Consider the following 72,089-nt stretch of genomic DNA (forward strand, 5'->3'; position numbering starts at 1 on the left):
AGAGTGCTTGTTTACTTGTCTATCAGTCAACCAGGAGTGTGGGAGTTTTTTTACCTACTCCATATTCGTCAACATTAACTGCCGGTGTAATTTAGTAGATTGGAACGGTAATGGCTATAGTGGGAAGCGTTACAGAAATATGTTGCCTGTTATGATGTGATTTAAATTAGGTTAAGGCGGCTTTTGACTCCCATGAACTGATACCAAAATAGTTAGTTTTCCTCTGACGGTAAACTTCTCTCATCCCCAATGTTTACTCCAACCTTGCCGCCTTGCTTTTGAATTCAAGGCAAGATATACTGAGTTGATATACCCGAGTTGAAATGGTAAATAATATTTTCGCTCATGGCCAAAGGATTATTGTTTTTAGTTATTAAAGTTAGCTAAAAAAAGATGAATAGCAAGTACACAGAACACACTGGACCCCCTTCAAAAAGCAAGAAACATAAAGTCTGTATTGCTTGCATGTGTTCACACACAACATTATCTCTTTGCTAATGCAAAGACGCAGCTTGTCAAAGTTATTCTCGAAGTCGGCATAGCAACTTTATGACAACAAAATAATTTATTTAATTTGCTCCTTATATTCCTGGATGTTGTTTGAAGGTTGTGGCACTGCAATATATTTGTCCTGTAATAATATGTATAACGCATGCATAGCACAAAGGAAATGTCAATAATTATAATGAAATCCCCCCAAGAGGTTATCGTGAACATTAATAATGGCTATGGCGTTCCCTTGGGGGTGCTGTATCGTGTGATGTTTGACAGACTCGACACGATGTGAAAAATGAACACATTTTGTAATTTCACACTGTTATTTTAAAGTCACAGTGACATTGGTCTGTGTAACGTTTCTCACATTCAAATAAACGTGGGAACATGTTTTTCCCATCGTACAAATAGTTAATATATTCTGTATATATAATATGTAACTAATATTGATACTATTATTGAGTCATTTAGCAGACGTGACTTTCATTGAATTGGGATACACATCATTAAGGAGCAGGTAGAGGGCATCTAGCTCAAGGGAGGCTTTATCAAACCAGGAGCCATTTTGGCATTAGCAAAAGATGGGCCACTTCCCTAAATGGTCTAAAAGTGTTGCAGATTTAGATTAGAAACGACCAAACATTGCTGCATAACGGCTTTAAAAGGTCTGATTTAATCTGCCTCTAGGAATTGAAAACACACACACACAAAAAAAAAAGTTATCGCAGCTGTCTTCTGCAGCAGCAGTCCGCAAACACACAAACACACACACACACACACACACACACACACACACACACACACACACAAACAGTTTGTTCTCACGGAGGAGAAAGTGGCTCAGAGTGCATCCCACTCAAGCTGCTGTCCAGCAGATTGAGAAACAAATCCGAAGAAAGTAGCGTCCCACAGCAGTGACTCAAACGCTCTGTGTGTGGTAGACTTCTCCTGCACTGCCCAGACCATCTTTGCAGTCGAGGTCTGAGGAGAAGAAAGAAGACAAGAACAGAAAGAGAAACAGAATCGGGGAGAGGGGGGGGGGGGGGGCGGGGTAGGGAAACGCTGTCGTCAGCACTAAAGAAAAGGGGCCCCACTCTGGAGCCCAGGTGAGCTGGGTGGAGGGAGGAAGGGGAGAGGAACATGGGGGGGGGGGGGGGGGTGGGGGAGGCGAGGGGAGGAGACACGGAGGGGAAGAGATAGCGGTGGGAAGCATTAATGAATGGCTATTGGAGACTCTGGGCGTTGTGTGCAGCGCGTTGTGATGCGTACTAGCGCGTGATTAATGGCTACCAGGCCACTGTAATAGGTACCACAGGGACCAGAGGACGCCTGGACTCCTTTTTATAGCGCCGTGCCAACAGAAGAAGGGCAGAAGAAGAAATGGAAAAAAAAAACACCAAGTCCCCATTACAGTGCTTTTGTAAAAAAAAAAGAAAAAAAAAGGGTCAAAATATGAAATATGAAACAAAAAAGAGGAAAAAACAGTCGCAACGTAGACGATGGTTATATTATATACAGCGTCTTCCTCCCAGAAATGTCTTTCCACAGCAGAAGTGTTATTTTTTGCAGATCAACTGAAAAATTAATCTCACCTTTTTTTTTTCCTCTCTCCTCCCCTCCCGTTGCTCGGCACCTTGCAGACACTAAAACTGTGGACAGATGTGCTAGTCAGCTTAATACCGTCGGGGAGGCTGTGGGGAGAATAAACTCTGGTAGATTTAATGAAGTTACACAAGCTCATAAAGTTAATAAATGTAACAACACAGAGTAGTGTCAATTCATTGTTTGGCCGCACTGATGTGGAGAGAGAAATACCAGTGACATGATGTGAATCACCGTGAAATGCAAGGTGGTGGTTTCAGCAGGGGGTGGGGGGATGGTGGATGGGGGGTGGGTCTTTACCAGGATATAACCTACAGTTCCTCAGATGTAAGGCTTGTTCAGAACATTGGCAGCTTGGATGAGGGGTGTTCACTGTGTGTGTGTGTGTGTGTGTGTGTGTGTGTGTGTGTGTGTGTGCGCGCGCGTGCGAGCGTGTGTGTGTGTGTGTGTGTGTACACGTTAGGGTCCTGCATATCAGTTAACCCTTCACTGGTCTGATCAGCAGTCTTTGTTATTTTGAGTCTTTTGAACAAGAAGCGCTGAAAACCAACACTTGTGTATGACCACAACACATGCAGTGGCAAATCAATTATTTACATCTCTTTTGTTCCAAACACCCTTCCACAGATTCGGGAGCAGAGTGCATATCAGATTCCCCATTACAATGCATTTGACTTTAAAACAACTTTGACACTGTGTGTGCGTATGCATGCATGCATGCACGTGTGTGTGTGTGTGTGTGTGAGTGTGTGTGTGTCCGTGTGTGTGTGTGTGTGTGTGTGTGTGTGTGCGGGAGTGTGAGTGTATGTGTGAGGTTTCTGTTTCTACAGAGTTCTACACAGAGCCTAAAGTGTAACATTATATCTTGAGTGGTTCTTGGCACGTAATTAATCAAGGCATCTTCTCGACTCTCGAATGCTTGCATAATTCCATGATTTCCGTATCATCGAGTTTTGTGTGCCAAAAAGTCTCACACAAAATAAAATGAAAGCTATGGATACGTTCGACCAAATAACCAAAATAAATAGCGACGGAGGCATTTTATGACAGGCCGCCAACACCAAGGCAACGGGGAACATACGGGGACACAACCATTAGTCAGTGGTCATTCACAGGGTCGGCGATTGCCTTTATTAGATCGAGGCCCCCCCCCTTTCAGCTGGCTGACCCCGGTTCAAGCACCCTCTCTGATTTAATGGCGTTGTGAAAAAGCGATTTGTGTGGCGGTGATTAGAAGCACTTGTGGCGGCCCTCGTCGTGTTATTATCAGTAGGACAGAGGCGGCAGAGGTGAGCCGGGTGCTCCGTCATAATATCACTTGTTAATAATGCACTTAGCGGCGCTCGCCTCCTCCACTCAGCTCAGACCCCCGGCCGCCTCGCTGCATCGTATTGATATGCGGCCCCGCCTCGAGGCCGACGCGCCGCACATGCTGAGCGACAACTGCCCTGCAACAACCCTGTGTGGCCTTCACCACCCGAGCGGGCCGGTGTGATGCTGAAGAGATGGGGAGGCAGCTGTGTGTGTGTGGGGGCTTTTGTGTGTGTGTGTGTGTGTGTGTTTGGTGGGATGGGTGTGTGTGTGTGTGTCTGTGTGTGTGTGTGTGTGTGTGTTTGGTGGGGTGTGTGTGTGTGTGTGTGTTTGTGTGTTTGTGTCTTTGTGTTTGTGTTCTGTGGGGTCTGTGTGTGTGTGTGTGTGTTTGTGTTCAGTGGTGTCTGTGTGTGTGTGCCTGCGTGCGTGCGTGCGTGTGTGTGTGTGCGTGTGTGTGCTTGAGAGTGCATGTGTTTGTGTGTGTGCATTTGTGTGTGTTTGTGTTCTGTGGGGTCTGTGTGTGCGTGTGTGTGTGTGTGTGTGTGTGTGTGTGTGTGTGTGGAGTGAAGCAGAGCCGGTCAGCATACCTTTCCCTCCTCCCTCACCCATAACCTACGGACCAGAGCCTCAACAGTACATCCACACTGAAACTGCTCCTGCATTCTAAATAACATCAGTAACGGCCTTTGAGGTCAGAGTGCATCGTATTCGCGGACATCTAATGGCGTACTTTCACTATTTCCTCTGTTTATACTACTATGTTGTTCTCACCGCCACAATACTAACGTAATCACACACAGAGAGGCCCAGCAAGACACATCTTTCGGAAAACTCTGGAACAAGGCAGAAACCGGCCTTTTGTTAGCGCACCGCAGCATCAGTTGGGTTTGTTCATTTTCCTTCTCCACTGAGGGGGGCTTTTCCCAACCGCCGCCCCAGAGAAGATGCGCCTCTCAGATATAACGAAGACGGTCGATCGCGAATCCCCTTTTGCTCAAAGTTAATAGTAAAAAAAGGCAGCTCCCTTTGGGAGCTATCGCTAAGCCCCGCACAATGGCGGGCAAGGGAGCGAAAATAAACGAACCCCAGACCCCTGAAGAGACTGGGTCTGGGTCTAGTCTGCTGAGACGCCCCTGGATCTCGGTCTAAATTAGTTTCGGCACGGCCGTACCTGCCCCCACCGGATTGGCTCTAGTGTGGAGTCTATCTGTCTGGGAATCGTAATCTCGGAGAGGGAACTTTTATTTTGAAGCTGCTCGAGTGTGACCAATCAGTGCTTGGGGAATGTCCCTCCGCTGTAGAAGCGAGAGAGCTACTATTCCCTGAGAAGCCGACCCGCAGTGATCGGTAAGAGGGGGAAAAAAAAAGAATACATTGAAAAGAGCAAACACAAAGCCAACACACAGGACTCGTAGATAAGGCTTCTTTCTACAATACGAGCGTATAATCGTCGGATCACACTGATGTGCTTCTTCTTCAAAGCACAGAATAACTGTGGCCCTACTGGCATCCCTGGTGTTGGCTACTGTTGAGCCACCTGGCTTCCCAGCAAAGCCCTTCCTGTTTCCTGCTCATAGCTCTGTCCTATCACCACTAGCTAGAGCTCCCCTCCCTCTGTATCCTTGTGTCTTTTCCGGCCTATGGATGACTTGAAGGCCACTGAGGGTAAATGGTTCAACTTGAAGGCCACTGAGGGTAAATGGTTCACTGAGGTTAAATGGATACTTGGATGCCTGTGTTACTCGTTCCTGCTGTGGGGGTTCCCTTTGCACACACACACACACACACACACACACACACACACACACACACACACACACACACACACACACACACACACACACACACACACACACACACACACACGATCGGATGGATTCGACCGGGATTTTCGTTGCCGTTGCGATGGGTTTCCTCTATCAGCGAATTATACAATATAAACAAATGATATAAAACAAAACCCCAGCCTCTTTCATTTTAAAATAGTATGTCAATATTTTGAATGAATAGGCCCACGTTTTTGTTATATATGTAAAATGTTCCTATATATAGCCTATTATTATAGCTTACATACTAATATTTTAAAACATGGGAATGCAAAATTCATCCTGGGATATTTAACTGTTCCAAGTCTACACAAGTCACCTCCGATGCATTGGTGGAACGGCCAGTTTAAGAACGCATCGAGAACACTTCAGGGTTTTACGACTGTATTTGACTTGATGTGTACATCAGGCTACGACTGATGACGTTTCACGAGAACGCAAGTACACAAGTACAGACAAGAACGCGAATTGAGAAACGGCTTAGGAGTCCTGTTATCGTGGTTTTATTTCTAAGTTTGGTCTTTCATAGTTGAGGAGATCCACTGAATCCTGCTGCCCATTGTGTGGTTGATGCAGTGTCTCTCCCACTTATGCTTTGATTGTCCGATCTCCCGACTTCAGTTTGGTATGTTAGGTAAAATAAGGGTTGTTGTTAAATAAACCATGTTTTCAACCCCTATTTTAATAAGTTGCGGCCTTACGAGCGAGCCTTCATCGGGGCCATAACACCCTGTATGTTCACTAATCACTGGCATCTGATTGCAGGCCATTGATCTTCAGTGCAGTTTGATGCTTTTTTCGGATTCATCTTATCTCAGTAATTAATACAGAACACGGACTGCTTGCGGTGTTGACTCTTTGCCCTAATTTTGAACTTTTTTTAACTCTTTGGCTGTGATTTTAAATGTGTCTACCCAGCATCTTGTATTGCGCTGTGCACTGCCCTAGAAAGAGGGCTGTCTCCTCTCTCTTCTGTCTCAAAGGCTTATGGTGCGTTCCAGGCAACCCGTAACCTGTGTTTTCACAACCTTCAACCCGTGAAAGTTCCCTGGAATGACAGTCAAACATACGGGCTAAAAACTTTTTAGCATGTAAGTTACAAGCTGTAAATGGAAGTACATCGATCTGGTAGAAGGTTGTGAAAACACGGGTTACGGGTTGCCTGGAACGCACCATTATCCTCTTACAAACCGGCTCTTTTCCATGCCCTTTTCCAGGGTTTAGCAGTGGTGGATCTTGTTCAATATGGGCCAATGAATCCCTATGTGTTTGTAATTGTGACAAAGGACTCCGCAAATGACTTGACCTTACCTCTAAAGCGTCACATCTGTTGTCTTTTCCACCTCGTAACATCAGTGTGTCTGCTTTGTAAAAATCCAAAATTGTCTTTCTTTTACGACATGTCTTCACACAGGTGGGAGATTCAATCAGCCAGGGGGATTAAAAGACCATTTATATTATCTAAACGAGGTCTCTGATCGTAAACAGTCGGCGACATAAAACCAAAAAATCGCCAAAAATCCCTCGACTTGGTCAAGCGACAAATCACAAAATGAAAGCCTCTCCTGTGTGTTTCATCTCTCGCCCGGCCTTCTGCCTGACACCCTCCACCTCTCCCACACCGCCTGGTGAATCCCAAAGCAGCCCTAAAGGGTCCTAAGGCTCCCAGTCCCCTGGCACGCACACCTCTCTCTCTCTCTCTCTCTCTCTCTCTCTCTCTCTCTCTCTCTCTCTCTCTCTCTCTCTCTCTCTCTCTCTCTCTCTCTCTCTCTCTCTCTCTCTCTCTCTCTCTCTCTCTCTCTCTCTCTCTGCGCGAGGGCCATCCCTCACCGGTCCTAAGGTTCCTGTCAATGGGGGGGGGGGGGGGGGGGGGGGGGTTGTTAATGATCGACATGACAACAGGAACGGAACTGTATGCGGCCCTCCCGGTATTGTGGGATGGCCCCGTGGGACTAGGGGGGGAGAGGAGGGGTATGTGGCGGATAGGAGGGGGGGGGGGGATACAAACCAACGCTGTCAATACATCACGGCATGCACAGGGCCGGGCCCCTGGCAGACGAACCAGAGCGGCCGCATCAGCACCCTGTTGGTGTCCGCCCCGCCGGTCACGGGTAGATCAGCAATCTGTACCCCACCTACCCCCACCCCCACCCGTCACCTCCTCCTCCTCCTCCTCCACCCATAGCCTCCACCCATCACCACATCCTCTTCACCAAAGCTCCAAACCCCACCCATCACGCTCCTCCTCACCACCCCCACCCTCAACCCATCACCTCCTCCCTCTCATCACCATCACCCCTACCCATCACCTCCTCCTCCTCCTCCTCACCAACACCACCCCCACCTATCAGCTTATCCTCCTCACCAAAGCTCTCAACCCCACCCATCACCTCCTCCTCCTTCTCCTCCTCCCCACCTCCTCATCACCACCCCCACCCATCACTACCTCCTCCTCCCCACCACCCATCACCTCCTCTTTCCCTCACCACCATCCCCACCCATCACTACCTCCTCCTCCTCCTCACCACCCATCACCTCCTCTTTCCCTCACCACTACCCCCACCCATCACTACCTCCTCCTCCTCCTCCTCCTCACCACCCATCACTTCCTCTTTCCCTCACCACCACCCCCACCCATCACTACCTCCTCCTCCTCCTCCTCACCGCCCATTACCTCCTCTTCCCCTCACCACCACCCCCACCCATCACCTCCTCCTCCTCACCACCCACACCCATCACCTCTTCCTCGCCACCACCTATCACCTCCACCACCCTTGACGGAGCCTGAATCAGTTTGGACGAGACAGGGCGGGACGGATAGTCAGCGGCGCCTGCGGTGGAATGGTAACGAGAGGAAATCGATGGGAGGAGGGCGAGCCATCAGCATGGAGGAAGGGCGCCGGCCGCGCAGAGAGCCATCTCTGTGGTTCTGTGGTGGGGGTTTTTTCTTTGAGAAAGTGCTTTATTTAGTTTTTCTTTCATCCGTTTCTATGTTTTGTTTTTAATAAATCATGCCGCCACATTCGGGTAAACGGATATCAGCGGACACCTACACACAAGAACACACGCATGCACGCACACACACACTCACACACACACACACACACACACACACAGCAGTCTTTTTTTTCCATTTTCATGGTACAAGGCTCCAAAGAGACCTTGCCAAGATCTTTGCGTACTTGACGATATGCACCTTATCTCTCTCTCTCGCGCTCTCTCTCGCTCTCTCTCTCTCTCATGTTCCCACACCTTCTCAGGGAACGCTCAGAGAGCTATACCCCATGGCAGAGCAGCTGCAGCACACCAGTGGCAGCTGTAAGATAATTACCGATTTATTTTTTAATGCTGCTCTACTGTTAATGTTTCCTAAGATAACGTACAGGTTTATTTATTTCTAAAGGTCGGTTTTATTTTATTTATTGTAATTGTTATGTTGTTTACCTGCCCTGGGACTTTCCATTTAATATATATGTATATGTAGATCTATTAAATATTCATATTAATATTATATTTGCATTTCTTTATACTTTGCATTGAAGTGTGAATTAAAATGTGGATTGATTTGTACTGTCTCTGCCAAATAAATCTTTAATACAATTAATAACAAAATAAATTAAAGTATATAAAAAATAAATAATAATAAATAAATCTGTTGGAATGGACAGAAACCCCACAGACCCAGATGACGCCATTTTGTTTCCCCCCGCTGGACGTGAACCTTAGCTCAGCGCTACCTGTGAAGAAACACACCAAGGAGACCTATTAATACGGACAGGGAGGGCCCATTAGCAGGGCTGCGCATAACTGGTACGCAAGTACGCATGCGCGCCCATAATCAGCGATGCGTAACATCACTTGTGCCACTACAGCGCTTTTGCGTAACTCACCGTCAGGTCATCAAAACAAAACTACACGTGTATCTTGTACTACTTCTGCGTTTCGCCACCTGCAAAAAAAAAGGCAAACGGAGCCGGAGCGCTGTGTGCGCTGTGCACCGCACGCACACTGGAGAACTGCGCAAAATCAGCTGATCGCAACGTCCGTTACTGTGAAACATTCTGTCGCTCCGTGGCAGTGACGGACTGGACCCCCCCGCCCAGCCCCCCTGTGCACCCCTGCGCACCCCTGCCCATTAGACATGTGTGTGTATTACATAGAGAGGGAGAGTATCTGTATCGGTGATGCATGTTACTGAGACATACTGTTGGTACATATGTTTATGTGTATGTGTGTATTACAGAGCGAGAGATGTGTGTGCGCGTGCGTGCGTGTGCATGCGTATGTGTTATTTTCAGCAACGTCCGAGGTGTGTTATGATTTGCCATTGACCTATATTTTTATGCTCCTCAGCTAAGCAGTGTGGTAATAGCGGTGGCCACTGCATGAATTATGTAGCATTATATGAACCACGGTTAAATGTTCATTACAGTCTTACAGACTGCAATGTAGTCGCAGCGCTGCTTATTTCAAAAGAGTCAGCTGTTGGGAAAACAGGCGATTATTCACAGCCGACACGTATTCACACAACACATCCATGCACTGAAATAGAGTAAATAAAAAAGCAAAAGGCTAATTCCTGTGTCGAATTGGTATTCACTAACACACTCGCTCGTCGCTTTGTTCCTAACCCTTCAGTCTTTAGTCTGCCCTCCGCTCGGAATAATAAATGCATAACTAAACGAATGGAGTGCGATGCAGACATGGCGAGGACAAGGCCAGGAAACACACACACGCACGCACACACGCACTCACATGCGCACACAGACACGCACACACACACTCATGCACACACACACACACTATATCTGGCTGGTGGAATCTCTCCATGACCAGGAGCACTTAGTTTGCCATTGAGCCAATGAGCGCGTGATCTTATCAAACAGACCGTAATAACGTTACGATGGCAAGTGTCTGAATTTTAATATCCCAGGACGCGTTAAATAGATTTGTTGCCAGCACGGCCTGTCTTGCCGCGTTGTCAAACACAAAAACACATCCCGACGATCCACCCCAGCTCCCTGGCACGCACACACACACGCACACACTAACCTCCCTCTCAGCTACACACCTACAAACACGGACATCTACACGTGAACACAATCTCTCTCTCTCTCTCTCTCTCTCTCTCTCTCTCTCTCTCTCTCTCTCTCTCACACACACACAAGCAGCCTGTGACACATCGATGTGATGTGAACAGTTGCGGTTGCATAACATTTACACGTATTCGAGGGAGGAGGGGAATGCGACGACGCCGGGCGCCTGCCGTCACTCATGTTCACAGCAGGGGGGGAACGTTTTCTGGCAGCTAAAAATAATAAAAATAAAGACGGCAGAAGCGACAGGAAAGTTTGTGTCCTACCGGTCCCAAGTAGCACTCAACCCCAATCGTGGGAAATAGGTGACAGAAGTTTGTCGTTTTTTCTTCTCCTTTTTTCGTTCTCTTCTGCGCGACCTGTTTCTATGAAAACAAGAAGTGCTAACTGGGGGCTTGGGTTCCCTCTGCAGGCCAGCGCGCCGACAGGGGATACAGCCAGGGAGCCTTGCCTCACCTCCCCTGTGACACGGAGATGACAGTGTCAATCAGGATGTGTGAGTGTGTGTGTGTGTGTGTGTGTGTGTGTGAAAGAGAGAGAGTGTGTGTGTGTGTGTGTGTGTGTGTGTGTGTGTGTGTGTGTGTGTGTGTGTGTGTGTGTGTGTGTGTGTGTGAGCATGATTGAGTGTTTGTGTTTGTGTGTGTGCCAGGCTGAGTAGGTGTGTGAGTGTGTGTGTAGTAGTGTATGTACGCTGTGTGTGTGTGTGTTTTTATTTTTTATTTTATTTTATGTATGTATCGTTATTTATATATATTTAAATATTGAATATTTCATAAACTAAGGAGGAGAATATCCTATGACATCTTGATTTGTCAGCTAATCCAGCTTCCACAAACCTCTTAACGAGGCAAACGCTGTTGGTACAATTAACGATTATGACTTTACGCCTGATTATAAAATAATGATGAGGGCCCTAATCTGAGCTGAGATTAGAGATTAGGCCCTCGGCAGATCTCTTAATAATGCATGCAGATCTCCTTCCATTGTTTCCCCAATCAGATCGGACAGATTTTTCCAACATCTCGGAGGGATTCTTGACACTGCGGATCATCGCGGCGTCTCAACACATTCTACACAACATAAGCGTTTTCCTCTTTCTTTCATTCTTTCTTTCTAATGGGTGGGAGAGGTGGGGGAGGTTGGGTAGGTTGGGATGCTGTTCATCTTTGTCTCCTCGGCGTGCAAATAAACCAATTAGCCAAGCAGAGATAATGCTTTTGTTATTGATCTTCTTCATGTTTATGCAAATTTTAGGTTGCCCATGTGATGGAATTAATTGCTCAGCTTTACGGTGCTGGAGGGTGCAACCCTTCCACTGTGGTTTGTGTGTCAGTATGGATGGTGTGGGGGGGGGGGGTGGATTTCATTTCATGGACTTAATGCTGTTAAAGGTGGATTCTCCGGTTAGCAGAGTTTGCGGACAAGAAGAGGCAAACTTTTTCTCTCTTTTTAATTTTTTTTCCGAAGGCAGAACTAAAGTCGCCGGATTCATTTTTCATCATTCATTGAACCCCGCAGTTGTTTTCGCGTGTACAGAAAGTGGGATGCATTATTCAATAATGAAGCGGCTAAATATAAACAGATTAAATTTTGAATGTTTGTCAGCAGTGCGCTCTGAGGGAATTGTCAGTGTAACCCAGTTTTCTCTCTCCCATCGCAATGATTGCATCTCATTACACAATAGACGGAGAATGGAATGGGTCTTAAACCGTAGAGTCAATCATCCCCATTTAGTGGGATTACCGTTTTAACATGATTGCTGATCACCAAACGTGTCTTTTGTCACACAATTCTCGGGATTAAAGTGTCACTTAAAATCAGCGAACGCACCAGTCAAAACAACAACAACAACACAAGAGCTTTATCTTAATCAAGCATCTTAAATGTTAAACACTACTAAAATTATACCATAAATTGTTGCTATAGTTATCGCACAGCTTTACTATAGCTGCAAATAAGGTGTGCTATGAGTTGTTTTCAGTATACTGTACGCTAAAAAAACATTGTTTTCCCACATTTCATTTTTCTAATGAATGACATACAGACCTAAATGTCCTTTTTCTCTGTACTATCCCGCTCTGCAAATAATTGCTTCCCCGGATAATGTCAAGACATTTAGAAACTTTCCAAACCGAAGGAGGTGAATTATAAACGGTTGTGTGTAAAAATAAATCTCAACTGGAGAGTTTCACTGGGAGGTGAACTGCAAAAGGAGGGATGCATCAACATGTCATATGTGTATAAATATATATAATATATACGTTTCAGCTGCCACTCTCCCAGTTCTCAGCAACCGATATATATATACACTCAGGGGGAAAATATACCTTGGGAGATTGGGAAGTCATTGGCCAAGGTAGTCTTCACTCCCACCAAGGGAGTCGGGGGGGACGAGTTATGGATTCCACCGATGGCTTTGATTCTGCAGAAACTACATCCTGGTAACCTGGTCGCCAAGCTACGTGGCTAGCCACATCAGCCCGCTCACCGTGAATAAAAACAAATACCATTAATAAGTGACTCGTACGTCGTATTAGTGAGGCATAGTGTCTTTCCCTTCAGAGGATACCACTCACTCTTTCAGCTCTATGAATAATGTGGTACAGTAGGCCGTTTTATCACGATATAAAAAGAAATGGCCTCCTTAAAGCGACATTCTCACCATTGCCAGTACTTAGTAATTATAGATAGATAGAAAGATAGATAGATGGATAAAACGTTATGAATCCCCTGTAGGGGAAAATTCTTTCTGTTACAGCACAGTCCACAGCACACTTTGTTGCATAATGACATTATTCAATTGAACAAGAATTGATTTGTTATATTTATCGTAGAAGTCAAACCGATCCAGCGCCTCAACCTCTTAAAACCGTTCACTGGTTTAAACGTAAAAAAAAAACAAAGCATAGGCCCAGTTTACCTCCACTATACACTGCATCGGTGATCCCTTCTTCTGATGGCCGCCTTTATTGACGCGGGCCGTCAATAAACGAAACAGAAAACAAGCCTTGTCCGGCTTTCTGCTCGCGAGGACACGACGGTGGTGTGGTAGGGCAGGGGGATCGATAGGACGGCCACCACCACCAACCACCATCTCCACCACCACCACCACCACCACCCCCAGAACCACCTCTAACACCATCCACCACCCCCACCCCCTCCTCCACCACCACCACCAACACCACCACCCCCTCCTCCAAGGACATTAGAATTGGTTTGAAGGGTGGAGACGAAAGTTAGGGGGTGGCTGAAGTTCAACCGAGAGAGATAGAAGGTTACCAACGATTCGAACGCCCCCCCCCCCCCCTCGCTCACTGTTTGTGATAGTAATGGATCTCACCCCTGTAGCTTTGACGTGACTGCCGGTGCCCTTGAGCAGTTGAGGGATTGTTTACCGGAGGGACAGAGAGATCATTTGCTTCCTCTTCACTCATTCACAAGCACGCCGTGAGGGGAGGTGAGGTGATTAGGGGAGTGAAATGAAGTGAACTTGGGCTTGAGTTGAAATCGCGATCGGCACGCCGGCGGGTGTCATAGAGGTTATTATTGTCTGGTGTGTGTGTGTGTGTGTGTGTGTGTGTGTGTGTCATTGTGAATACTAACTTACAGTATGTCAAAGTCCCAGTGTGAGTCTGCCTGTTCTAGGCAGCATAACTTTTATTAAGGTGGGCTGAATAGATACCACATGGCCTCGTCCTGTCATGATACATTCCGCACTGTAAATAAAAGTGACTTGACACTTTTAAAATTTGGACTGATTCGCTAGATATGTAAGTAATTTAAACGCCACAGGAAATGTCATTGCTGAAATGTGTTTGGATTGGCTGAAGTAAAGTTTCTCAACTTGGCACCATGTTGGTGAAGTATATTAAAAAGTTTGTCCTCTATGTAATGCACGTTCTGGTCTGGTGTAAACCGCCCGCAACCAGAATGCTCATTTCGTCAAGTGGCCCTCTCAGCATGACCATAGCCTTAGGGGAGAAGTGACAGGAGGGAGAGAGACAGAGACAGAGAGAGATTATTTTAGACACCTTTTGAAAAGACCAGATCTTATGAATAGACGAAGCCTTGAAGGAACTCCTAATTGTGCCAGCCGAGATACTGCGTTTGCCCTAGTGGTTCACTTTAAGGTGTCTCCTTCAATTGCATCAACTAATTGCATCCATTATTTATTTTTGTAATTTTTACAAAGAGGTATTCAGAGCCAAAACAAGACGGTTTTGTGGAAAGTGTGCGGTATCTTTCTAGGTCACTTGCGTGTCTCTTGCAAGTATCTCTTGTCAACAACAGCTTTGGAAGCTGTTGGCAACTTAATTGGGAACTGGAAGTCCCTTTTGTTATTCCTTTTCATCATGTCACGTGTTATTTGAATTGCATTAATTTGTGAGAGGTAGAACATGTAACAAATGTACTGTGCTGAATCATACAACGACCATGCTATGGCATCAGAGATGAAGGAAACATGCTAACTCAAAAAGCTGGCTTCTCCAAAATCAACGCCAGCATGTTCTCCTTTGAAATCTGTGTCGGAAGATTTGTTTTTGTTTGTGTTTTGATTCACTCTTCTACCGAGTACCCTTGGTTGCCAGATATTAAACTAATTGACACACAAACACAGCTTGCTGCAGCCATGGAAGCAAGCAAGCAAACTGGATCAACTGAGAGTGTACTCGATTCTTACCGAACTAAAGAGCGTGTACTCGTTGCAAAGAGCTCCGTGACCTGAGACGCGCTGAATCTTTGAGTTCCCTTTGAAAGACGGAGACAGCTCAGAGCCAAGAAGGATTGCGAAACGGATGCCACATGAGTGGGTTTGTAATTGCAAACAATAATACAAATTGCAAAAGTATACATTAGCTGATCAACTTACAGTGCAGGACTCGTTGTTGCTTGTCCAAGATATAATTGGGCTCATCTCAAAGTATAATGTCACGCTGGGATTGCTCAGCGTCAGGACTGTTTTGTGCTTGTGTTGTTCAGTGTCCCCAACATGGCAACCGTGACGGGCAAGCGTAATCGTGAGCTTCGAGTCTTCAAAGAGTTGCTCAAAGTGACCCTGAAACTTATCGCGCTTGCTTATTAGTATGGCTAGAATTTGCATGTTGGCAGCTCACGGAAAATTGTGCTCAACGCAAGCTGTCTCTTGCAACACATATCTTCTTCAGAAAATGTCAAGTTTTATCTTGTGTTATTTCATTTGTGTATGGTTTTGTTATTAAGACAATTAGATTTCCTTACTTTTCCATTTTTATGTGTGAGATACTGTTATAATTGTTTTCGCCAGTGATCTTTTCTTCAGATCTGTCCCTAAGAAAAAAAATCTCCATCTGTTGTTTCTTTTGTTTCGAGGAGTTCAAACATCATGACACATCATTCGATTACCGGGCAGAGTAAGATACCGTCTGTCTGTCTGGTCATTCAGACCCACACCAGTGGACCATCTGTAATACCGCCTACCTCTGCTGCCCCTTGCCGACCATAAACTATTCCGATATCAGAAAGTATGCGCCTGATCCTCTGATCTCCATGATAATGTCTGCAGCTGTGTCGTTTGTTTTCACACGCTCGGGAAAACAATGAGTGTAGGTTAAACCTCGAAGCCCTTTGGAACACTCTCACAGATGTTGCCGGTTGCATGTTTACTGCAACAGTTATAAAACATAATCGCTTTGAAATGACTATAAAGATATGTTTAAAGGAGGAATAAAAAAAAGGAGGCGGTCAAAGTAGATTGCTGGTGTACTTAATATTCACAGAGTGTCGTCACATAGTGATAAAATACATTTTTAATAATATTGGTGTCAGGGAATTAGTTGACAACCTGTTGAAGATGAATGTGCTGGGTGTCTATCAATCTGCTGAGTTTTACTACAGGGTTTTACTGCGAGCTTGTACAGAGGATAGTGCGAATACTAAATCATGTATTTTTGTCAGTTATTATCAAACCGGATCTGTGAGGAAACCGCCATTGACCTTGGCGAGACGAAAACGAAAACAGCAGAAAGTTGCTTCATTAAAAAACTTTCCCTTTACTCGCTCTAAATAACCGAGCCCCTTCCGAGAAATCGTCGATAGCTGTGGCAATGACGTCTTTTACCCAACACATATCACTTATCACATCCCCAAACTACCCCCCCCACCCCCCCCCCCCCCCCCCCCACACCCAGGACACCAGACGCAGCGCACACGAGGGGATCGATTCGGACACTATCCCGGCGGGCTCTCCCGTCATGCGTAGCAGAACCGACGTCCGGGTCAAGGCATGTTCACTCAGATGTGACTAAGTTATTGATTAGCCATCAAGGGGGGGAAGCATTGGGATGCTCGGCCACATACGAGTCACCCCGGTCCCGCTGTGTGGCCAGGGTGAGCGGCGTTTGACGCGCGGTGCTTTCCATATCCATTAGCCACCACTATATTCTCCCAGATAATGGCTGGAGGCTACCGTCGGGCAAGGGCAGAGGGCAGAGGGGAAGGGCCGTTAAAGTTTATATCACCGCGGTAGTCTGATAAAGCCTCTTTAAGTCTATTTTAATACATTAGCCATGTGATCAGGAACATCGTGCAATTGATCTTTATATTACGCTTTTATGTCTGGTAACTTATCCAGGAGAGTTGCGACCTGGAATGGCTTGTGTGTGTGTGTGTGTGTGTGTGTGTGTGTGTGTGTGTGTGTGTGTGTGTGTGTGTGTGTCACAAAGAGAGAGACAGAGTGAGAGAGAGAAACACAGAGAAAGAGTGAGAGAGAGAGACACAGAGAGAGACCGACAGAGTGAGAGAGAGAGACAGAGTGAGAGAGAGAGAGAGAGAGAGAGAGAGAGAGAGAGAGAGAGAGAGAGAGAGAGAGAGAGAGAGAGAGAGAGAGAGAGAGAGAGAGACGGAGTGAGCGAGAGAAACACAGAGAGCGAGAGTGAGAGAGAGACCCTGTGATAGGCAGCCGTCATCGGCAGACTGCACCACTACCTTCATGACTCATGGCAAAAGTCAGTTGATAACTTCAATAAATATTTTAAAGCTCCATCACTTTTGATTGAAGTTCTGCCACAGGTGTCGCCGACCCCACATCAGACCAAACGCTGCAATTCTTTACCGTTCCACGCCTTGTTCCTCATCCTTCTTCTCGTCATCCTTAAAATAGCTGTCGAGCACAGCCCCCTCCCCCCCTTGCTCTCTCTTGACACGCACTGGTACGCATCAAATCTTTATCTGCCGGTTCCTCATCAACGCTTTATGCTCTGGTACCTCATCACCGCTGTACGTGTTACAAGCCAGGGCCGTTAACTTAACACGCCGCGTCAGTCACGTGGCGGTGGCAAAGGCTGCCGGCCCCCGCGCACGGGTGCAGAGAGGCCCTAGAAGGCAGAACAGGGATCGTAGCGCAGTATCGTGCCGCGCTGCATTGATGGATAGTGGCATGACAATTTGGGCACAGAGTCCCATCAATCTCTGCGTGAATAACCTTGTCTGTTTCAAATTGGTGTGAGCTCCTGGGGTTGGGTGTGTGTGTGTGTGTGTGTGTGTGTGTGTGTGTGTGTTTCTGCTCATATACCTGGTGGGGGGCGAGAGAGAGAGAGAGAGAGAGAGAGAACCCTAACCCTAAGAGAAAGGAACAAGATTGGGAGACACAATAAATTCATTGCACCTCTGGAACATTCTTATTCTCATACTTGCCCGTTTGTGAGGTATTTCGCCTGCTTGTCTGCAGTCAGTGCCACTTACACTCTGTAACAGGGAGATGAACGCACGCATCATCACACACAACGGGTGCAACAGTCTCCTCTGGAAAATGGGATGTGTGGAAAATTGACAATACAATCACAGAGCCGTCCAGCCGTGGCCCTAATCACGAGCCGCGGAGCATTCATCCCCGCCAGATTCATGCAGCCTTTCATTTTCTGACTCCAACTGTGCGCGGAATGGAGATTCACTCGCCGGGAAAACCCCCCCGGAGAGAAACGGAAAAGAACCACTGTGTCTCAGGTGGTGTCGCACCACTGTCTCACCGGGAACCCGGCTGTCCTGGCCTGTCGTAGGTGATGGGGGTGGGATTCATCCACTGTGTTCATTGGCTGGTTTGAGTCAGGCAGACAGGTGTTGGTTCTGTGTTAGCTACTACTGGTCAACCAGAGGGGTGTGTGTGTCTGTCTGTCTGTCTGTGTGTGTGGATGAATGGCAGTATTGAGTGGATCCATTCCTCTACTGCTGCCCTACTGGATTGCTGGGTAAGCCCTTAATTACTCTCTGTCTCTTTTACTTTTTCACACACACACACACACACACACACACACACACACACACACACACACACACACACACACACACACACACACACCACCTCTACTTGGCCCTACTGGGGCTAACAACAAAACCACCCTTGACCCCAAATACAAAAGAACACCTTTTAAAAGTACCCGACCAGTGGGATTTATTTACATAAACAAATGAAAAGGACATGACATACAACAAAGTCCAAATCATAAATACCATATCTCCATGGGAACGGGAATCTGTGGCTTTGAACTCCAGTATTGACGAGCGGTCCAGGTGCTCCTAATCCGTTCTAATGATTCAGTACACCTGAGTACACCAAACAGAAAAGGGACAAACTCTACTGGGAACACAACCACACATGAAACACATACAGCCGTAACACACACACACACAAACATGCATTCACACACACACTCACGGAAGCTTGCATACACATGAACAAGCATGCACACACACGGAAACACACATACTCACGTACATGCGAGCAAGCATGCATTCATAAAGGCACAAACACACATTCACATGCATGCACACACACACACACACACACACAGAAGAAACAAGAGAAAAACTATCTTCAGTCAGTTATCTAGGCTGCGACTGAGGTCCAAACCATTGAACTCTGTTTATGTAAAGTACTGCAATCGAAACTATTCAGCGAATGCCGGAGAAACAAAAGCTTATCTTTTATGAGACACAGAGAAATAATACTTTCTTTATGGAACAGAGTCAGACACAGACAACGACCAAGAAGAAGAAGAAGGGAAATTAATAGTGGAGTTTGTGAGGGTTCTTATCGAAGAATGTTTCTGGTCCCCCGGCGTGGCATTGTCGTGCGGCCAATTGTCAAGGTGCATTTATATCAGGGACAATAAGGGTTCAGCGCTGGGGGTTCAGAAACGACTATTTTACACAACTCTTATCTCACTGTAGCTTTAATGATAAGCCACCGTTAACACCCAATAATTGATGATGATTGAACAGAATAGCGGATTATGGAGAAACTGGTCGGCACTCTGAAATGTCTCGGCCTAAAACAACTTTGATCCATTGTATCGAGCCCCTCTGGGGTCACATGGCAGACGAAAACGTTTTGTGGGTAAATCCGTGCAAATGGATTTGTAAACTGTGCTCTTGATTTACAATATGTGCACACAGTCTGTCAATCAGGGGTTATCGAGGGAAACGCACAACGAATGAATGCAACGTTACAAAATGAACGGCATGAAAAGTTCAATCCACAACCATGTGGTTAAATATATCAATACAAATTGTCCTTAGGGCGGATGTCGTCTACCCCTTCCATAAATACGTAAATTCCATAAATGGAAACACGCTCGCATTGATTGCTAATCCATAGACAAGGCTAAGTAATCAGTGGGTACAGTTTGGTAAAGTTTGGCCCTGAATGGGAACCAGTGTGCAGGGTTTCCATTCACGTGTGTATAAACGAATATGGATGGACCACTGAACGGTCCACTCCATTTCCTGTTGTGTTGAAAACTTCCAAGGGCATGGATACAAAGCCGTGTCCATGGATTGTAAATCTGTGGGCATGGTTTACTGGTCCATTTGCACGGATTTAGACATGAGTATTTTTCCTCTCTTCGAGTCCCCAAAGGGGAACCGTATAATTGCGATTGCGCCGATACATCTTTTATTTTCAAGACTTATCACATGATATCGGCAGTCCGTGTGGCCTCTCTCCTGATCGTCCTGACCGTCTCCTGATCCTGCAGATTCACTCCGCACAACATCAGCCCTATCGGGGCAGATTCTGAAAGTAAACGCTTATGCCGCGTTCACACTGTACACGTCCGTCGACGGAGGGCGTGTCTGACGTATGGGTAACGCGATCTGATTGGCCGATGGATCGGTCGCTGCCAGAAAAGTTTAACATTTCTCAACTTTTTGACGCAAGCAACGGAGCCGACGGAACGGATTGACCCACAATGCGTTCCGAGAGCGCCCCATGCAAAGTCAATGAGATCCGTCCACGGATGTGTACAGTGTGAAAGTGGTGTAAAAAAAGTGGTCGGGCCTGCTCTAACACCCCTTGACCCCCTCACTGCCCTGGCCCCCTGCCGCTGGCCCCACACACAGACACACCAACGCAGCCCTCCCCCGTTCCTGTGTCTCCTCCTGGCTGCTGAGGACCACTAATGAGTCCTGTAGCAGCACTCTGGGTGATTTAGGTGATCTCAGCGCCGCTGGTAAGTGGAGGGATAAAAGCTTCTGCTAAATGACTCGATGCGACAGACTGGAGATTCGTTAAATAGCTTCTTAAAGAGCGTTCCTTGCCCGACCTGAGGACTCTGTGTCATGCATGACCTCTGACCCCCTGCACAAACATCCACACATGTTGCATGGAAGGGCATAGAAGTGTATTTTCTTGGCAGCTTCCTTGATTAAAGATTGTATCCAATATTTGCTTTGTGAAGGGTTGTGGAGGGCTGAAGGGTTATGGAGGGCTGTAGTCAACCAAAGAAAACCTTGGTCGACTGGAATTCAATCAACCAACGGCTGGTCCATAGGGAAAAAGAAATCTGCATGTTATCTCTAGATTAACTAAATAGGCCACAGTGCAGTGAGTGCACTCTACCTGGTACAATATATATCACGTGTATCACGTGTATGTATATATATATATATATTAGGGGTGTGCATCTCTCCAATAAAAGACGATTCGATGCATATCTCGATACATGAGGTACGATACGATTCAGGAACGATAATTTTTAAAATGGAACGATTCGATTCAGTTCGATTCAGAAGGATTTCGATTCGATGTGGCACGGCTCAATTCGAGAGGGTATGATGCAATGGATTTCTTGTTGAAAGTAGACAATCATTTCACAAAATGAATTAACTTGTAAATGTTGTATTTCCTTCAAAAAGATTTATCAAAGACTAGAGAAGAAGTGTATTTGTTAGGGGTGTGCATCTCTCCAATAAAAGACGATTCATTGCGTATCTCGATACATGGGGTACAATACGATTCAGGAACGATACATTTTTAAAATGGAACGATTCGATTCAGTTTGATTCAGAAGATTCGCATCTTTTAAATCAAAATCGATTTTCCGAATCAAATCGGTTTTTGTTACACCCCTAATATATATATATATTACATGTATATCACGTAAGTGCTGTATGGAGGAAGTCAGTGGCATTCAGACCAAGACTTGATCTGACTATTTTGTCTTCTTTTTTGACAAAATGTTGCCACAACATACAAACATACAATAAGAGCATACATTAAGTGCAAGAACATACAGACATACAATAAGTGCGTACATTAAGTGCCAGGACATACAAACATACAATAAGTGCGTACATTGAGTGCCGGGACGTACAAACATACAATAAGTGCGTACATTGAGTGCCGGGACGTACAAACATACAATAAGTGCGTACCACAGCATATGGACCGACCAACCGACCAAAAGGTGTCAGCCCTGCTTCAACATTTTACTTTTTCTTTGTCCCCACACCGTAATGCCTCGTACATAATTGGCCTTGTTCTACTCTAACGTCGTACACGGTTCATTTGTCTCTATGGGGAAAACCAATTCGCGTGTGTGACATATCTAATTTGGCTTTTTCAAAAGACCCCAGACGGTGCAACGCTTTCAACTGACTGCAGCGCTTAACAAACGAGAGCCTAATTGCTTGCTGCTTTTTCGTCAAAGCCACACGCTCTCTGGAGGTGACGCAAGGTAACCACGACGATAGTTGTTCATTGGTGACATCACCGGCACCATGTGTTGCACAGGGCCCGTGTCACTGGGGGGAGTGGTGGCGGGGGGATTTGATTGGCCCCCCCACAACAGTTAATAGAATTTTAACTTGTCACTTAATATCTGGCAGCACCAGAATCATTAATCTATCATCCACATATGTATGCAGATGTGTGTGAAGCGGTGGGACAAGAGGCGGCATATTCCTGCTAATTAATAATTATTTCAACAGCTACAAAACATAACATTTCCATTATCAACAATCCCCTCCAGGCACTCAGTCGATTCAGTTAATTTAAATCACAATAGCAGCAGTTCAGCGGCCGTGCACAGCCCACTCCAGACATGAAAGGTAAATACAGGTGACCTCAATTAGCTAATCAATCTACCGGGCTCGTTAAAATAAGTTGCCCGCTAATGAGCGCTGCCAGGGTGAGAGTTGAGATGGTGTTTTGCGTACTGAATCGTCCATCTGTGCTGGTGAAGTGGCTGTGTGTGCACTCAACAAACAAACATAAATTCACATTGAATCACTTAGGAAACATTTCTTTCATTTCTCTATCTTGTGGCAGCAGACTGACACAAAAAACGGTTTTAAACTGGTTTAAAAAGATCCAGGTCCAAATGTCCGTTCCATTTTGCTCATGAGTTCATGAAATCGACTTTCCGCATGTGTCTACCTTGTTTGAGGGATGCAATAACACAATGCTAGTGATGTTTGGATGCTCCCATGCCAACCGTGATAAAAGTATAACAAGCGTGCGTGTGTGTGTGTGTGTGTGTGTGTGTGTGAAGCCTTTCCTGGATTTAAGAATTTAACGTTTTTTCACTTCAGAATCATAACAACAACAACAGAACTCTCAAACTTTTTTTTAAACAGAGAAATCGAGGCGCGGGGGGGGGTAGTGTGATCTTACGGGTGCCACGGCGATGGGTGGCACTGCATATGTATGCAGAGGGAGGGGTGGTTGGGTTGAGGGCTTTCTGAGATCACCTTGTCGCTATGTTTCCTTCAGCAGAAGCACGTCAGGCATCTGACATGAAAGCCCCTCGATTGACTGCGTGTGTGTGCGCTTGCGTGTGTGTGTGTGTTTGTGTTGAGAGTGTGTTTGTGAAGAAGAGCAAACACAACGCAGCCGGCGATAGTCAACAACACCATGCCGTGCACTTACACGTGCTTTGGATGTTTGTGTGTGTGTGTGTGTGTGTGTCTGTGTGTGTGTGTGTGTGTGTGTGTGTGTATTACCAGGTGTGTGTTTGTGTGTGTGTCGATGGACGTGTGTGGGTGTGTATGTAAGGCAGAGCCGTCGTGTTCAGTCTCGCCGTGTGGGCTTCTCCACTCTCTATGGGTGTCTCCATTCAGTTAGAGGGCTTTTCAAGTACCTCTCGTGGTGGAGTCCCAGGAATAGCCAATTAGGACCCATAAAAGAGTGTTCATATCCCCGGCCCGTGGGGACGGTGAGAGCTGCTTAAATCTACATTGGGCCAAATACCGTCACTTTAACAGTTGTTATGGTAACGGCGAGGGAGGGAGGGGGATAGCAGGGAATGCTGGAGACATTGGACAGAAGGGAGGGACCGGTATTTTTAGTGAGGAGTTATTTTTCGTACTCAGAGCCATGCTCGAAGCTGCCTTGTGAAACTTTGTGCACTTCTACCATGACTTTTGTTCAAAAGAATTTGAAATGATGAGTGTCTGTAGACGAGACCCACCCAGACTCAATCAACCCACTGTTTACTTTTCTCTCTATACTCGGTATGTGGAGAGAAAAGGAGAGAAAATCACATTTTTGTGAAAGATGATAGCCTTAAAAAGTGTTTGCCTTCTTACATGTTTACAGAAGGAAGCAACGTCCAGAGATGGAAAAAAACACAACAGATCTTATATACAACAATACTTCTTCCTCTATATTCAGTTTATTCTACTGAACTATAGTGGTTGCCACTTGCTGTGTATAGCTTGGTATAAAGGTGGTATTAAGTCCAAAGTTGATCTGAAATGCTTAACATTTTGAGACGAACATAGATTTCCCTGAACAGAGAAAGTGGTTTATCTTTATTCGTTCGCCCATGGAAAGTGCTCTGCCTCTGGCTAACATGTTGTGGGCGTAGCTTTTTCTGGCCTATATGCTGATGCTTGTTTAAAAAGGGTGTATTACATAATTCTCTCCAATTGGTTTGCGTGCTATTTATATAAAGAGCCTATTTAAGGCAGGTTTTAACCGCTGCAATGTAAAGGATATTTTTCTGTCTTCTTTCATGCAGTCTCATTATTATAATTTATATTATTCACACTGCCTTAGTAGAGAAATTCTTGTGTGATCCTTGAATGGTGATAGGACATTTCATCAACACGGTGGCACAAAACTAAACCTTGCTGAATACATGCTTCTTTGTAGGCTTTCTCTTTATAAGGTGGCAAAATACAGTGTGTGCAAACACCTTTCAATAAAACTCCCCAAAGTAATCACCTACTCCTGATGTCCTCCTCATAACCCAGCCATGACAAAGCATTAAAAAATACAAAACAATAAAAACGACCAGTGCTGGACGCCACCTGAATTTTTGATTTGCGGTCTGATATACCGGTCCCCGACTCCGAGCCAATCTCCACCATATTGCTTAATCAATATATTTACTGACGAGCTTACCGTGACAGATGGGCCGAACGAAAATCAACTCAAAACATTTGCCTGCACCCCACTGTTTAAAAATCTATCTGCACGTAGAGGAAAGCACGATGAGTTTTCCAAACATTATCCTCCTCCTGGCTAAATCACGTTAAATCTGTCCCAAGGAGGACGGGTTGAAGCAGAGTTCACAAGGGGAGATTCATAACCTTTCCGGCTCTTTATGTCTGATAAGTTGTGAGCCCGATCGCTTTGCTTTGATTTAATTAACCCACCACACCAAGCACTAGAATGGATAAATGCTGCGGTTGAGGCAAAAACATTTGACTCGCATGCTGCTATGAGATTATACCTAATGCTTTGTCCTAATTGGATCTAAATCAGACTTTAATAGTCTTATCGAGAAATTAGAGCATTTTCTTTAACCACTGGCATGCATCCAAACTCATTGAAACACTTTCACTATATCAAGATTTTTATAGATAATGTTAATTGTGGTTTATATTCCTATGGATATAAACGTGTGTATGAACACCAACATTTATTTGAATACAGCTTCTATTTCACGTCGTTATATATATATATATATATATATATATTTCTTTGAAAAGGCTGAAAAAGGGGCGGATGCTGTATCAACAAATCGTTGCAAAGCATTGCAAGAAAACCACCCGTCTGTGTCCAATCCATTTCCCCTGTGTGTTTTCCCCTGATATATCTGATACGATATCACATCAGCTCCACTGCCTGATACCAACCGACAATTGTCTGGAGCATCCCGGTCTCTTGAACCATGCCATCCTCCACCATGCCTCCATTCACACACCTGTGCATTCCTGTTTCCACGGTCATCACGTCACAATTACCCCCACACAAAACACAAAACACATTCTCAATACGTTATTATTGTTTTGTAATGTGTTACATGGCGATTTTCTGAGCACTAAATCCAACTTGGTTTTAATTTCTGCCTTGTTTTGTGCTAGCGTATATTTGCCAGTTTGGCACAAATACAAATTAAGTCGCCTAAGCGTCCAGGATAAAAGTTTCACTAGGTTTCAACAAGGCAGCCTCGTCCAAAACAACACTCACCCTCCTTGATTTACGATTATTAACGATGTAACACCATCTCACCGGGTTGAGTGGATCGCTGTTTTGTAATTGTCAAGTGGGGAGGGCTGGTCTCTGGGGAGGCAGGGGACGGCTGCCCGGGCCAGCCAAATTATGGCCAATAAGCGAGAAGACAAATAAGCTGCTGACTAGCTTGTGTCGATGACAGCCAAATTCTCTGGCGGTGGTGCGTGGGCGGTACTGCTACACAAGCACATCTCAGGGGCCAGAGGGGGCCCAAACACAGATGAGATCATAGCTGAACCAGCCAATAACTGTCATTCAACAGGAAGACAAAAAAAGGGGCTGGTCCATGCTTTTTGCAACCGCCATTTGTTATCTAATAGGTTCTGCTACCATCCTGCGAGTTTTCATTGGAAGGTATCCACTGTAGTTTCTCTGCAGCTAATGTGAAGACGATGTACAGTTTCTAGTTAATACATAAACGATGACAAATGATCATCTTGTTATGTAATGTTATTTAAACCACCTTGTTATTGTGGTTGTGTTAATTCAATCCAACACAATGTTAAAGGTCCTTATTTTACCACCCAGTGTGAGTGTTATAATCATAACGAGCTGTTACAAAATCTGCCCTTCCATGTGACATCACAACAGGGTGGTAAAATAGGGGCCCTATACTGTTCTTGTACATATATTGGGGCCGTTGGGGCCGAAAATAAGAAAACACTAAGATGTGTTCCATGTGGATTTGGGGTTTTAATTAAACAGAAACAGAACAGAATGTATCAGACAGTCGAAGCATCCCACATGGTGTGACTGCTTTACTTCAATGCACTTTCAGTTTCATTTTTCCCACCATGACAGGAAAATAAATAAGAAAATCAATTTTGAGCAACCTTTCCTTTGGCAGTTTGTTTGGAAAACGAATGATTATGAAAATGTACGGTAACTGTACTGCCTGTCCTTGTATATTATGATAAATTTATCTCTGGAAGACTGCAAAGTAGAGTTTAAACCACTTCTCACTATTTTATACTTAAAACCTATGCCCTTATCGTACAAAGCTTCAACAGACACAAGAATGTCAGCCATAACAACGTATTGTTCGCTTTATATTTCCTTTGCTTTTTTAGAGTTGTTAATGTATTGTGTGTATATATATATATATCTATATATCTATATCTATATATCATGCAGGCAAAACAATTTGACAATGTTATAAAACAGCTAAGATAGATTCCGTTGCAGGGTTTTCAGCAATGTAAGAATCTGCTAAATCGTTATTTGAAATTTGTCACTCGCCTTCCTGTCAGCCCTCTTCCTGATCCGATCCAGTCTGTGATTCCTCTAGTCCCCCAGAATGACTTTCTGGATATACCAGGATGATAACATGGTTTCATTTGGTGTGTCCTCTTGTCAAAATTCTGATTCCCTCCGTAAGACTCTTGTTAACTTTTGCTAACCCCCGAATAGCTGTTGTGTCTTTGTTGTTGTTATTGTTGCTGCTGTGGTTCCTATGGGGATGGAGACCTGAGACTGGATATCTGGAACTTATGGTTGAAGCTACAGCTTGTTGAACAGTACTCTTTACTACACCATGGGGCCTCCTGTAGCATGCATTATCAAATATTTTAAAAGATTTGCAGATTTCTTAACAGATTTGCCATCTGTGCATGTTAACCTTTGAACACGGGGCTCCCCTGGTTAGACTTTCACCTGTAAAATGACCCTAACATGTTGCTTGCATGTTACTGCATCGTCTGCAGTGAGAGGACCCCTCAGTCCAATTTTCCTAGATGGCCACCGCACACACACACACACACACACACACACACACATATATATAAATATACACACCCACACACACACTCCCACTCAAAGCAACTCCAACCCTCTGCTGGAGCTGTGATGTCATGTGGAACCCAATTAGTGAAATCATGGAATGATGTCGCAGCTCCGGTTATACCGGCAGACAGCATAGCTGCACTTATGTCCCATGATGACACAATCAATACCCATACCTTAGAGGCACTGGGGCTGTGTGTGTGTGTGTGTGTGTGTGTGTGTGTGTGTGTGTGTGTGTGTGTGTGTGTGTGTGTGTGTGTGTGTGTGTGTGTGTGTGTGTGTGTGTGTGTGTGTGTGGCTCGCTAGCTCTCTCACCCTCCCGGTGTGCATGTGGGTGTGCGTGTGCTTTATTATAAAGAACTTGATCTTTCAAAGAAATAAAAAAGATGAGGAGAGAGAGAGAGAGAGAGAGAGAGAGAGAGAGAGAGAGAGAGAGAGAGAGAGAGAGAGAGAGAGAGAGAGAGAGAGAGAGAGAGAGAGAGAGAGAGAGAGAGAGAGAGAGAGAGAGAGAGAGAGAGAGAGAGAGAGAGAGAGACTGTGTTCTCCCCCAGGGAAGAAACCGTTTCATAGAGCAGGGCCCACTGGTCGCTTGTAGGCTGGAACTAATTGGTATGAGATTAACTTTCCAGGGGGATATAATGACCCCCGAGCTCTCCCTCACATCCTAGGGATCACTGACACCAAAAAAAAAGAGAGGAGAAAAGGTGAAAGCAGGATACCAGTGCTGCTGGTAACCATTATTGGGACCGGGACAGTCTGCCTCCCTGCCTGAAAGTGCTCCCGAAGGGACAGAAATAGACCACTTGTGAAAACAATGTCAGGGTCTGGGCTGCTGGTTTGTCTCTGGGCTGTTAGTTTGAGCTGCAGAGTTTCTCCACCTGCCAGGCGGGCTGGGGCCGCCCAACGGCTTTCTCACAGCGCCATTTTGTCTCCGCAAACACTGCTCCGTGCGCCTAAAGCGTATCCCACAAAAGTAGTGTTTTATTATTTTTAGAATTAATATTGGGAGTAACCGTGGTAATAGTGGTAGGGCTGCATGGTTTTAGTAATTAGAAAGTACTGAGTAGACAAATGAATAGAGTCCCATTGGTTGTTCAACAAGTTTCTTTGGTTTTCTTCAAATTAGGACTAATTTGAAGAGAAAAAAATGGTTTGAAAGTCCACATTAATAACGCAAAATGTGAAATGTCCAGCATTTTAATATGATATTCTCCTACCCCACATTAATAATAAACGGTTTCTCTTTTTTGTCTTCTTGTTATTAAAGCTACCTGAGCCCTCTTTGTAGCATGAGCCGCTACGCTTTCCCGCCTAAACTGCTTATGGGGGCCATTTTGTAGGAAAGGGATTATCCCCCGCTGAAGGACAAGAGCACAGGCTGGCTTTTATTTACCTGAAGCACAGCGTGCGAAAGGGCTGATGAAGCGTTTTGCCACGCACTGTTTGTATTAGGCCGGGAAACATTAGTCCTAATCGCTGTCTGGTATTTCCAACCGCCCTCTCTCCTCTCCCGTCGCCTGGCCGATGAAAACTCCACGGCCGTGTCGGTCAATGGTCGGTGTTTGACCAGGTGGACGGGAGCTGACAGGCTATTGGTTGATGTTTGGTGGATTCGGAGCCAGCATTGATCTACAATGTGTTTGATTATTAGACTGAAGCTTTGCTTGGCAGGGGACAGGAATCGAAGGCTGGAGCCCGAGTCAGTTTCTCGCTAAGTTGCCGATTGATTAACAAAGAGCAGCACATTTTAAGTTTTGGTTGCACTTTGAAAAACAAATACAACAAGAAAGGAATACAATTGGTGAGTAAAGGGCAGGGAAGACACCATGTAGAAGTCTGCACGGAGTTTAAAAGATGACAAATTTAAATTGTATGATTTTTGTTAATTGGTAATCGCAGTTGGTGACATGTTGGTATAGCATATATTAACATTCAACTCACACTAAAGTAGAAGTATCTGGCCCTACATCACTTGTTAAGTCTGCGGGAGTATGCTCCTGTCTTGACCACGATCCAGCGATCAGTATGTCGTTAGTGTTCGTTGTTTCATCTATGCTCATTTAGTAATCGTGTTCATCTGTTTTTCCATATGGGTTTCTCTGCTGCGAACTGAACACATCCGCTTTGAAACTGCTGCAAAATACTGAAAGTAAAAGGTTTCTTGCATTGTCTCCCATCATTTTCCCTCCTGGCCTGTCAAATCCTTTGACTCAGAATAAGGTCTGTTTATGATCCACCAAAGTCATGGCTCTCCCTTTTTCAAATTTTCTCACCATAGGACTACGACGCCATTTGTAAATGTCGATGTCGCAGGTGAGTCACCAAGCGCCTGTTGCTGACTGTCAAAAGAATTGGAACAAGGCCGAGCATGCCTGGTGTCCGAGTTGGTGTCAGGCATCCACAATCCACAATTATTTCAGGAGACGTTGTGTGGTCGAACAGAAAGGCTGGGTGGGAAATGAGGCCACTCTATCCTCTTGTACATGTCTTCATCTGAATACGCACGCGCACGCACACACACACACACACACACACACACACACACACACACACACACACACACACACACACACACACACACACACACACACACACACACACGTAGACACACGCACACGTGCAGACACCCTCTTACATCTAGCTTGCTACCCTCCCCTTCTGCACAGTTAGTATGCCTATCGGAGCATCAAAGCATCCCACACACGTACACACACACGCGCAGACACACACACACACAGACACACGCAGACACTCACCCTCGCACATCTAGCTTGTTACCGTCACCTTCAGCGCAGTTAGTTGGCCTATGGGAGCATCAAAGCATCACGCACACACACACACACGCACACACAAACACATGCATTCAGCACAGACACACAAACAAACACACCTTTGCACAAAAGCACAATGCACCTGCTAAAACCCCTCTGATTCCTGCTATTCTTATCCCTTTTCACAGGATCTCGGCTCTCCTATTCTGCCTTTCCCCCCCCCAGAGGCAAACAATTGTCAGCTTCGCCCGGGATGCCGCCATGCATAATGGTCCGGCGACGCGGATCGTCCCGTCTGTAGAAGTATCATTCATTCATCCGTCTAGAAGAAGAGGAGGGCGAGGGAGGAGGAGGAGGAGGAGGAGGAGGAGGAAGAGGAGGAGGAGGGAGGAAATAGAGCCCTCTCCTCGCTGAAGGCTTGAAAGTGTCCCGGGCTATCAACGCGCCGCGGCTTGACAAGGTAAAGCTTTTCCCACAAACCATTCCACCTGTCAGCCACGCCCGGTCGCCGACACGTGGCGGGGTGAGAGACGGGGGGGGGGGGGTGAGTGAGGGGGAGACGGAGATAACTGGACAGAGGTAGGATGCCGTTGAAGCTTTTCGCACTTGACTGATGCGTGTGGCGGCGGCGGTGGCGGCGGCGTAGCGTTTCGGTGAGGTAACCAGACTATTTGTAGGCCCCCCCCCGACACACACCCACCCACTCCTACCTCCCCCGTCTCCCCCGCCTACCCCTGGTCATGCAGCGTTTCATTATGGCGTGGCAGCTTGTCTTCATCAGCACAAAAAAAAATAGAAACCGTGTCTCCCCCCCATCCGACGTCTGGAGTGACATCCTATCTCTGTGTAAGCAAAATAAATAAATAAGATATAATGGTGGCAGGGCATCATGGGGGGGGGAGGGGTGGTGGAAGGAGAAAAGCACAGGAAAGCAGTAACTGTGCAGAAAAGAGTGATTTGTTGTCAACACAAGCTGTATTACATGGCTATTAGCTCCCAGAATACCCTACATGCCACGTGGCTCGTGTTACAGAGGGCCACTCTGTGCCACTAGATGATGAGGGATTGTTCCTTTAAATAAGGCAGTGCTCGGATTGCACCACGGCGACACACTTACAGTGACCACCGTGACTAGTTGGGGTGTATTTTTGTTGTTTTGTGTTCCTTCTATTGGTAGGAATAAGGGAATGATAGATATTACTGGACAGTATGATATGATTGTGTTAAACAACACTACCAGTGTGAGGCACGTGATAGAAAAGAGGGCGTCCCAACGAAAAACCACGTCCTTAGAAACAATCCAACAACGCATGAGTAATTCATGCCCTGCCTTACTTTGTATCCGATATCAAATTACCCTTCAATACATTTTAATACAATTAAAAGCATTCATTATTTTAATTGTTTAATCAAAATTGACTTTATGACTCGTTACCTCTCGATTACTCAAAACCGTTACGGTCGGGGGTGTAGACTCATTTTATTTAGGAGTGGTGCAAAAAGGCTGAACCAAACTACATTGGACCCTTTTCACAGAGGTGTCCTAGTTACACAGACACAGGTGTAGCGCAGAACGCCGCTGACAGTGTCTGTTCCATTTCGGTGTGAGGGCGTGCCGCCACAGACAACCCCACCCGCAGTACCAACATGTTCACCCCGCCATCGCTCTGACACACATCGATGAAACATACCGTGGTGGCACAATGTGTTCTAATACAGAATTATATATGGGGCAGCAGTGGCTCAGGATGTAGAGGGGATTGGTTGCTAGTTCGATCCCCGACTCCTCCTAGCTCACTGTCGAGGTTTCCCTGAGCAAGACACCTCACCCTCACTGCTCCTGACGTTCTGGCTGTCGCCTTGCATGGCTGACACCGCCGTCAGTGTGTGAATGTGTGCATGAATGGGTCAATGTTAGGCAATAATTGTAAAGCGCTTGAGTGGTCACTGGTTAGAAAAGTGCTACATAAATGCAGTCCATATAACCTTGTATACATTATTATGCATGAATGTCATGCGTAAAAGGCATTCGTATAAATCCCCCTTGCACCTAGACATTGCTCCATTATCGCTCCAACTGAAAGGTTTGAATTGAGTTAGCTTTCACATTACCACAAAGTCTGATACTGAGGCCACACCATCTCATCTTGCATTGTGTCCACGTCCCCCATAGTGCAACACAAATTAACTTGCCCAATCTTTAACTCTCCGCGCTGTTCACTCCCATCACCTTTGTTGCCTTCTTTGTTTATGCCCACGATAAGAAAGTTCCCCTATAAGAAGCATGTACATCCAACGTCTCATTGAGGATGCTGGTTGAATCGCTGGCTTTGTCTTCAGATGATCATGGGAAGACATGATGCCTGATTACAAAATGCAGGAGCCTTGTGGTGGATCTTAGATGTTCTTCACCTATTCAACCGGATATTTGTCTTTGGTCCATTGGTCAAGAGCAACAGTTTAGCTTAAATTCCAAAACAAGGGCAGACACAGTTGAGTTGACCACTGGTTAACCAGATGGCCACGTCATTATGAATATCAGTCAAGCAGCTCAAAAGGCGAGTTGATGGGCACATTTCACGTCGCACGGCTTTGTTCTCTGTGTCTTTGTTATCGACGCCGTGCTGTCTTTGACTGCAGACTGACATGATGTATTTTTAGACGTTCTTCTATGAAATAAAAAGTTTGACGCTTAATCATCGAGGCAATGACACCACTTTTCTCTTCATTCAAAGTAGTAGTGGTGGTTATTTCTGAGCACGGTGAGCTCATAAAGTGTGATAGAGGTGTCTGAGGTAAGGAGGTGAAGCATTGATTGGGAGTATTTACAGAAATTAAATGGAAGCGATGCATGCATATATATATATTTCCTGAAGGTTAGGAGGAAGTGTACCTTTCAAAGAGGAGAGACGTGGGGCACAGTTCCAGGAGGAAGCTGCTTCACACTCCCAGCTTGGAGATAGAAGAGCCGGATGAACACATCTGAACAGAGAATCATCCCGTTTCTTATCCTTTGTGGTGACAGATGTGTTGACGATGTAAATACCAACACGAGTACAGAGCCATACTTCACTTCTCTCATGCTAAATACCCTTATCTTGTTGAGGACGCGGTGAGGAGATTAAAGTCATATCAAAGTTTTGCGTTTTATTGTTTCCTTGACAATAAGGCGTTCAGTGGGGAGCAGTGAAGTGTTGTAACGGCGCGGTAATGGACAGGCCCGGCCGTAGGAAGCTATTTACAAACAAAACAGACGTAGCGCAGAATCACAGAGAATCACGCGTGGGAAAACATGCTTAAAATATACACGCACCCACGCATAGATACGTGTACAGACACACACACACACACACATACACACACTCACCCACGCATACACGTACAGACAAACACACACACACACACACACACACACACACACACACACACACACACACACACACACACACACACACACACACACACACACACACACACTCTCATCTCCTATCTTCTTCAGGGTGAAACGGTACACTGTGCTAAAATTAGAATACAATTGATGAATACATTAATTAAGAAAGACAATAATTAAGCTCCTAATGCAACTCAGAGACGGCAGGTGGGAGACTGAGTGAGCGGGAGAGACTGAGTGAGTGAATGAGTGAGGGAGGGAGGGAGTGAATGCGCCAACAATGAAGTGAGTGAGTGAATACACAAGTGAGTGAGCAAGTCAGTGAGTGAACGGGCAAAGAAGTGAGCGACTGAGCGACTGAGTGAATGTGCAAACCAGGGAGTGAGTGAGCGAGTGAGTGAGGGCAAACGAGGGCGTGAGTGAGGGCAAACGAGGGCGTGAGTGAGTGAAGCGAGCAAGCAAGTGGCCGCCTGTTAGTGGGGGTGAAAGGACCCTAGGGACAGGGAAGTTTACATGATTCCAACCTTTTGTTCTGGGCCTCTCTATCTACCGGACTGCACTCACCATGACCCTTAGCTAAACAGCTAAACACTGAGCATAGAGACTAGAGTCTCCTAATGTGAATCACGTGGCTGGACAGGGGAGTGTCAGGGTGTGTAGATCGACTCTACTGCCCACGGGGGGGGGGGGGGGGCATCCCGGAGGGTTTCTATCTGTGTAAGGGACTGCTACCACTTACGAAGCCAGAGAGACTATTGTGCATATGAGACACTGCTATAATACGTAGGACTGACTGAAACATACAGTCTCACATGAAGACATTGTATTATAATTGTAATGTATTCTTAGACTTCACGCTGTGCACGACGGCGTCCCGACGGCCATTTTAACTAGTAGATATAAAGAAAGAAAGAAAGAAATACATGAGTATAAAAATGGCCTTCGCTCGGCTATAAATAAACCCTGGACGTGTGTTTGTTTATCGACACGAAACAGAGATTTATTCTCATTCCGGATTTAACCATAGAATCGATACGAGCAAAGAACGAACAGCGAGAAACACGACTACCGAGGGCCCCGGGCCCCGGGGCCAAAGGCAGACGGTTACTGGGGTCACCTTGCAACAGTAAACCAAATGTACCCCGAGATGACAAAGGTATCTGTCAAGAGTTAACTGACCTGTGTTGAGGAGGTGGGGGGGGTGGTGGGGGGGAGGCAGCACCACCACCACAGGAGCATCCATCACGCCGAACATCAATACATTCAAACAGCGCCGCAGTGACCGCTCGGTAAACCCCGGTGAGATTTACAGCCGGTGTAGCGCTGTGTGTGTGTGTGTGTGTGTGATTTAGAAGCCCACAACAAACCAACAACCACAACCACAACAACAACAACCTCAAACCGCGGCGCCGACCCAACTGTGAACCGATTCGCGGCGCCGGCCTCGTTTTAGATCACACCTAAAGCGAATGGCCTCCAGGCTTCAGCCCTCGATTCGAGGGGCCGCGTTTACATCTCCACTTATAGAGTTTACGAGCCCACGTAGCTCTTCCTTAGCGGTGCCTGGCCCGCCGCCTCTCAGTAGACCTGACTTAATGCATGCACTCGGTGACAAGCGTATAAACTGAACCGCACAGCCGACCCAGTGACATCTTTACAGGTGCAGAGAGTATAGCATATATACGTATATGAGAGAGAGAGAGAGAGAGAGAGAGAGAGAGAGAGAGAGAGAGAGAGAGAGAGAGAGAGAGAGAGAGAGAGAGAGAGAGAGAGAGAGAGAGATTGTCTACAGTTCAGTGTCAGTCCCCGACCGTCCATTAGCATCCTTCACAATGCAATGTTATTGGTTTGACCATTTAATTTTCACCAAACACCACTGTTCATTTTGTCGTGTGTGTGTGTGTGTGTTAGTGCACACGTCTGAAAGGATACGTTAGGGAAAGAAAAAAAACTCAACAATATTAATAGAATAAAGCTGTGTGTGTGAATGTGTGCTTATGCATGTGTGTTTGTGCTGTGTGTGTGTGTGTGTGTTTTCGTGTGTGTCCGTGCAGTGCTTTGCTGTATGCCAGGGATCGGAGGTAGAGAGAGAGAGAGAGAGAGAGAGAGAGAGAGAGAGAGAGAGAGAGAGAGAGAGAGAGAGAGAGAGAGAGAGAGAGAGAGAGAGAGAGAGAGAGAGAGATGAGAGAGAGAGAGAGAGAGAGAGAGAGAGAGAGAGAGAGAGAGAGAGAGCCGCAAGGCTTTTCCCCGGCTTCATCGACAGAGACCCTGCTGTTAAAAATAGCTACAGCTATCACACTTCACCGGTTCCCGCCTTTTTAACTCCTGCCAAGCCTGTCTTACGTGAGCTAACATCGCGAGCTAACATCTTGCGTCAACGTGGAGACAAACACTCACTTTCCCAAGATGCACTGGTTGTTGAGCAGTCGGATTTTGTGGCCATTTTGTAGGTTTGTTGTTCCTTCTGTATTACTCACTTTCTGAATGTCATCTTAACTTCACTCAATACATTTGCATAAACACAGAATAGCAACGAATCGATGAAATAGGCGACGTACAACAATAAATAGTCTAATAAAACGGTGTTTTATTGTACTATCCATGAACTACCAGCCCTGTTTTTGCATTTACTTCACGTGATGCATGCATACACACACACACACACACACATACAGGATGAGGGTAAATATCATTAAAATCCTAATTAAACGTCCTCGGACATGGAGAAAATTAAACACTCTCCGAACAACAACAACAATGACTCCGACATTGATCTAGTGGGACTGTGTGTTTGCCCCAATCAGTACGATGAACAGATTACAAAAAAATATCGCTTAACAAAAAAAATAGACTAAGAACACACAGACGTGGGTGACTTTAATCAGAGGAGCGCCTGCAGCCGCATGTGTGATGGGCTGGGGGCGGTGGGGAGGCTCTGGAGCAGTTAAAGTGAAGAGGACGAGAAGGAGGAGACATTGTTCTAAGCAGTCTCTTGCCGGCTGATTGTGATTTTAACTCTAAGCTCCCCACTGGGGCAGTTGTGATTGAAAAACGATTTTGAGGACGCTGTGTTACAACGCTTGGACCCAGTCTCCTCGGCTCTGTGGAGGGACAGAGTCTCTTCAATTATACAGTGGAGAGAGGTTTATATTACTGTCTCTCTCTCTCTCTCCCTCTTTCTCTCACTGTATGTCTCTCTGTGTCTGGCTACCTGTCTGTCTGTCTGTCTGTCTCTGTCTATCATTCTACCTGTCTATTTGTGTCTGGCTACATATCTGTCTGTCCTCTTGTCTGTCTAGTTTTCACTGTCTGTTCGTCACTCTCTATCTGTCTCTTTGTATGTCTGTCTGTCTGTCTGTCTGTCTGTCTGTCTGTCTGTCTGTCTCTCTGTATTTGTCTGTCTGTTTCTCTCTCTCTGTTACCTGTGTGTTTGTGTCTTGTGTTTTATAATGGACACACAAAATAACATACATATATATTTGACCCTGGTACTTTTACAAAAACATGGACCCACTTTTGTCAGCTACTCCGTTGTGAAGGTGCAGCAGCTGAACACAAAACGCTGATCCTCCTGAGATGGTGAAGTTAGGTAGTATTGAGGCCAAGAGGAGAGAACATGTTTGTTGTTGTTGTTGAAACAGCAGCGGTAGGGGGGGGTGGGGTGTGGAGGGTGGTCACTGGATGATTAGTTTCCTTTAAAAAAAACAATTGACCATTGGGAGTATGTGGAGGAATGCTGCGTGTGTATGTGTGTGGACATGTTTTTGTGCATGTGTGTGTGAGATCATGCGTGTGTGTGTGTGTGTGTAATTGTGTAATCGTGTGTGTGTGGTGTGCGTGTGTGGACATGTGCATGTCTGTTGGTGGATGTGTGTGTGTGTGTGTGTGTGGGGGGGTTTGTGGATGTGTGTGTATGTGTATGTTTGTGCATGTCTGTGTGTTTTTGCATTTGTGCTTGTGTGTGTACGCACAACTGTGTGTGTGGGTGTGTTTGTGCATGTGTGTGTGTGTGTTCAGGTGTGCATGTCGAGGGACAGCTTCCAGTCAACCCTGGAGGAGACAGGAGAAGGGAACAAGGGAACAGGTGTAGTGGGAATACATCAGGAGCCAAACTCAGCCTCACATCGTCTCCCCGGGACGCTGGCAGCTCTTTGGATGCCCCCACTGTGCGTCAGTGATATAAAAGAGCATTGGGCTCCGAGGAGTCTGTAGACGTAGTCCTATTGACACACGTTCAGTCCTGTATAAAGGGTCGCTTCAGACTGAAGAGAGTGGGAGCAGATTCATTAGTGGAAGTCAACACGAAATGCGCTTTTGCTTGATTGAATGATTGAATTGTGATGCTCTTTTCGTAGGTCTGTCACAGACTTGCGTTGATGTATTAATGTAGCATGAGCGGTAAACTTGCCTTTTTTCCCTTTCTTTCTTGACAATAAGTCTAGAATAAGTCCAGCTTCATTGTGTAGCGTTGCCCTGGTAATTATATTGAACAAAGGTGTCATCACTCAAACCCTTGCAGACCTTATGTCTATGACGTCTATTAACTAAATCAGGCATAAGAATTGAGACACATAATAAGGCTTCCTGTAAAAACATTATTTGTGGACACAAATTACGTTTATTGCCACCTGTTATGGGTGATGTATGATTTTCTCCCTTTCCTTATCGTTTCAATGGCCAGTAATGGAACTGTAGGCGGTTTTGTGTGCTGGGTTTGTTGTGGATTTACACAGACCCTTAATTAGTCCACGCTTGAGATGGAGAACAAAATAGAGAGAAGGATGTAGAGAAGGAAATCAAGAGAGAGAGAGAAAGGGACTGCTCTCAACAGACATAAACTGTAGTTCTTTGTATGATGTTATACATGCAGACATGTTCTTCTGTCTTCCTCCATCCTTCCCTCTCTCTCTCTCTCTCTCTCTCTCTCTCTCTCTCTCTCTCAATGTCTGTCTTGCTGACTTACAAGACACACATGCACACACACACACACAGCCTAAAACATATATGCACACATGTACACACACAAAACTGCACCCAGAAAGAGGCTTCCCTTCCCTTCACCCTATCAATTCGGTGCCATACATCAAACAGTGCATTTATGCCAGCCAATTGAATTCTTATTGGATATAAATCTGGCCGGTGACAAATGAGGCCTCAGTCAGCGTCCGTGCCTTATAAACTGACATGAATCTCTCATGACTGATACCTTTAATTAGCCTGGCAGCCTGAGAGATCCATGTCTCTCTCTCTCTCGCTCTCCCTCGCTCTCTCTCTCTTCCCCCTGCTCTCTCATTTTCTCTCTTCCCCCCTCACTCTTTTTTCCTTATCCCCCTTTGCTCTGTCACTCCTTCCCTTTCACTCGCTCTCTCTTTTGCTCTCTCCCTCTCGCCCTCTATCTCCTCCTGTCTCCCTGGCTCCCGTCCTCCCTCCCCTATATTTCCCCTCCCCCTCCCTCCCCCTCTCCCTCCCGCTCCCTCCCTCTAAATCCGGCTGCAAATGGAGACTAACTGAAGGGAATGGCAGATTAGATCCGGTGTGTTGACGTCCCCCCAGCCTGTGTGAGCCTCCTTAAGACGATCGCTCCACGACACACTGCGCAGGTTGTGCAGAGTCGCCCTTTTTTGGGGGGGGGGGAAGGAAAGGGGTGGGGTGGGTGGAGGGGCAATAACTTCTCTGATGAGTAATCCAAATTGCCCTTTACCTCCTGTTCTATTCACTCCCCCACCCCCCCCCCCCCCCACACACACACACTCACACATCGTTTCACCCCTCCCTCTTTCGCTCTCTCTCCTCTCTCTGTCTCTCTCTCTCTGTCTACCCTCTCTCTCTCTCTCTCTCTCTCTCTCTCTCTCTCTCTCTGTCTCTCTCTCTCTCTCTACCCTCTCTCTGTCTCCCTCTCCTCTCTCTCTCTCTCTCTCTCTTTCTCTCTCTCTCTCTCTCAGCCCCCAACACTGATGCTTCTCTCTCAATTACACAGGCTTTCAGAGAGGGTGTGTGGGGGGGGGGGGGGATGTGTTGGCTGACATTTTGTCTCTGGTTCAGTGCAGGCTATTCCCAAAGGGATCTATTAAGTTATGGTGTTGTGAGCCGGGGAGGAGACAAAAAGAAGAGAGGGGAGGGTGAGGAGGTGGGAGCCAGGCACCCGAGTGCCGTGTGTAATCAATAACGTGGGGAAACATTCAAATAGATGCATTCAGACAAGAGGCGGAGAGCGTTTTGGCCGCTCACACGTCCCTCCGGTATCGACCGGCCCGGCGGACACCGTTCTCGGCGTGTGCTAGAGCGCCGGTTATTTCCTCGTGAAAGAGTCACTTCTTCCCCGAGGTCGCCGCTTTCGCATGTCTGTCGTCGAGGAAGTGACACGGGTGGTTGCCGGGGTACAGCTGTGAACGAACGGTGCGTGGGAGGTGACCACGCTGCTACGTCGTCCCCCCCCCCCCCCCCCGTGTCGTGTTTCAAACGGGGTCAGGGTCGGGGTCAGGGTTCAGTGGTGAGGGAATCTGACCCCCAAAACAAAAGGAACTGGGTTTGATCCCGGCACCTAATCTGTTAGCATCGCTCAGTGAGACACATAACCCCCCCGTGCTCCTTAATGACATGTACCTGACCCGAGTGTTGGTCGCTTAGGATAAAAGTGTCTGCTAAATAATAAATGACCCTTTGGTTGTAATTCTCCAGGGGTCATAAACTAGACAGGGTGGCTATAATTATTATGATGGAACTTGGCTGTCCTTTGCTGCACCAGTGGAATGAATTGATAGCCGGGGCCTGGCATTGGACCTGCTTTTGACCATCTTGCCTCTCTGCTGCAAAACCACACTTCTCAATCCCAAAAGAGGATTGCCTCCCCCTTGCCAGGCCGGGCCATGCCTCCTCTGATGCTCTCACACACAACGCCGGCCTAATAAAATGATTTCCAGTACAAACAGTAGTAAGTAGCCAATGGCACGCCGCCGGGCGTTGGCTTTATCATGCAATTAAATTTCATTACCTAATGAACCCGGATCAGGGACTCACTCTGAGAAATGGAACGGCGTAGCCAAAGAATAATAACAGGGGAGCAGGTGATTGTGGGCCGTGTTTAAAGTGCTATAAAAGCACTTTAGCATGCTATAGCTGCTCGCTGCTCATTCTTTCTTCGTTTCGATTTTTCCTCTGCACCGGCGTAATGGTTCTCGAATGTATGTGTCCCGTCAGATTGTTAGTGGTGACGTAGAGGTCTGTGTGTGTTTGGGGGGGGGTTAACTAGCTAAGCAAATGGGCTACGTGAATGAAATCACGGCCGAGGAGGAAGTGTATACTGGGTAATGTTTAAGGCGGGTAGACTTGATATAAATAACCTATTAGTTATTATTTATTCACTGTCAGGGGTCCAACTGACACGCCCACCTTGGCACCGCACAAATTCATCCCTATGCCGCTTCTTCTCTGGCTTTATCTGTGTCCTCTCGTTCATCTGTATCCTCTTCTATTTCTTCCATGTTTGTTTGTTTGTTTGTTTGTCTCCATGTTTCTGTGCTGCCTTCTTAAAGTATTGCTCCATATTGCTGCAGGTCACATTAGGAATCCTACTCATCACACACACACACACACACACACACACACACACACACACACGCAAGCATGCACACAGGCACACACACACATGTGTACAAATATAAACATAAATATATATTTATTTATACATAGACATACACACACACACACATACATAGAGAGCCCGCTATGCTAATTGCTGTTTTCAAATGCGGCGGTAATTATGGCTGGTTGTGTGACATTATAGGCTATATCCCATGCAGTGCTCTCAGCTGGACCCAGAACTAAGTAGCACAGGCCATAAACACCAGTGCACAGCATGAAAACACTATAACCTTCTCTTCCCCCTGGTGGAAAAGCTTTAGAGAGGGAAGGGCCTTCTGATTGGCTGCCTTGGCGTGTGTTCACAGTAGTGTAACTGAAGCGCTGTGTGGGCGGATGCTGCATTGTACCTCATAATATGTAGAGCACATTGCTGGCTTCCTGTGCATGTGTAGCGGGGTTCACTCGTTGTGTATTAGTGAAGAGTAGACACTACGACGACCGGGTAGATGACGGTATATTTATTCCCACCAGCTTGCATCTTCTCATTCAAAGTCCTGAAAAAGAGAGAGCGCAAACAACAAAATACATGAGAATTGTAGCACAAAGCATGAGTTAATAACAACTTAATTACGAAATAACAGAGCACAGGAATGCATAACTTCTCATTCAAAGTCCCGAAACAGAGAGAGTGCAAACTAGCGCAAAACCTCTGCATACCTAACAGTGAAGCTCATAATAAGAGTCTCTGTTCGCAATCTAGTGCAAAAACATCACACTGCTACACATGTGTAGACGATGGTGAGGTGCTCTGCTCTTGCTGGTGGTCGCAGTGGTTACTGGTTTTGTTATGGATGTTGTCTGTTTGTGCGTCTGACAATGGGTGTATCGCACATGGTGAATTTTCCTAAAGGACTCAGACATATCTGTCTATATACTTTGGTGTACGACAATACAATTGCATTGGTTTATAATGAGTACTTGTCTCAAACGGTCCAATCGAGTTGCTTCTTTTGTTTTTATGTGTCTGGCACCACAGGATGTAATGTGAACAGAGAGGTATGGTATTATGTCTGTGTTTCATTGCAAAGCGCTGATCTCAAGCCAGTCAGAATCAGTGAAACTTTGTCAAACTGTCAAAATTCTCCACATTTATGAACTCGAAAGTCTCTTTTTTTGTCCTGAGCCCGAAAGGCTGCTGTGTATTTATTTGTTTTGTCATTTGTGATAAAATATCCATGGTGTTCACCAAAGGCCTACTGGCCCCAAGTTTAGATGAAATTAGAAATCTATAATTCAGTTCACACTCCAAAGAATTGCGCCCAGCAGAGGAAATGCTTAACATGAGAAAGAAATGGAGAGAAAATAAGAACGACTGAAAGGATAGAAATACAGAAATAGAGGGAAGGAGATTACATTTCTTATGCCACGGCACATCACACATTGCTTGTGGCACAGAAATGTGCTAATATATAATATATAAAAAGGGCGAGAGAATTGATCACCCGAAAGGATTCAAGACTATTTCCTTTGACTTGTTTTGCTTACTGATGTTTACTATCCTTACCTGCCTGGTAACAACTGACCATTTCTCCTTGCACACAGACTTCTCACAAAGTGAAGGTGGATCGGCAAGAGGCTTGTGCTAATTGCTTTAAGTGGTCTCCAGTACCAGCACTCAAAACAAACACGATATGATACGATCATTTGGGAAAGCGAGTCTTTTAGTGAACTAATGAATGGAATCAGTCAGAAAAAGCCTGAAAGATGTATTTCCCCGGATATTGAAGGACTTCAAAATAGAAAAAGTACAGGGGAATAGCCCAAGGCTGTTCCAGTGTGATCTTCACTCAGGATTGCTCGGTCTTGGCGTGGCTTTCACCGGCGCAACCATGCTTCATTACTCGGGCTCTCAAGCACCATCAAGACTAAACGGTTGTTTTCTACCAGGGAACCAAATCAGAGTAGACGTGAGGTACTCTGGGTGGTGGTCATTTCTGATGCAGCAGTATTAAATAAGGGCCTTGAAGGGGTATGCGTGTGTGTGTGTGTGTGTGTGTGTGTATGTGTGTTTGTGTATGTATCTTGGTGCGTGTGTGTGTGTGTGTGGCTGTGTGTGTCTGTATGTGTGTGTGTATCTGCATGCGTGTGTGTGTCTGTGTGTGTTTGTCAGGCAGGGGGGGGTTATCTCCCGGAGGGTGGAGTTGATGTGGTGGAGCAAGTGCAAGATCAATATCAAGGCAATCATGGTGTGTTTTGGAGGGTGAGTGGGGGGGGGAGCACATCTGACCTTGGATAAAGGTGGATGCAGAACCCCCCCCCCTCTCCTCCCGCCATTAATACAAGTAAATGTGTCTCTCCCAGGTGTAGGGGAGGAATAATTTAATGTCCACACACACAAACACACACACACACACACGTAAGAACACACACACACAAAAAAAAAACACAAAACACATACATGCATACATACATACACACACACACACACACACACACACACACACACACACGCACGTGCACACACACACACACACACACACACACACACACACACACACACACACACACACGCACATAGCGTCATGCAGTTTGGGTGGCACAGGCGTTTGGGAATGAGGATGGAGGGTTATCGGTTCCCTTCGGGTCAAGTCTGCCTTCTAAAGGGTCGGCTCTGGTGAGAGACGGACGGACTGTCTGTCTCTCCGTCTGTCTCTCCGTCTGCATACCTGTCTTCCCCATCTAGCGATGGGGAAGGCATGCAGACGTAGACAGATTGGCAGTCGGCTGGCAGACAGACAGGCCTTTTTCTCTGTTGTAAAACGTTGATGCGTGCATCAGTCAATTGTTTTGATCATCAGCATGTTTTTACGCATTATTATGTAAATCATGGCACATGACGTTCATGAATCCAGATCATATTTTTTATCTGATATGATCCACTATCTCACTGGAGAGATTTTTGCAACGAAAATCGCCCTTGAATGTAGTTGATTCTGAAAACGCAGTGCCCTTTTTAAACCACCACATTGAGACCAAAAAATGTTTTAAATCCATATCATAAATAATAACTATTTATGGATTACACCTCACCTATGGCAGTGAACAGGGAGGTACTTCAAACACACTTAAACCATCAGCTCTGTAAACAAGATCTGCCATGAAAGCCATGAGCACAGGTCTCTATCACATCAGACTGTAAAACACCTTTTTACTGGAGGCCTGACCCTGTTTCGGTGATGGGCAACTCGTATAACTAAAATACCACGTCCTAAATGTGAAGGCACGTGATTTGTCATTGGTGGCAGCAGTAAATTAAATAGATGGCGAATTTGCAACGATTCAATCTTCTATTGTATATTCTGTTGTGCATTTCTACCAACGATGGGTGTGCTTGATGCCAATGGTTCCCTCCATTTTAAGACTTTATATATTTATATTAATTTATTCTATATATATTTTACAAAGACAGCTGTGAAGTAAAAATCATCTTAGTGTGCAATTTAAAAAAGATTGTATCAAAGTGGTCAATTATATATATACATATATATATATACAGTATATATTTACACATATATATAAATAGCAGAATTTACCAGTTTGATGCATCAAAAGCATTGCCGCACACACATCAAGATGTTTTTTACTTCACAGCTGTTACTTCTTAGTTTCATGTTTAGTTTCCAATGGCGACGCCAGTTAAATATGGATAGATTAAAAGATAACAAATAAAATATATATATAATCTGTATGTAATGCAGATTGCATTCCCACAGATTGTTTAATAATTGCATATTTTAGGGACAAATTACATATTCTGACTTCAACAATGGTTTGTATTAGTTGAAGTGGATGATTGGGTTGCTCTTTTTTAAACTAAGGAGTAGTATTATTGATACACAATCGGTGTAAATATCAATCTTTATATAACCTCTGTAATTATCATTGATGCTTTTTATTACCAGCATTTCGGAAGCATTTTCCTCTCAAATTTTTAGGATGGTTACAGAACTGAAAAACGAAAAAAATATGTAAAAACATTAGCTAACAGCTCCATCTAAATATACAATTTTCTTTTTCTGCTTTTGCCTTTTTATAGAGGGTCTTGAATTATTTAGCATTAAAAACGTGCATTTACTGTATACGGAAAGCAATATCATAATGTATTATATTTCATCGGTGTTGCTTTAAATTGATCCGGCGTCTCCAGGAAGTCTTTCAGACTTCTCCAGGAAGTCTGTCATATACATGTACTTCATATACACATGGATTTTACCATTATATATGTCATCAAACCTTTACTGTATTTTTTTGGTTATATTGTTACATCATTGGGGGGAGTTACTAAGTGGTTAATTCCAATGCAAAACGACCCGAAACGACGTGTGTGCCAAACAGTAGACCATATGTTTATCATAGACATGAACTTCATATACACATGGATTTTACCATTATATTATGTCATCAATCCATTTTTTACTTTTACATCATAAGGGGGAGTTATTGAGTGGCTCATTCCAATGGAAAAACAACCTGCAACCGACGCGTGTGCCAAGCAGGAGCCCTCCAGCCTCTGGAGCTCGGCTTCCAACCTATCTTCTCTGGCCACACCTGAGGTCCAGCCGGGGGACAGATCCCTGGCATGGAGAGAGCCCTGACAGTGGTGGCTGGTCCCCGTTGCATATGTAGCTCTAATCAAACATGGAGCCCAGATAAGAATGGCACAAGATTGCAGAGCTCCACTGTGGAAGTAGTCATGTATAGTTAAAATCAGACCCTTGGGTGTGCACAGAGTGTTCACCCCCCCCCCCCACAAGAAGGTACAACTGCACAATGGATTCAATGGTATGCTGAGAAGTCTTGATTATGTCATCGTTTGAGCCGGACAAAATCACTCTGGCTTTGAGGTTAGCTTTTTTGTTAAATAAAAGTCAATATGTGTTTATATATATATGTGTTTACATCTATAACGGCATACCATATAACCATTTATAAAACGGGTGGCTTAAATCAAGCGATCTGATTGGTTCCCAACTGTTGTATATTGAGCGTATACACACAGCTATGACGCCCATTCAGTTTACAGAGTTCAGTATCAAACCGCGCCTAACTTGAACTGTTGTTTATTTATATATAAAAGCGATAGCATAGTTCACTGAAGCCTAAAAATATGTTGATTGAGAGGAGAGGGTGGAAATGTAAAGCAATAGGCACACGGTGAGTGAACTCGATAGTAGGCTAAATTGCCGGCAAACCAAGCTACCGTCTCTAGCCTAGCCTTCTCTCTGAAGGACGCTACACTGTGTTGCATAGCAACCGCCGTACACTTTGCAGGAAGCCAGGAGGGACTACTTTTTTGTATTCGTAAAAAAAAAAAATGCTTTTCCAACTTTCTCGCTTTTTAAAAATTGAGGGTGTCTATGACTTTCATTTCGCCATACTTACGTAACCGTTTTATAAAAGCAATAGATCACTTCAGTCAGTGGTATGTTCTCATTATACCACAGTTAAGGGGGTCGCCGTCGGACAACGCCCCTTAATTGTGGTATAATGAGAACATACCACAGCCTGTCGTGATCTATTAAATATAGCATATATGTATTATTGTATATTAGGGATTAGTGAGAGAGAAGGAACAGGAAAGCCATACTATGACATACAGTGAAAAACAGCAATATTTAGGTGGGAGGGAGACATACTCAATCAAATCATCCCCTCCCCTACCCCTTTTTTATGTTTTGAACCAATGAGGGAACATTGCCCATTTGTCTGCCGTGAAATGGATGGCGAACACCAAACACTTTGACAGCTGAAAACAACGCTCGCGATGGAGAGCACCATAATGCGCCATTGTGATCAGCTCAGCGAGTGATAGAGAACTCCATTTACACGCTGCGTTTATGAAAGGACAATCACTTTTCAAGACACACCAAAGCACAATTAAGCTTGTAAATTGGCTTTTAATAAAGGCGCCGTCGACGACTCGGTAACAGCGAGAGCCTAATGACAAAATCGCATGATTAGTTAATCTTTTTACACTAGGCCTGATATATGATCTTAACTGCTGACCTTTATCATGACCTTGATTGTTTTCTTCAATCTTCTTCCGTTGCGGCCTTGCCGCTAAGACAATGAATCAATGAGATGATTCTCACCTTTAATAAAATACATTTCTAGTCCAGATTATGCATGTTCCAGCCTGGGATTAAGTTATCTGTGCCCTTGTCGTCGCTGGCTACGCGTTTGTACGTGTTCGACCTTCAGACTTGGATCGGGTCGTTCACGGTTAACAAACGGCATTGATACCGATGAAGGTCGACGCTATTGATGCTAGTTAGTCCGAGTCGCTCGATAAGAACAACAGGGTTATAGATTAGGGCCTCGCCGATTGTTGGATCACACCACCAGTCCTCTTAGGAGAACAAGTTGAACACTTTTAGTAAACAGGAAAGACGTAAAAAGTAGGATACAAATGTTTGGTATAAGCCAGTGACGTGCGGTCAGGAGAGGCAGGGGAGGCAGTGCCTCACCTGTCATCATGGAACAAATTAAATATATAATAAACCAATATATAAATGGTTATATTTATCGAATGGTTTGAACTATGAACTCATTTTTCATTTAACTTAAACAATTTTGATCGTTTTTATAAAAAAAATCGCTGAATTTTCGCACTTCCGGTTCAGATACGGAGAAGAGATGCACAGTGAAGCAGCAGCAAGCTGTGCCTCACCTTGGATTGCACAATCCCTCACAAACTGTGCTCTGCCATGCAATGAGAGCGTGTTACTGTCTGTTTGTATGTTGCCAATTAAATGTTTCAAACACTTTTAATATATGGCCCCCTGACTTTCCATAGTTTAGCTCAGGCATCACCAAATGGTGGACCGCGGTCCGAGTCCGGACCCAGTGACGGTTCTGCCCGGACCCCGTTAAAATTCTAATATTAAATAAAAAAGATAAATCATAATCTAGTTAATACGACAGGAGCGTCATCAATAGCACGCACCAGAGTGAGAGTGAGGAGATGAGAGATGGCTTGCTCAAAAGTGAGAAAATCTGCAGAAGTCCGCAGTGAGGGCAAGTAAAATGATCAAACTAAAAGCACAGTATGACAGGTCTTCCCGTGTCCTCACGCATAGGGCCTACATGTACAGGCCAGCAACGTGCAAATGAGTGTTCATTAAAGATTGTGTGGATTTTGGACACAAGAAAACATTCAGCGATGGGACAGTTGTGAAGGAGTGCTTAAATGCGGCTGCAGAGTCTTTACTTGACGGTAAACAAAAAGACGACATGTGTGGAAAAATCAAGCAAATACCATTGTCAGCTACAACAACAACCAGAAAATCTGAACTATTAGCAGAGGATGTACTGGCACAGCTTGATGCAGCTGTTCAGAACGCGGTATGCATATCCTTATACATTGATGAGTCCACAGATGTAACGGATAATGCCCAGCTTTTGGTGTATATGAGATTTCTTCACAAAGAGAAGAAAGAGATGTGTGAGGACCTGTTGGGTTTAATGCCACTTGAGAAAGATTCTGAATGTTTTTAGGCTACTTGAAATATATTTTATTCAGGAGAAATTCAGTCTCTGTTGTCTGTTATTGATAAAAGTATATTACTTTGAAAACACTTGAAGTTTGACAATAAATTATATAGAAATGTACGTACATTGTTGATTTTATTTACATCAGGGTACACTATTTCGAGTGACAATATAAGATTCGGACCTTTGCTGGGAGGAAATTTTAGTAACTGGACCTCTTTGAATTTTAATTGAATACCCCTGGTTTAGCTGGTGTATATAATATATGTGTGTGTAACATGTTTCGTGTGCTCAACGATCTTACAACGGCAGTGAATAGGCACTAGGTGAGGCAGGCAGTATCCTTGCCTCATGGTAGGGGGCACTCGTGAGCCCAGAGATTCTTACGCTACTGTACAGCTGCAGAGTAAGTGACAGCAAGCTAGCGTCAATTAGTGAGTCAAGTGCAGCGATAATATTTTTTTCCCCTCTCGCCCTGCCTGATTTCAGAATGGAGGATTATATATCCAAGCTCAAAAAGATTTCTAAACAGGATTTTCAATCGAAGCAGGGGGTAATAAATAAAGGAAGACCAACACCGGAGCAGAAAGGTTTGCATAGAAATTTCATATTTAGTAGGCTCTTACCAATTCACCTCCCATGCTTAATTGTTTAAAAGTAATCAAGGTAAACATTTTGTTACACATTAGAATTGAGTAGGAGGGCTACATTTATAAATCTGATTCTGATGTCAGTGCCTCACCAGCCATGAACCTCACCGCACGTCACTGGTATAAGCTATACTGTACCAGAGCCAATACTTAAGTCTCGTTTTATTTGCGCACTGGAGGAATTAAGTGGCACAAATAAATTGCACAAATCAAGCTGAAAAGTTGACTCAATTAAACTTAATCACACCGGATTGTCACTGATAACATTCAAAACGACTACTTTTGAAAATCCCATCATGTCACATATCGTCAGCCAATAAACAACAATCATTGCTGTGTATTTGCTTTGAAAACACCAGCAGCGACAGCCCTCATTTTCGTTAATGATAGTGATAGCACTTCCTAGTTCCAACATCTCAGGGCCCTGAGTACTTCTGATTGTCTACAGATTAACTGAGTCATGACACAGCTCTGATAGCGTTTATTCTTTCAAGACATTTGCCATATTCTATTCTACTCTAATAGCAGTTCTGTCTGCTGCTTGTCTGCCTGCCCTCAATACAGCAGCCTGAGTTTATTCACTGAATCCGAGCTCTGTTAATTATTGATGAGTGATTGAGATGATCTTCTTCAGAAGGAGATCTTCAGTGTGGAGTGCGGCTGACGTTAAGGAGAATGCAACTTTTTAAAAAAGGAAGTTTCTAGCTGCTTGAGGAGAAATTACAGTTTGAAAAAAAGGATCTACATCATTTTGAGATGAATTTCTTCTGAGTAAATTTTGTGTGAAAAAAAGTTGCAAGTTGTTTCGCTCCGCCGATTTCTAAACCGAATGATACAGCCACAGGTTGACCTCATTTGCATATCCACAGCTGAGTGGCATGTGACAATGAAGTGTGATAATGTGTGATAATGAAGATTCCGGCGAAGAAACAGAGGGGGACGGTGTCCCGGCCTTCACAGGTGCTCATTCTGCATTCACAGAACACACGGAGCAGCGGGGATTTTGACTTCTAAGCATTTACTGTTAGTCATTAGAGATTCTGAGATTAAGCGTGCGGATTGTGGATAGAGTGTGACCTTTGCTGAATGTCATCTGGCGGCTTGAAGTTAAATTATTCGAAGTTGCCGGTTGATTCCGCCGAAGTTACACCCAAGAGTCACACAGCGATATTAGTGATCCGCAATTATCCGAAAAGGGGAATATTGTTTCATATAATTTTTTTTCTTTTGGTTTGGGATTGCCTCCGCAATCAAGTTGCTCTCAAATTACACAACGTGAATGTGGTCTGGCAAAGCCTACTAATGATTCCACTCTATTAAGATTCTGCCTACAATGCTTGGTCAAGTGTGCAAACGAATGAGAGGCTTAGCGGCCTAATTCTCTGTGTCCGTTCCTCCTGAAACATGAACTTTTGAGGGGCTGGATATTGAGTGTACTCCTTTCACCCCTTAACTTGAGCCGTAAGCCTGCTCCCTCCTCAAAATCATAACCTGTCTCTCTAGTGTTGCAGTTAACATGAGAAACAATGATGCGAATGTTCAATCGTAGAATAATCCAGTCTATATCTAAGATGTTCCTCACAGTTGAATGTCTCTGAAACCTCTTTTTGTAATGGTTCCCTCCATTCGTTTTCGGTTTCATGGTTAAAGGAGATGAATGTAATCACTTACATTTTTATGTTAATACGACCTGTTGGCCTTAGGTATTAGACAACCACTAGTGTTGTAAAGAATCTGTGTATGCACTATTAAATAAATTAGAAATAAATAATAAAATAACAAAAAGAGTTGGACTATTTTGAAATTCGCCCACAGCACAATAAAATCTAAAATGTTCTTTGGAAAATAATGGATACATGGCATGTCTGGGTGCATTACAAACCAATAGGGGACGATGTTGAAGGTGCTTTTAAACTGTCTGTGACCATTATATTAGAAACGGAAGGCTGGCTATGCTATAATAGCACCCACCCCCAGACCACCACCACCACCTCCACCACCCCCAGATCACCACCACCACCACCCCCACTACCACCAGACCACCACCACCACAACCAGCCCCACTACCACCACCACCACCCCCACCACCACCACCCCCAGACAATCACCACCACCACCACCCCCAGACAATCACCACCACCACCACCCCCACTACCACCAGACCACCACCACCACAACCAGCCCCACTACCACCACCACCACCCCCACCACCATCACCACCACCACCACCACCCCCAGACAATCACCACCACCACCACCCCCAGACAATCACCACCACCACCACCCCCAGACAATCACCACCACCACCACCCCCACTACCACCAGACCACCACCACCACAACCAGCCCCACTACCACCACCACCACCCCCACCACCACCACCACCACCCCCAGACAATCACCACCACCACCACCCCCAGACAATCACCACCACCACCACCCCCAGACAATCACCACCACCACCACCCCCACTACCACCAGACCACCACCACCACAACCAGCCCCACTACCACCACCACCACCACCATCACCATCACCACCACCACCACCACCCCCAGACAATCACCACCACCACCACCCCCAGACAATCACCACCACCACCACCCCCAGACAATCACCACCACCACCACCCCAACTACCACCAGACCACCACCACCACAACCAGCCCCACTACCACCACCACCACCCCCACCACCATCACCATCACCACCACCACCCCCAGACAATCACCACCACCCCCAGACAATCACCACCACCACCACCCCCACTACCACCAGACCACCACCACCACAACCAGTCCCACTACCACCACCACCATCCCCACCACCATCACCATCACCACCACCACCACCACCCCCAGACAATCACCACCACCCCCAGACAATCACCACCACCACCACCCCCACTACCACCAGACCACCACCACCACAACCAGCCCCACTACCACCACCACCACCACCATCACCACCAACACCACCGCCACCACCCCCAGACAACCACTACCACCACCACCCCCGACAACAACCACCACCAACCTCAGACCACCACCACCAGACCACCACCTGCCCCAGACCACCACCACCCCCAAACCACCACCACCACCACCACCACCACCCCCACTACCACCACCACCCCCATAAAACCACCACCACCACCACCACCCCCACCCTCAGATCACTATGACTACCACCCCTAGACCAGCACCACCACCTCCACCTTCACCACCCCCAACACCCCCACCACCACCATGCAAGGCCAATGAGTTGGCCAAAAAGGGTGTGCGTTGCTGTCACACTGACCACTGGCAATTATTATCACTGACTCTGGAGTCTCGGGACTGGATGTTTCCATGCTTGCACGTGGTAGATGCTGGGGCTCGGGCACCGCATGAATTATAGATGACTCTGGCGACAAGCTCCATCTCCACTAGTTTGAGCCGGGAAACAGCAGCTCTCCCGGGGCTAAGTGGAGGTTCAGACCTAGCTAATGTCATGTGACAGGTGAGTGTTTTAGAAAAAGAAGCCCTTTGAAGCTTTGGCAAACCTTTCGGTGTATACATTATGGATGTACTGTCGTGCATACAAATATAGTGTCCGCATCTACGTTTTTGACTCAATGTTTTTGACGGATGCCCCTATCCCCCGCCCCTCCTATCCCCCCCAAAAAAGCATTCACCACACTAATGTTATTAGGCTAAGTAAGCTTTTTGTAAGTGGACAGATTGGATAGTAATTGAGAAGGCTAGCATGCAATATCTTGTCTAAATTGTTTTAATGATTGCACTGAAATATAAAACACACTTCTCCCTCCTTTGGGTAGTTCTATATTTAGCACATTAGCTAATACAGTTCACGGACTGCATGTGTGTTATATCTAATACTCAAGAGAAAGGGGGGCTTTTTTCAATCTTCGAGGGCTGTGAAAGCGTACTTTGAAATGTAGCACGTTGAAAATTTTCCTGTGGATTCATGGAATGTTGTGTATTATGTTAATCTTCTTTGTCCTGTAATTTGACAGCTATCACAAGAAGACTGCAAATGGAAACATGGAGTCATTAAACAATTGTCATTGAAATTGAAAACCAACGAGAGAATATGCTACGAATCACACAATAGCCTTTCAGCTTGCTGCTAAGAATCCCTCCATACTCCCAGCACTGTCACTTCTGAAAATATTTTTTTGATGAAAGAATTTCATCATGGCAGAAACCTTGGTTTTCTTTTTTAACGATCAAAGGCTCTGAGAAGGTTTTCCATAACTTTGAAACCTATTTTAAACCACCACACATTGACCCAGTATTTTAGCTTTTGCGTAGAGAACTAACCCTAACCCTGTCAATATAATAAGCCATATTGTAGTTTTCACCTCACAAAAAACAAGTCATATCAGACTCCTTCATCCAAATGACGCAATTGTTAATAGCTACCTGTGTCCCTGTGTGATAGACCTGCACCGAATCCAAGTTGACGACATAATAATGAGACGCTGTCACATCGGCGACACAAGCAGTTTAAGGATACAATTTTTAAATCATTGCACACAAAGTATATAGCGGTTGTAAGGGCTTACCGTTCATCTAGAACTTTTAAATGTTCATGTATCCATATTCAGAAGGACACGTCTAGTGAATGCCAGGTGACGGCTGTCTTGACTCATTCACAGGCTACACAAAAGCCCCTACAGCCCTGTTGGCCTCCATTTTGTCTCTACATAGAAACTAAGCAGGGGGTCATGGATGCAAACCAGACAGAACGGAGAGCTGCAACGTCGACCAATGAGAGAAAGCTTACTGGCTTCAGTAATATGTCAAAGGAAATGCCATCACTGAACAACACATGGAGTGATTGAGTTTAGTTTTAACATGTTGCCGAATATGAAATGATTTATTTGATATTAAAGATTTTACACAATGCTCAGTTCTTTCTTTCCTTCCTTCTTCCTTTCTTTCATATATTTTTTAGTTTATTATGTATTTTTATTCTTAAAATCTTTAGAAACATCTTTAGCGTTCATGTATTGCATTCATGGTTACTTTTTAAAGACCTTTGAAAGGTTAAATTGAAGTAGGAAGGTGGTGCAGTCTACTTTAACACTGTCTGAGGAGCAGTTGGTGCCAAAGGTCGTTTGGAATAAAATGATGGAATAAACGATGGAATAAAATAAAATAATAACCCAAAATATCGGGTTTGTGCTGAGTAAATAGGCTTGACTGGAAATTGATAATGTTCTTTCAAAAGTGAACCACATTCTGCTAAATAAAATTACTCTGAACACCAATATTTTAATATCTTATAAGCCATGGGCTACTTAACACAAACAGGGAACATAATACTTCAAAAATAACTACTTGAGATGCTTAATTTGTTTGTTTTGGTAAAAATTAATGATATAAATAATTTATTCTCAAATACAAATAGGCTTACATAATTTGAGTGCTTATACATTTATGTCTCAATCGAGGGGTTACACAATGTTCAAATTATGTGGGAGCCAGAGCTCCCATAGAGTGGCTGGCTACCATGAGAGCAACAAACTGAACAATCTGAGGGGGTCTCTCATATATCTGAAGGTGTCTGCCATGCCATGTGGCATTGTAATTTTAATCAAATACAACGCTCATTATCCATCCCTTTGCGGTCTCTTTCCATTAAAGACGTTCAATTAAAATATAGGCTACTACTGGACTTAGACCGTACCTTACGTTCTGGAGAAGACGGTCTGGAGAAGAGCAATATTTTTCTTTCTAGTTTCGATACGTTTTTGCGGGAGCCAATCACCAAGCTGGCTTTTCCCCCTGGCGCGCTATTGGCTGGTTTAACACAATGACGGCAGGGAAGCGACAGCAAGCAGCCAATTGCGTACAGGGTCAATTTAACTCCACCTGTTGATCACTCCACCTGTGCTGAAGAAAATGACAGCAGCTTCCCCAGACCAACGTGCAATCTACGATTGAGCTTGGTCTGGATAAAGCCAGGCTACTTCACCACCACACCACTAGGCTACGTGAGCAACGATCGATTTGACAGCTCGCAAATCCTAAGAAGTCACCTTGCTTTGAGCTCAATGTGCTTTTGAGGTAAATACCAATACATCTAAAAGTTAAATATCACTTTTGTCAGTTATGCCACCGAAAAAAAGGCCACCGGCGCCAAATTCATATTCGGCCCTGACAAGTTTCGGTTTTACCACCAAAAAAGAAAAAACACTCAACATGCCATAGGCGACCCTTAATGCTCCAGGGGTCCCCTGAAGGAGTCGTGGTAACGATCCCCCAAGTTTGTGATGTAGGCCTATAGGACACATGGATAACTCGATTTTGCTTTAACTTGCGTTTAGCCATTACATGGTTGAACACGCACCGATGCAAGGCCTTTTTATTTCCCTCCAAAACGGTTATGCATATGTTTGTGTGTGTGGGTGAGGGCTGACATCCATACACACACTTACATCATTGCGCCGGCCATCAAGCGGCTCGGACGGGGAATGCAGGTGAGGTTGGATTTCATCTCGGATGCGGCCGCTTCGCGCACTGGGGTACCGCTCTCTTCTCATCCTTTCTCCCCGCGCGCGCGTGCCCATCTCCCTCCCTCCTCCGAGCGCGCTCCCGCTGGGCGCGCTCTCCACAGCCGTGGCCGCGAGCGGAGTGCGGCTCGACCCGACAGCGCGCTGTGTAGGTCTGCTGCCTCTCACATGGAAAGCGCAGCTCCCTAGTTTTCCTTAGCTTGTCTCTCGCACGGCTCTCGGTGTCTCTGACCGACCGCGACACACGTAGAGCAGGTACACCTCACATCTGTCCCATGTCGTCCTTTTGATTCAGAGTTGTCTCTTTTTTTTTCTTCTTTTTCTTTTTCCTGCTCTTCACATGAGATGTGCCAACACTTTTTTTTCCTCGCAGAAGGGGGACACCTCGATTCTGACGGATTCTGTTGTGGCTGTGTGCCTTTTTCTCTCTGTTTCAGTGCAACACCCCGGGGGGCCTGTATTTGGAATAAGAAAAGCATTGCTGCTTTGCGACTGGACGGACGAAAGAAAGGACTCCTCTGACATTTCCTGGGGATGTTTTAATTCGGACACCTCGGTGAGTGGGACCGTCAGAGACAATTCCTCTAACTCACGCCACTCCAGTACAATCGCAATGTCATCTATCTCATCCCCTGATTTGTGTGAAGAGTTGTTAGGTCTACACATCTAACACACAATTCTTCTAATTTAATTACAGTTACCGAGGCTTTGCAGTCAACTGCCTGGGCATATAGTAAGTAGCCTTGAGACATTTTATTTTGGTTGTTGAAGCATTTGGAGAGACAGCTGTGAAACCACACACACACACACACACACACACACACACACACACACACACACACACACACACACACACACACACACACACACACAGTCAAACTGTTCGTCCGCACCGCAGTGTTTTGTTTGTCAAGTTGTCTGTCCACGTCGCGCCACGTGCCATGTGTCCCTGCCCAGGGCGCATATCTGCATATCAGGAAGCCATACATTATCCATGGACTGGCGGTCACGCATCGGTGTGCCGGTCGCCTCTCCAAACGGGGGGGGGGGGGGGGGGGGAGGCGCGGCGTTTGGTTAGCTCTCTATCGGTGCCATTCATTAATTAAGCTGTGTTGCTGGGTCGTTTTGGGTTTACGCGTGCCCTACTGTATGATTAAACGATCAGGATGCCTTGACCGCGGTTCATGTGCGCAACGGGCAAGTTGCGGAATTTGCAGGGAGAAGAAAAGTTTGCTTGTATAGCCCGCGTCTGGTCCTGAGGCTGAGGCTATGTATCCCCATGTCTGTGCGCGCGTGCACGTCAATGTGCGCGTGCGTCGGTGTTCGGTATGGCTCCGGTTAGTTAACGAGCGATGGTGCTTTTGGCTTGAGATGCCATCATGGGTTGTTTGATTGACAGCAGAGTGAACAGCGTCTACCTACGTGGTCGTCATGCCACTTAAGTGATCTGCATTCACTCAACCCTCTGTGATGACAGCAGGTATAAATAAAAATAGGCTATGCTTAAAAAATAAGAACGTGCAAGTGACGGTTTTGCACGCGACCTGCCCATGACATGTCATTTTGTGAGCTTGAGTTGATAATAAGTTGCTACGGTCGGGATGTGTGTGTGTGTGTGTGTGTGTGTGTGTGTGTGTGTGTGTGTGTGTGCGCGTGTGTGTCGGCGACGGTGGGGGGGGGTTGGGGGTCAGTGAGGGATGTTTCCTCTTGGCGGCAGGTGAGGTGACAGAGCTAAGTGAGCGTGACCACGGTCGGGGAGCTAACAGCATTAGCGCCTTGTCGTTCCCCCCCGAGTGGTCCAACGATGAGCATCGCGGCATCGCTGCCTCTTTGTGATTCAGGACGACCCACCACCGCCGTGCACTGAAGCCTGTATAATAAAGGAGCAAATGATGGCCCCGTGCAGACTTCCCACAAGCTGGTCAACGATGCATTTTTAACTGTGTTTTAGAGAAGGTAATTGGAGTGTGTACTGCACAGAAAGGTCATCCCCACAACGTATAGGTGGAGAGAGAGAGAGAGAGAGAGCGAGAGAGGCTGGTGGTGGGCTGGATGTGTTGGGCGGTGTTTGGTTTGGCTCTACAACAGTTACCTTGGGCGCTGGGTAATGCTGAGCTCATCATGATGATATTGTTTTTCTCCACAGTGCACATCTGTCTGTCTGCAACATCGATGCCTGTCTGTTTCTTTTGATCTCACTATCTCCCTGTGTGTGTGTTTGTCTCTCTCTCTGTCTCTGTTTTTCTGGTTTATCTTTTTCTCCCCGTCTTTATCTCTCGTTCTTTCTGTCTCTTGTTCTTTCTGTCTCTCTCAATCCATCTATCGTTATCCAGTTTATCTCTTCCTCTCTAGCTTTCTCTCTCATTTCACTCTCTTCATTTCTCTCTCTTTCACCATCTTTCTGTATCTCTATCGCTCTCTTTATGACTATCTGTGAGTTTTGTCCCTGTCCTTTCCAGCTATCTATCTATCTAGCCCTAATGCGTTTCTTTCTTGAAATTGAAATGTCAACTGTATCATTTAAGGGTATTGTGAGATCATGAATGCAATTGCATTCCTGATGGAGCACTCCATCAGTAGTTGGTCATGCACAGTATACCGTGCATCTATCGACACAAATAGCTCTTATGTATCTCAGCTCCCCCTAAAACCCATTTCTGCAGCATCGCATCCCCCCCTCAGACATCTCCCGCAAGTAAGAACCCTAATAGTCACGCCATCAACAATGCAAAAAACAATGAAATCCCGACAGCCAAATCACTGTATCCCCACGTATGCCACAGCTCTCTCTCACGGAAGACACCTCTCTGCACGGCTGTCACACAGCCGTCAGGGACAGTGATCCCCCTGAGAAGGTCAGGCTTCCTGATGTGCAAACACATTCCCTTCAGAGTCCCAAAGCACTGCTGCCTCTTGCAGAACAGTCAGTACATTCCGTAGCAGTTCCAGGATTAGTCCCAGGTAAGTGTGTCCCACGCCGTCCCCCGTCGCTCCCCGCCATCGGCGTTCCCGTTTTAATAAATTGCCTCTGGTTACCATTGTCTCTGCGGTGAGTGGAGCTCCTGAGTCTGGTCGCTGTCTCCATATCAATCATTGTTGAATGGGATTTGTGCCGAAACAGCTCCAAGCAGGATCCAAGGGAGAGCGAGAGAGAGAGAGAGAGAGTGATCGAGGGAACGGCGGGTATTTCTGCATGTTTGCCGGGAGTTTCGTGAGCTCCACCACCACCTAACCCCACCGTTTTCCCGAGGCCTTAATGACAGCCCCGACTCGGGTTGCCACATCCCCAGCAAACCTTCTTCTGCTATTAATTATCCGCCCAACACGGACAGCTCATCCGGGACGTGTCGCAACGCACCCTCATTAACTCACCCTGTTCCCGCGTCTCCCCAGGGAGAAACGGGCATAAGTCATAATTATGGCTTATAAAATTCATCCAGGTGACATAATAGTGCCATCGGCGTGATGTGGGGACGCCAGCGTGGCGGCCAATTAACATTTCATCCCAATCACGCGAGGCGGCATCGCCGTCGCTGTTTGTTTCTCTTAACGGCGTTCCATGCTACATCGCAATACGGTTGATACTCCCAGCAAGGAATTGACGAGCGAGTGCAGCGGGCTCGCAGCTATCAGTATCTCCTGTAGCGGCGGTGTGCTGTGGTTTTGGTATGTGGGGCACCCCGAATCAGTGTTTGCGTCTTGTTATGATAAGCCTGATACTTGACTCCCAACGGCTATTTTATAATGAGGATGAGTTGTCGGATAATTAGATGCGCCGAGGCCAGGTGCTCTCAGAAAAATTCTGATTCATCCCAAACAGAAATGTTCTGCCTGCCAACATAAAAGCGCATTGCAAAAAAAAAAAGATTCCCTCTGTCACATTGCCTCTCGACTCAGGGCGGCCATGTTTTATTTATTCACCCTGTATCTATGGGCTCTCTCGGATGTGGGGCGGCTTCATGTTGTGCGGTGCCGAGTCCTCTGCTGCCAAACTTCCTCGCCCCCTGTGTCGTACACTGGTCGTATACATGACGCCGTTATAAATAGATGTACGTTATGTCCAACTCTTCAAACTTAAACTTGCTGACTCGAGCCGACTCTTATTTTGAAGTTCCCTTCGTAAAACCATTTGGATGTAGCTGATGCCACCTCCTATGTGGCTAAAGGGAAGGAGTAGCAGTGGGGTTTATATGTGTGTGCTGTGACTGCACACATGCCTGTGGGGTTCAGTGACTGCTTCTGCACTTAGCACTCTGATTGATCCACTGATAGAGCTGTTGCTGTCTGGGAACTGAATAATAGGTTGGATGCACGTTTATCTAATCAACCACGTCATGTCACTAATACTGTACACAACACGTTTTATCTGATGAATGTGAGTCATGCCAGTTGAAGTGCGCACACACGCAACCACCAAGCCACAAAGCAGTGACATGCGGTCATTCGGTCATTCGCTCTGTTGCAGATTGGCAAAGCAGTGTGAATTGGAGCTTCCTCAGCTATGGTGTAATGTCGGGTTGCTGGCTTGCTCCTAAGTCAACCATGTATTAAGCTGTTGCTAAGAATAATTAAGCCATTTTAAGACGATAAAACAATTAGATCCTATAGGAGTTACAGCTGTTGGCTACTGAATGTGACAGCGTCGCTATTTAACTTAATACACATGAGGCGGATGGGAACAGTTGCGGCACTTTGTGCTTGTGTTGTACACTCATTTTTGCATAAGTACATTTCTTTCCATTACCTTTTATTGAGCTTCTTAGTTGCACCGTGGAATCATCAAGTTAGTTCACAAAAAAAGAGCTGCTTTGGAACCTAAATGTCGACTGTGTTGCTGTTTTGTTTGGTTATTTTTGCTTATGTAACGGTTTTTGTGTGCTAGTGAGTTGTTTCTCACTGCCAACCAGCATTTCTTCTTTCTTCTCTCCCATAGGCAGGGATACAATCATGTAGCCTATGTCTTCTTCATCCCACCAGTGCCAATTTAAACATGCATATAAAATAGTGCATTAGATGCAAATGAAGGCTGACAATAGCCAGCATAAAGAATCCAATATAATAAACATTTATTGTGTTTATTATATTACATAATAAGCTTTCAGAGAGACTATTTCAGAAATTGGAGTCTCAAAATGTCATTTATTTTTTATTTTTTTAGACAAACAAAGAACGAGTTAAAGAGATATGAAATTCTTCTTGTAATGTCATTATGGTTTCTCTGTTTAAACAGGGGTATGTGGTTACCCATAGCAATCAGAGCTCGGAAGTTAAGTAAGTTCTTTCACCTAGAGCACTGCCAAAATATCTCAAAATCAAGCAAAGCCGAAACCGAGTCAGACATCCAACAACATCGGACGAAATCAGGATTGATGGTATTTTGTACTTTGCGGGCCAAAGCGATTGTTTTGGCCAGTGCACTGTACCTCAGTTCTGTTTATGCTCTTCTTCCATCTGTACCTCCAGCCTGGGCTCAGCCAAGCGTGAGTCCACGCGTTCACTTCAATAGAAAGCACAGGGGGGGGAATGTGCTTCTCTTCCTCTGCTTGACTTAATCATCTGAAAAACCTGTGGATTCAACAACAGCATTGTTCCTGTCCAGAGCTCTGGACAGCCTCTCGCTGGAGCTGAAAGCCAAAATCACTCGGGCACTGTGGAGCTCTCCTCGCCGCAAAACCAACCAAAGAAAGTTTGCCTGGAATAGGATAACTCTTTCATGTTCGCATAATGCGCTGGGATTTTTGTGTTTCTTTTTAAGGGGCCGAGACCCTGTCTCATATGAGTCTGACTGTGCTGAACTGTGCAGTGGACCTCTGCGGCTTGGCATGCAGATGCAACGCTTGCTCTTTGTCTTCTATCCGAGGCTTTGAGTGTGTGTGTATGTGTGTGTGTGCTCTCGGAGGGGTGTGTTTGTGTCGACTATCTGCGTCGCGTTGTACTCTGGGGGATGTTGGCGGGAGGAAGAGAGCAAAGAGACGCAGGGAGGAAGGGAAGCGATGCAGGCGAGCAAAAAACACCAGGACTCTTTTCACAGTGTCAACACTGCTGCCCTTATGAGCAAGAGGAACAAGAGAAATCAATTAGGCCTTACTCTGGCCTTCTACCTTTTCCCTGAAAGGCTGAAGCGAGTCAACGCATTTGATGTGGCAGAAACAAAGAGGAAATAAGGGGAGTTGGTTGTAAATTTAAGTGCCCCCTTGGGTTAATTTTCTGTTGTAAGCTTTGACAATTTGTGTGTGTATTTCGGTTGTATGTTTTCCCAATATGTGTTTGGCTACAGCCTGGTGACCAGGTTTATGACTGACACAGAGGAATAATCGCCAAGGCTCAATTGACATCCTTCCACACCACTTGTGATGGGCCTTGAGGTAAACAAGCAGTGCAACCAATCGTCCAATATACCTTTCAGTGGTTCAACAGTCATTTGGTAGCTTCTTTAGCTTATTGAGTCCTTTTTCCCGCTCTTTGTGGTGACAGTTGCCGTGGCACCCTGGTTTTCTCTAGTCGGCGAGAAATGGAAAAAAACAGTTTTAGATGTCTGAACACGAGGGTACTCTTCCATTTATTTGAAGTGGCACTTATTGTGGGTTATTTTAGAATGCACTTTATATCTCCAGTATTTGATTTAGCAGAGCTTCTGAGTGTGCATCAAGATGGAAAACAATGTCTCCTGACGGTATAATGCTAATTGTAACATTCTATGTAGAGAGATATCCACAGAAGAAAAACACATTAACAATATTATACCCTCAGAGAGACTACAATATTGCTACTGTATGAATTATGAAATATATGTATTGCCAACCCGAGTGTGACACTCAATCCTGCTTATTTCAGAACTGGCTCAATCAACATTTCTTCTTATAGCGACAAATCTATACAATAAAGAATTCCTTCGAAATCAATAGTGAATCACCTGACATAACCTGCAGAGTTGATGGTAAGCGATAGGGATAATGAAGCGCTATGCATATTTCATTGAATGGCAGCTCAGAGTCCTGCTGTTAATGCCGCTGCGTGGATTACAGTGAGCTCCCAGGCTTCATTTGTTTTAGATCCCATCGGCCAAAGACGGCATTTGATCGAGTTCCTTCGAGGACAATTAAACAACTTGACAGTGCCGGCCACCTGCATGTGATGAGACATGCTTTGTGACGCCGTGTTTCTCCACAGGCACGAAGGCTGTTCTCGAAGACATTCTGCGGGGAACAGAGTGTGGTCTGCGTCGAGGCTGCATGGCTCGATGCCACTGAATGAATACATCTCCATTGTAGAAGGATGTATTTACAATTTATTGAGTTTCGCACAATTACATAAACCTTGGAAAAAAACTGAGAATAAAAGCACATCAGACTCTGGAATGTATTTACGTCTGGGCCCATGGGGAATCAGAACCCAAATGAATATCGAGGAGGTGAGGACAGAACCGAATGGGCGACGCCGCTCTGCATTCAAAGCCGTGATTAAATAAACACAACAGCGATATTGTCCTCGACTATTGTCTATAACTTTGACTTCATCCGGCCGACGCACGCTGCTCATGTAAATACCTTTCAAAACACGGCAACCACATCATAAAAGAAGAGGGACGGAATATAAAACGTAGCATTACGCCTGATCTCCTCACACACAGCCGTCATCGTCGAAGACGGTACACCCTCAGGTTTGGCGGCGGCCGGCTCAGGACAGATCCCCGGCCTTGTGAGGGAATAGCAATGAGGGGTTTGAGCGGATCAACTCCCCTCATACACTGCCGTGTTTGCTGCCCCACGTTTGTGTAAGACCTTGGCTTCCTGAGCTCTCCGCCAGCTTAAGACGACAAACAAACGACTCCGCGGAGTTTCGACCCGCCTAAGGACATTTGCTTGTGCTCGTTTTGGCCTTGGCCTCTGAACACACACGCAGAGACTCACACGCTCACGCACACTAACACACATGTGTGGATATACTCTCAAGGTGTCGATACAATATGCCCGCATTGTACTCGTTGTGGGTCAGTGTGATGCAAATGTGTTTGTGTGTCTGTACGTATGCATTTCCAAACCGACAGTTACCTGATTCGACTGGTTTCAGAACACCCTCTCTTTGGTCTGCCTTGTCAACATCCTCTCCTTCGTTTTTTTCCTTTTCCTTTTGTTTTGTAGTTTTTTTTTTTGGTTACCTGGGTGGGCTGCCACGGTTACTCACTCAGCCCTGAAGCCCGATTGCCTTGAAATGTCAAAAAAAGGTCTATACGTGTAAGAGTGCTGTCTCTTTTTAGACGTGCCAATTTATGTGCACAGCCACGCCAGCCATCGCTGTTCTCTCAGCATGAGGCAGTTTTTGTTAATTATTAAGGGTTTTTTAATTGGGCCTTTGCAGTGCATCTTGTTTGCTGTGGTGCACCTGCTATGTCTTTTTATTTAGTTGTTTAAAGTACGCATCACAAGCCAAATTTGCAAACACCATTACCTACACCAGACAGGTTCACACTGAGCGTTTCAAATTGAACACGAGGCAAACAAAGGGAACACTAGTCCGGCTCATTTACTGTATGGACTATTTGGAACGTAATTGCGCCCAGCTGTTGACAAGGGCTGGCCCACAGTCCCCACTCAGGCAGGTGTACTTTTGGTTGAAGGCATGAAAAAAGACAATGTCAAGCGTTGTTGCATGTATACCATCTGAATTCCGAAAGGGAAAGCGTCCAAGACCGGTGTTTTAATCAGCACCATCTGGACTCCCGGTGCCTCAATCGAAGTGGGGGGGAGGGAGGAGAGGAGGCTGGGAGGGTGTTTTGGAGGGTGTTTAGGAAGAAAGAATTATTTTAAAGAAGTACCCTCTCCCTCTCTCACCACCACCACCAGTACGTGATGCTACCATGGTTACTTTATAGTTCTATTCCATCACTAGTATATATACTTTCGTTAGTTAAAAGAAAATTTAATAGATGCATGGGTTCCTCGAAGGTTGATCTTTTAGAAATGGCACTAAATGTACCCACTTATTGTATATTGTATGTCCTGGCACTTAATGTACGCACTTATTGTATGTTGTATGTCCTGGCACTTAGCTATCTTTGTTTTGTATACGGGGACTGGGTTAACCTAGCGATTGTTAGTGCTTGGCACTGGGTTCCATGAACATCCTCACTGTACCGACGGCGTTATATTGTTGTTTGTCTTTCTTCTGACAAAGGTACTTATTGTAATGCACTTTGGATAAAAGCGTCTGCTAAATGCCCTAAATGTAAATCTTAATGTAAATTGCAATACTTTCGTTTATCAACCTAAAAGCCAAATAGAATGGTATCAAACACAGGTTGGTGAAGGTTGATCTTTTAGAAACGTGGTTGTGTTGTTGGTGATGGGCAAGATCTAAATCGGACAGATATAGACGGGCAGCCCCCCTTCCTCCCGTATATCGACAGGGAGGACGTATCATGTAGCGGCGCTCCTGCGCAACATTCATGCTTGGTTTTTCTTCCCTTTCCCCTCCGTTGCAGCACAGGAATAAAAGCGTGACAGACAGGCATTAGTATCCATCCAGGCTGGGCTAAGCGAAAAATCAATGGAAGGTGAAAATTAAATTTGGCCCAAAGAGCCTTTAGGCAAAGTGCAATTTGAAAACTCCTCTTTCATTTTCCCTCAGGGGATTCAGTGGCGGTGGGCATGATATGCACGACAGAGCTCGCCGTCATGGGAAAAGTGAAGCCCGACACGACGTTGCATGTTGCAGACGTTTTAGGGAAGCACCCTAATCATGCTTCTCATGTGTCTCTCCCCCTCCTCTTTGATTGGCTGATTTGTTTAAGGCCACCCCCCCCCCCCCCTCACCAGATCATATCAAAGGTCAGAGGCATCTTGCAGACGAATCAATCCCGCTGTCTGAAGTGGTGGGGAGGAAGCACAAATAGAGGGAGAGCTGATCTATTTAATGTGGAGAGATAGGGGGAGAGAAAGAGGGAGAGAGCGGGGCAGAGGGAGAGGGAGAAGGAGGGAGAAGTCGGCATTCGGCTAGGCAAAGATCATTACCTGGTTGGCGTGAGGGAGAGAGAGAGAGACAGACAGACAGAGGCAAGAGAGATAACGTGAGGGAGCGAGAAAGAGTGGGCATGAGGGAGAGAGAGATAGTGTGAGGTAGGGAGAGGTCAGAGAAGTGAGAGCAATGGAGAAGGCGAGGTGAGAGAGAGAGGGAAAAGAAATTATGCTATCTGCTGCCCGGAGACAAATGTGTGAGTGGTGTGAGATTGAGCTGTTGACTTGGGAAATATGATATGATCAGAGAGAATATGAGGTTTTTCTCATTGGATGTGAGATAAGGGCACTTTAAGAAATGTAGGGCATCTTATCCTGCAGGTCTGATTTGGGAGTCTTGACATGCGGGTCAGTGAAGCATCCAACCATGAATGGATGGCGCTAATACAAAGTTGGTCCAAAAGTTTCCCGTGATAGGAATCAACGGTAGCAGCCATCCTCTCCTCCTTCTGATTGTTAGCGGAGCTAGAACGTCTTGGGTTCTCAGGTTTAAACCCTGGCACAGATTCGACACTAATGGCTGCGAGGGAGCAGGTAGAAGCGACGGGTAATGGAGGGACTTCATGCCTTCCTATTTTCCTAACCATCTCGTTCGTCTTGTCGGAGCTGCGGCTTGAACTCTTTCACCCAGCAGTTGCTTTTCTTCAAGATCCTGGACCAGGGCCCGATTGGACGCTCCAATGCTTTTGTCCTTCACTGGCAGCGGCAAAGTCTTTGTTTCTCCATTTTAGGTTATTGCATAGGAGCGGAGTACTTGCTTTACGCTTCTGCGTTTGCAGCAAAAACCACCCCTGGTATATTCGACTCATCTGGTTGAACACTATTAGAGAAACACCACTCCGGCCCCGCACAACAAACCTCTGAGCTCTCGGCGTTAACAAATAGTCATAATGAAACCAGCGGTGCGTAGCTCCTTCAGCAGCTGTCCAGGGCCAGAGCTTATAGGTGACTATAAATCATCGGCGGTTTAACGGAACGGCACCATATTTAATTTGGGCCCTCTGAGCGAGTAATTAGTTCAATTAGCCTCAATACCCGCGTTAGGAAGCCCTTGTGGAAGGAGCACCGGGTCGCGTGGTCTGCCTGCATTTAAAGGCAACGGCGTGACGGCTCCCGCTGACAACAGTGCCCCCCCCTGTAATCACTCACCAGGGGGCCCTCTAGGCAGGGGGGCCCCACCGCCGAGACTCTGGGGCCACGATAGTGTTTGTTGAATCAACCCCTCAATAAAGCCCTCAATAAACCCCCACATACTCTCTGAGTACGTGGGGGCGGTGGGGGGCTGGCTGACAGATAGTCCAAGGAGGGGTCACAACGGGAGATGACCCCCTCAGACAGATTACACGTGTTGGGACGAGCGAATAGGTGTGCATGTGTCAGTTTTTGGCGGAGAGTAATTCTCTCTCTGGGATTGATTGGATTATTTCCCCTGGACTCCCTCTCTGGGCGCGTGACGCGTCCGGGGGGGCAAGGCGGTCTGGTGACAGACGGAGCAGGTGGACGAAGAGACAGCTTACACATTTCTCCCTAATTGTAGTTGGGCGGTGGGAAGTGAGTCGACGCGGCGATGGCAGCCGCCACTGCAGAGGAAGTCCCAGCAGCCTGGGCGGCAGCCAATGTGTTTTAAATGGATTACACCCATGTGTCATTGTGATTACACGGTGCTTGCAGCGGCTGCGATGAGATGGATTGTATTCTGTGGCTCCGCAGGTCGCTTTCTCTTCCTTCATGCTCCACCCGGTCCCAAGCAGGGACCCACCCTGCCACCTCCTTAGCCCCCCGCCTCCCATCCCATCCACACACGGGACGGTACTTCACAACATGCCACACTTCAACCACTCCTTCTTGATTCGTAAGGGACAGTGTGGCAGTGCTAAACTCACCGTTGTGCAGCCGACTGCGTTTGTATGATCTATTCAGGGGATGTTTTGACACACATCTTTGTTTGGAGCATAATGTGATTTTTTTTTTTGTGCATTTAATGATCATCATTATTATTATTTTCTTTGCCAGAACCTCAACAACAATCCTTTATTCCCCATGCCTTTTCTTCCAGAGCCACCGTGGTTCAATATTTCAAGGCGTGTTTGAATAATATTTTTCCTTAAGAAGCCATTTTCTGGGTTCTCGTTCCTGTCAGCGTAACACCCTATAAATCCTCCCGAGTTGTTTACATTGCCCTGTGCGTATCATTACGATTCAACCACCCTCCAGCCTTCTTACATATGGACTATGTGTCATAAAGCACACTGATATAGGTTGATTTAATGGGAGTGCCTGGGAATGCTTGCCGATTGTCTATCGTTGCCTCTCTGCAGAAAACGGGCAGCCACACACACGTCTTGCGTGTGTGTGTGTGTGTGCTCCTGGGCTGTGGGAAATGGGAGGAATGGACTGTTGTTTGAAGTCGGAGAGCGGTGTGTAAGTAAGGGAAGGCTGAGTCCCCCGGGAACCCATTAAGTTTCAGAGGGCATCTAGGTACAATGGAGCCCCCGACACACACACACACACACACACACACACACACACACACACACACACACACACACACACACACACACACACACACACACACACACACACACAGAGACACAGACACACACACACACAGATTTTTGATTTATCCTGAGCAGCGGGTCAAGATATTTCCAAACAATCCAGTCCAACCGGTTGACCCTGCAATGGATGGCAATGCCTCAAATCCTGGTCCTCCTAAGTTAAACCAATGCTTCACAGAGCAGCTTCAGTCCCACAGCTAAAGGTCCCAGTATCTCCCAGTGGCCCGCAAGGGGAAGGCATGCTGGTTCCAATGTGTCCCTGCCATTAGCGCTGAGGGAGTTGATAATTATTCAACAATGGGGCAATTGTGCTCCCGTATTGAACTTCAATTCAAATGATCCTCTATGATGTCCACCGGTGGTACAGTGTAAGATGCTCGCTGGATCACCTCGACATCAGCTTACCATTAATCTTGTCTACAATACAAACAAACGCGCCAGAGGATTAGCAAGGGTGCAAATATGGATTACATTGTACAGCATTGTGTTTGCTACCTGAAAATGAGTCTGCTGTATCCAAACCAGCGTTATTGCGAGGCTTTCCACGCTGCCGTTGTACATTTTAAAAGTGAAACTCCGCCACTGCGTTCATCCACAAGACAATGAATCATATTTGTTATTAATCTCATTCGCTGGAGTTTGGATGAGAAGTGATTTTTAATTTAGTTCCACTTCAGTCATCATTATGTGCTTTACACGCCTCTTCACAGTGTCTTTTCTAAATTATCTTTCACCGTCAACATTGTCTGTTCTTTTCCAGAAATTTGTTTTTTGTCTTCTGACAGCTTAGCGTAAATGGTGCATCTAGGTCCCGAACAGCACTTTACAGTTTTTAACACTGTAATCATGCTAGCTTCTCTGGATCCATTTGGCTGAAGATGGCGTATCTGAGTATATCTTTCAAAACCACCTGCGCCACATTCAATATATGTTGACAAGAATGGTTGACTACCACTTAAAGTCTCGTCCCGTCTGTCTCTATCCATGTTGAGTGGGCAGTGAACTATCCCAAAAAGATGCAATCAAGGTCAATTCATATTTTGACGTAACATTTATGAAATCATCTCCATCCTCTTACGAAGTGATTGACCCAAACAGGCCGACCATATGAATCCCAGTTGTTTGCCAGAAGTTCTTGTAACTTTGTGTAAACAGGTCCGATCTCTCATCTAAATACATTCTAGGGCCACTGAAATGTCCAGATAACTGTTGCCCTCTGCAACCCCAGCATGTCACCACACCACCACATTAAACCAGGATAGACGATCAAACTGGTTCCACCATCTTCAGGATCTTCTTGCAATGTAAAACCAGAACAATTCCCTCCCATTAACCTTAGATAGTGCAGCAAGTGATTTCTCTTTTCTTCCCCCTCGATTGTAAATTATGTTCACAAATGAGTGCTGGGGAAAGGCACGGCTCTCCCCTTTCCCTATATTTCCCTCGTTTCTCGACTACGATGAGCGGTAACATCGTCGTTAAGACTTATTGTGTCATTTAAATTCTGTGCGCTCGAGCGGAGCTGAGACATGCTCAGAGCAACAGGCAGATGGATTGACTCAGAGTCTGCGGTGGATGAGCACAGAAAAAAATAAAGAGGCGCATTTTTGGGGGAAAGCAATTGATGACACCTGTGCGACCAATTTGGTCACGATTTTTTGCACGTTGCCTCGTTCTTCGCACTCCGCGCAGAGGTCCCACGCCCTGCGCGTTCTCTTCGCTCGACGGCTGGTGCCACCCGACTGTATAAAAGCACGATTATGTGGAAGAGATGAGGAAAGTGCATTAGCATTCTGTTTCCAGACTGTGCCACAATCAGGCTGGAGTGTATCTCTCTCTCTCTTGCCGCTGAGAAACACTAGCATCCAAATTTAAACTCGCACACTGAGAAAGTGTTAAAATGATTCATCCAACACCTTCTCTCCTCTCGCTGTCTCTCTTGCTCTCCCCCTCCACTCCTCTCTCTCTCTCTCTCTCTCTCTCTCTCTCTCTCGCTCTCCCCCTCCACTCCTCTCTCTCTCTCTCTCTCTCTCTCTCTCTCTCTCTCTCTTGCTCTCCCCATCCACTCATCTATCTCTCACTTTCTCTCCCTTGCTCTCTCTCACTTTCTCTCTCTTGCTCTCCCCATCCACTCCTCATCTCAAGCTTTCTCTCTTGCTGTCTCCCTTACTCTCCCCTCTTCGCTCCTCTTCTCTCCCACCACCTCCGCTCACTCTTTGAACCTCCCTCCTGCTCCACACACATGACAAGCGGGCGGCCGCCTGCCGTGTGTGTGTGTGTGTGTGTGTGCTTGTGTGTGTGCTTGTGTGTGTGTGTGTGTGTGTGTGTGTGTGCTTGTGTGTGTGTGTGTGTGTGTGTGTGTGTGTGTGTGTGTGTGTGTGTGTGTGTGTGTGTGTTTGGACGAGGATGGGGGTGTTTCCGGGCTTGGGGTGGGGTAGGGGGGGGGGGTATCAACCTCTCAGCATTAGGGCTGCTATTTGCCTCGGCGAGCCAATAAATTTTTGATAAACACTCCCGGGAGGTTCATAAACAAAGGACTAGACGGGCCCTGAGCACGGAGGGGAAATGAACAAAAGAGAGGATGAAAGCGGGAGGGGATTTGGGGCGAGGTAAAGGAAGAGCGAATCAGTTTTTTTTGGTTGCCGCCGCCGCTGCTCCTCGTATTAGGAATGCACCGACACATGCTGTGCTGTGAAAACACAGGGAGGTGACAACGCACGCGGGCTGGCAGCTGTAAAAACACTTGCTTCACGAGCGCCATTGTGTGCCTTGCAGACGCGCGTGCACGTGCGCGCCGCCTCTCCATCCATCCATTTGGCCTTGGTTTTATGATTACCATAAACGCCTGGATTGCTTGCATAAAAAAAGCCAGAGTGGAGGCAAAGGACTCTGCTTCCATTAGTGCCCCCCCCATTTACGGGAAGGGCCAAGTCGTTCCCACGGGGCCCCACCAAAACCCTCGCTATCCGCTCCACTCTGCCAAACAGACACTGTAATCAAGGGCTGGGCTAAGTGGCTGGCAGCCGCGACGGGGATGTCCGTCATCCCTCTCCCACACCGTAGGTGTACTACAGTTTGTTTGATAGCTCCTTTTGCCTTCCCATGATGCACTGCCTCCTTTTCCCGATGTCCCTCTGGCAAGGGAGAAGAAAGGGAAAACCTT

Source organism: Micromesistius poutassou (assembly GCF_964030765.1).
Source record: "Micromesistius poutassou genome assembly, chromosome: 23".
NCBI classification, from domain to species: Eukaryota; Metazoa; Chordata; class Actinopteri; order Gadiformes; family Gadidae; genus Micromesistius; species Micromesistius poutassou.